General features: G+C 40.3%; 1 protein-coding gene across 4 annotated transcripts; it reads left to right on the top strand.

Moving 5' to 3' along the window:
- The first annotated feature begins 1,751 nt into the window (after positions 1-1,751).
- TMEM87B (transmembrane protein 87B) lies at positions 1,752-53,456 on the top strand. Of its 4 annotated transcripts, none has more exons than XM_023618731.2 (19): positions 1,752-2,499; positions 6,068-6,128; positions 10,712-10,803; positions 13,296-13,427; positions 14,389-14,442; positions 15,719-15,809; positions 17,279-17,340; positions 17,614-17,797; positions 20,721-20,820; positions 25,659-25,752; positions 27,618-27,689; positions 33,697-33,805; positions 33,890-33,948; positions 35,379-35,482; positions 37,188-37,261; positions 45,553-45,626; positions 47,651-47,703; positions 51,707-51,737; positions 52,871-53,456. In XM_023618731.2, exons 1-19 carry the CDS (start codon positions 2,182-2,184, stop codon positions 52,928-52,930), a joined length of 1,824 nt encoding a protein of 607 aa, XP_023474499.2. In that variant the 5' UTR covers positions 1,752-2,181; the 3' UTR covers positions 52,931-53,456. The 4 variants fall into 4 exon arrangements, 2 of the variants coding, with proteins under 2 accessions (XP_023474499.2, XP_023474500.2); XR_011425937.1 differs by having other exon boundaries at positions 1,812-2,499; positions 27,618-27,688; positions 33,696-33,805; positions 35,379-35,996; XR_011425938.1 differs by lacking the exon at positions 27,618-27,689 and adding an exon at positions 31,955-32,026 and having other exon boundaries at positions 1,812-2,499; positions 35,379-35,996.
- The last annotated feature ends 18,633 nt before the right edge of the window (positions 53,457-72,089 follow it).

Below are 72,089 nucleotides of genomic sequence, written 5' to 3' on the forward strand. Positions count from 1 at the left end.
GGATACTTTGTCCTGTTTGTGTTGTGCATCTTGCCTGTGTGTTCTTGGTTATACTGTCCTAGTGGAGGATTATGGGAGAATCCAGGTAGACTAAAAACTATACAATCTCCACTGCCACCATCTTTCCAGAATTAGTGACTGGATATTTTGTACAGCTCCTCAGTGATTTTCCTACACAGCCAGGGTTGAGACCCACTGATCTAATTGCTCTGGTTGCTCTTTTCGTGACCCTTTATTCCTCAGGATTCAGCCTCCAGCGCTCCTCTTCTCTCACTGTTCTGATCTCCCTTGGCAGTCTCACCTTCTTCCATGGCTTTAAACTCTGTCTACCTGAGGATGACCACAAAGTCCCAATTGCTTTTCCTGACATCAGACTCATATCCACTGTATGGCTCCACTGGCCATTGCATGGGCAGCTTGAACTTAACTTGTTCACATTTTCTCCTCCTCTGGATGTTCCACATTTCAGTTGTTCCAGCCAAAGACCTTGCTACCAGCCTCAACTCTTCTCCCTAAGCCCTAATATCTAACCAATCACCAATGCTTTTTTATTTAAAATCTCCATCCCCATGTCTCTGGAATCTATCCAAATGTCCATCTTCATGGCTGCTCCTGTGGTTGAGGCTACCATCTCTGAATTACTGACATTCTTAGCTGATCATACAAATTATTGCAATATTCTTCACTGGTCATCTCATGGCCCACCTTAACACAGTGTCTCATAACAACCAAAATGATCTTTCTGGTCACCTCATCCTCCTTGCTAAAAAACCACTCCTGCCTCTTTGATGTTCTTAGACTAAAACACTATCTTCCTAACAGGGCTTAGGAGGATCTGTATATTCTGGTACTGTTTAAATATTCTCAAGTCCTGCCAGTGTCCATCTCACACCAGTATCTAGTCATCTAGAGGTCTTTCTATTCCTCCAGGCCTTGGCACAGGCTGTTCTCTCTTAACGAAAACACCTTCAAACCAACCCCTTGCTCCCACAGTTATCTCACCCATAACTCTTCCTGCAGGGTTGAAATGTCATCTCATGTCCTCTCCTCCCACCTGACTTACCTTCGAAATCTCTGGTGGATGCTCCCATGTGATCCCCCGACACTGTTATTCCTACGGACATAGAAACCATCACACTGCTTGCTGGAAAAGGCACGGATGCATGTGCAATCTTTAGTATGTATTAGTCCCTCAATAATTACCAGCTGAATAAGCGACTAGGGTGACTGATAAGGCAGCCAGGGCCTCTTGATTATAAATCGATCCTATTTTATGTTAATGACATTGTTCATCCAGGATTGTATTCTCCCTCTGGACATTATTATTTACATTTGATAGTAAATACAGTTGTTCTCTTTGACAGCAAGACATTTATTCAGCTTTCAGAGTTGAAAATGCTGGACGAAGTACACAATAAGATAGACCCAAGCCTTGCCCCTCTGAGCTTTAAGTAAGCAGGCAATTTTATTTGTTCTGAAAATTATTAACTGTCCTACCGACGTTATGCTCACAACACAATGCTTTGAGTTCAACTGACCCTGACTTTAACGTATTTTCCAGGCACTTTCCATGAATTTAGAGAACAATTTGTTTCCCCTGAGCTGAGGGGGTCAGGGTAGGGGAATAGACAGAGAATTCAGTAACTGAGACACACAGAGCAGAAGAAATTCAGCTCGCAACCCCATCCCATACTCTCCACTAAGTATCTGAATACAGTCACGCCGAGTCTGGAGCCCGAGCTTTCCGCCTCAGACCAGCGCCGCCTCCCCGCCCGGCCCCGCCTCCCCGCCCGGCCCCGCCTCCGTACTCCGGCCGTGCCCCTGGCCCCACCTCCCCGCCCGGCCCCGCCTCCCTACTCCGGCCCTGCCCCAAGCCCCAGCTCCCTGCCCCGCCCCAACCCACGCCCGGCCCTACCTCCCCGCTCGGCCCCACCTCCCTCCTCCGGCCCGGCCCTTAGTCCCGCCTCCCCACCCAGCCCCGCCTCCTCCCTCCCGCCCAGCCCCCGAGGCCCGCCTCCCCGCCCGGCCCCGCCTCCCCACTCTGGCCCGGCCCTTAGCCCCGCCTCCTCGCAGGGCCACCTCCTCACTCCAGCCCAGCCCCGCCTCCACGCTCTGAGCCGCCCACCTCTCAAGTCCACGCTCCGGCTCCTCCTCTAGCTCCGCGCCTGGGCCCCGCCCTCCATGTCCCCGCCCCGCTTCCCAGGCCCGACCCCTCCCCCACCTCCCTGTCCGAGCCGCGCTCCCCGGACCGAGCCGGCCTCCCGTAGGCCGACCTGCGCTAGGTGCGGGCCCGGGGCGTGGCGGGCGCCGCGGAGCGCCAGGTGCGGCTTCCGCGTCAATATGGCCGTCGCCTGCCGCGTCCGAGCCTGGCCCCCGGCGCGCCGCCGCCTTCCCGCCGGGGACCCGCTGCTGCTCGTCGCCCTCTGCCTCCTGTGCTGGGCCCCGGCGCCTGTCTGCGCCGTCCCCGAGCTCGGGCTCTGGGCGGCGACGGTCAACGACGTAAGTGGAGCGCACAGACCGAGGCGTGGCGCGTGTCGGGCCCTCAGGGTCGTCCCGGGGCTCGCTCGGCCCCAGCGCCCGGCCCTGGCTTGTTCATCTGGCCCTCTTGCTGGGCCTGCCCCGCGTGCCCTGACACGCTCCCTGAGCCTTATGTCTGTTTTGGGGGAGCGCCCCGTCCTCCAGCCTGTGGGGAAGATTGGTCAAGCTCTTGCGTGGGGACAGCTCTCCTTTCTAAACGCTGTTCCTGATCTTGAGGATCCCCTTTCCCGAAGTCCTGGCCCCTCGCTCTGCCCTGACGTGTTCTGGCTAGGTCAGGTCCTTATTTATTCAGACCTGAGCCCCCAACCCCTCGGCACTCCTAGCGGCGTCTTTGGTATTTGACCCCTCCTGGTGCCCGGGTGCAGCCATAGGGCCACACTCGTGAGGCCACAGGGGGCACTTTCTAGGGCTTCAGTTTCGGCAGAAACTTAGAAAGCGCCTGTGCCGCTTTCGTTTTTGTCTTTAAATGAGAAGGGAACTTGCAGTAGTCGCCACCCCCTTTCCCTCTTCCTTGCTTCCTGAATTTCTCTAGGGCTCCCATCACAGTTCCGGGAGTCGGGGTGTGGAGAGAGGTGAGATGTGATGGAGTGTTAGAAAGCCTAGTCTGGAGGCAGGAGTGTGTGGAAACTTCCTTTCCAGGGCAGGCCATTTGGGAACTTGGCATCCAGTAGTTACATGAGATGATGTGGGAGGAATGCAGGGGTAGAATTTTGGAAAGTCTTGCTATAGAGGGACGGGAAATCGGGAAGAGGTGGTATCTCTTGCTTTTCTAGAGTCAGTTGACTCATCCAGCTGTTTGAGATGAGTATTTTCCATATGCATTGAAATGATGTCCATGTTCTAAAAGAAGAATTTGTATTTCGATTTCCTCAATCAGGAAAAGAAAGTAGCACCAGAAGCTACAAATACTTCCTACAAAATAAAAGCTACACAGACGAATGAAAGCAGGTACCTTTCTGAATCTTTAAGACCCAGTAGAACCATTTCTTCCAGGATTCTCCTGGCTCGGTGCCCGGGTATGTGTGTTCGTGATAGAGCGTGCATATCTCTGTTATTGAATTTCTCTGAACAGTAAAAGCAAAGCTCAGAGAACCGCACTCATAGTTTCATGCTGCTCCTGTAGTGAAGGGGCAATATCATAAACTAAGTCAGAATAAACAATGTTGGAAGTGAATGAGCTCCATACAGATCATTAAACTACTTGACATATCTGTAAAGCTCTTTGCCAAGTATTCTTTGGATGTAGAGACTCCAAAGGCCATGGAGAAAGCACGGCTTTGCTTTCTGCATGAGAAAGAAATTTTTCCTTGAGTCCCACATGATCTTTAGTCCTGTGTGACTCAGGCCAGTAGCAGTCCATGAAGACTTTTGCAAAGAGGAGGCTGATTTTTTCCCATTTCAAGTTGTCAAAACAGGAGAGGAGAGCGGGGCTTGCTTTCATTTGTACTGCAGATCTCAAGAAATGGTTCCTTTGATTGTAAAGGTCAACAAATAGCTTGAGCACCTATTGTGAGCCGTACACAAAACTGGCCATTGCTGTCGCAAAGACAAATTTTAGGCACAGCCCCTTCTCTCAAGAAGCCCACACAGTAATAGGAACAGCACACTCATGAGTATTAATTACATTCTCGGGGAATTGGTTGAGTAAAGAGCATTCTTGAGATGTTACTGGAGCACGGAGAGGGTAACCAGCCCAGCTTGCTGGAGTCAGTGCCTGGCTGGGTCCTAAAAGATGAATAGACGTTACCTTGGTGAAAAACAATGAGGAAGTACCGCAGGAGCGGTGCAGGAAATTCTTTGTGTTTCTGCTGAGTGAAGTTCTGGCAGGAGTGATAGAGGGGACTCGGGTCACTGTAAGCCTTCCAAGCTTGAGCCTGTGGCCAGGGGTCTACCCTCAGGCCTGCGGGAGCTGGGGCAAGTCATGTCACTGAGTGAACTGAGCTCAGTTCAGGACTGGAGCGGGCGAGTGGTGTGGTAGATCGCAGGTTACATGCCCCTTCTGGCAGCATAGGCACAAAATTGCCCTGTCTCCTTTTTTTCAAGTGAAGCCAGAATCCATATCTTTATTATGTCAACTAATTCAAAACTTTAAAAAAAGGCCCCTTCTGGACCAAACAAACCCTGTTTATAGGTTGGATTAGGCCCCCAGGCCACCTTTAGCAACTTTTGAGTGTGAATGAGGGAGAGTCATGGAAGGATTTTAGACATAATGCTAATCACTGTGGCTGCTGTCTAAGGATGTCTGTAGGCTCAGATCTGGAGGCAGAGGTACCAGTTAAGTTACTGCGGAAGTGTGGGCAGGAGATGTTGAGGGCCTGGATTAGGGCAGTGGTAGCAGCAATGGAGAGGAAGAGGTAAATTTGGGAAGTGTTTGTGAGATAAAGTAGGCATGCCTTGGAGATTGGGCAATGGAGATGATGGACTGGAAGGAGCTATGGCTTCGGTGACTGGGTGGCATCACCTGCAGTGTAGGTAGAGTTGGCGAGGAGCCGAGGAATGTGTCTGGTTTAGGGCAGGTTAGTGTGAAATGTCTGTTGGACATCCCAGTGGACATGACCTTTAGGCAGCTGGGTATGTGGTTCGGAAGCTCAGAGCAGGAATCCGGGCTGATGGTTTTAGCGTTACTGTTGAGACCGTTGGGGCGGGGGAGGAGGATATCAGGAAGAGCTGCCTGTCCTATTGGTGTTTCTCTTTCATTCCTAACCACTTGTTCATTTAACACAATCCCTTCTCACAGCATTTTTATTCTTGGTGAGGGCAGACATTAAGTAACTCACTAATACATTATTTATTTCATTTTAATTGTGGAAAGGGTTGTGAAGAAGGCTGGGTCCTAGAGACCGTGTGAGCGAGGGCCGGGCCTGGTGTGGGCCATGGCGGAAGACTTTGAGGAAGGGACTTTTGAACTGGGCTTGGAGGGTAAGAAGGAATCAACAAGGTGAAGAAAGAGCGAGAGGGAAGGGTTTTTCAGTAAGTTTTCAGGTTGACCACTAAGGTCCTGGAGCAGGAAGGAATATCATACTTTTGAGGAACTGAAAAGAAGGTGGTAGAGAGGTGGGCAGGCCTTGACTATGCAGGGTACTGTCAGCTGCAGTAAGAATTGGTCTGTTTTAAGTACACACTGGTAACCATAACATTTTAGGGAGAGGTGTGGGTGGTTTATCAGAAGTACATTCATATAGGTACCAAGAGAGCACGTGCAAATGCACAGATGGCTCTACGTCAGAGCGGCAGTAATCGTGCAAAGGCAGCAGCCCTTAGCTCCTGTCTTGCTGTCCCAGCTGAGGTGCTAGAGGCAGGAGCATTACCGAGCCTCATCTCACCTGCAGGGAGTAAATATGCTGGACAAGGCCTTAAGCAAGAGAGTCATGTGATCAGATTTACGTTTTTAAAAATTAATCACTCTGGTCGTAGAGAGCAGTGCAAGGATTAGAACTATATATTTTCCAAGGTAAAACTATACTCTTAAACAGTAGAGAAAAAAATTTTTTAACAAAATCTTTTTATGTTTCTTTGTTTTTCATTTTAGAAATCAGGACCTTTGATATTTAGGAAAACTATGTTTAACTCTACTGAGATCAAGTTTTCTGGTAAGTATATTAAGCTAATATAATACTAATATAACAATATATTATAAATGAGTAATATATAATATAAACTTATACATTAACTTGATGTAAACTAATATATTACATATTATAAACTAGGCAAATGTTTTGTTTTTAAGTGTTTCTAACATTTTAAGGGTTTCTTTTGTTTCAGTCAAAGCTCAGTTATTTTCAAGTATGGATTTTTCTGATCCTGTCTCAGAAAATCTAATATGATCATTCTTTAAAACTTATAATTAAAGTCTCATAAAGTAGGCTTCAGCAAAAAAGTATTTGACTCGTGTGAAATTTGACTCTGAGTCCCAGCTTTTAAAACTAGATAAATTCTTTTTATGAATATAATGAAATGTCATGATTGTGATAAAACCTTTATGCCTCTGAAAATTTTTGGAATATACACATGATCATAGTATGAAAAATTACTAGACACTAACGTTTTAATTAGGATTTTAGAGGTTGTGAAAGTGAAAATATTTGTTAGAGACTGTGTTGTCTATGTAAATACCGATGTGCGAGGGCTCCAAGTTACAGATCTTGAGGTTTTCAGTATTTTTAATAGGTTTACACTGGATCATATTTATTGTGATCTAACTCCTATTACTGTTTCCAGTAACTTGACTAGGCAAGTTGGTTGCCAGGGTTAAAGTTTTGGGATAAGGAGTAGTTTTTTGCTGGGTAGAGCAAATTGGCTTCCTGGGGATCCAAAGCCATGCCCCTTTTTTCTGTCACACCATCCTCTGATCGTTGGGTGACTCTGCCATATGTGGGCCTTTGCTGAGGGCAGTAGGCTAGCCATCACCTAGAAAGCAGAGGTGGTTCAAAGCAACTTGGTGATATCATAGATCATCAGTAGTGTTAAGAGCTTGGTAAGAGGAAATTGAAGTCCAAGGTGGGTGAGGAAAAAATGTTGGCATCTAATTGCTTTAATGAATTCATATCTCAATGTCTGGACAAACAAGATTTAAAAGACTAGTGCAGACAAAAAAGTTACATGGGAAAAAGCAAGTTATGTGGACCAGTGAAACACAGACTTTGATTTTTTAAAAAATCAATATGTCATCTCTGAGATCAGCTTCAGAGTAGACCACGGTTAAGACAGTGGTATTAATGTATCTATAGAAAGAATGAGGCAGCAGGAGGGAGTTAGGAGCAAAAGTATAAAAAAATGAGGATTTAGTCAGGCAAAAGCGGGCAATGTCCAAAAGCATCGTTGGAAGAGAAGTGTTCTTGAACTATGACTATAGCTGTGACATATGGCTGGCAGGTGTGGATGCAGCATCCACCTCCTTGAGCCTCCTTGTTCTGGTGCCATGCTTGCTAAGCAACCGTCTCATCACCATTGGGCATCCAGGAAGGCATGCTGAAGGGAGAGAGTTGGTTGATCGTTACATATCCACTTTACGTTACTATTCATTTTAAGTGAGTAATTGGGCATTCTGGTTCATATACTACATTGGTGATGTGGTGAAAAAGTGAGTCTGAGTGTCTGTTCTCACAGAACTAGATTTTGGTGGCTGCAAAGCTAAGATTTGTCCCTTGGATATGTGTCCATGCTGTATGCTGGATCAGACATCGGGTGTCCTCTTAGGTGACCCCTCTTTTGCTACTGCATTCAAGATGGAGTCATGTGGAGCCACTGTTGAAAATCTCTCACTGTAATTCACCATATTAACAGCATAAAAGAAATACACCATATTGTCATCTAAATATATACAGAAAAGCATTTGAAAAAACTCAACACCCATTCATGAGAAAAACTCTCAGAAAACTAGAAATAGAAGGAAACTTCCTCAACTTCATAAGGGGCACCTATGAAGAATCTATCTCTAACATACTGTCAGTTTTATCCAGCTTGATCAATAAATTCAGATAATCCCAATCAAAATTCAGACTTTTATGTAGAAGTTGACTAGCTGTTTCTAAAATTTATATTAAAATACAGAGGACCCGGGCTGGCCTGGTGGCATAGTAGTTAAGTTTGCACATTCCGCTTTGGCTGCCCGGGGTTCGCCAGTTCAGATCCCACGTGCAGACATGGCACCGCTTGGCAAGTCATGCTGTGGTAGGTGTCCCACATATAAAGTAGAGGAAGATGGGCATGGATGTTAGCTCAGGGCCAGTCTTCCTCAGCAAAAAGAGGAGGATTGGCAGCAGATGTTAGCTCAGGGCTAATCTTCCTCAAAAAAAACCAAAACCAAAAAAAAAAACAGAGGACCTAGAACAGCCAAAACAGTTTTGAAGAAGAACAAAGTTGAAGGGCTTTAACTCTCCAATTTCAAAACTTAAAGCTACGGTAATCATAACAGTGTGGTACCAGCATAAGGATAGACATAGAGAACAATGAAACAGACTACAGAGCTCAGAAATAAACCCCCATATACAGGGTCAACTGATTTTCAACAAAGGTGCCAAGCTAATTCATTGCAGAAAGGATAGTCTTTTCAACAAATGATGCTAGAACAACTGGATATCCACACTGAAAAAATAAATCTCAACTCTTACTTCGGATCATGGATTTAGACACTCTATACGCTCATCTGTGTCCTCTCCTTCTGAGGCTCCGTTTACACATACGTTCGACTGCTTGATATTGTCTCTCAGGTCACTGAGGCCCTGTTAATTGTTTTTCAATCTCTTTTCTTTCTACATTTCATTTTGGGTATTTCTATTGCTTTGTCTTCGGGTTCAGTGTTCTTTTCTTCTGCAGTATCTAATCTCTTAATCTCATTCAATGAAACTTTTTTATTTTGGATATATATATTTTTAATCTCTAGAAATTTGGTTCTTTTAAAAAATATCTTATTTCTCTCCTCAGAATTTTCATATTTTCCTTTACATCTCTGAGCATACAGAAAATATTTAGAATAACTGCTTTCACATTCTTGTCTGCTAATCCCATCGTCTTTATCATTTCTGTTATCTTTGTCCTATTGATTGATTCATGTCATGGTTATGAGTCAAATTTTTCTGCTTTTTATACTAGCGTTTTTGTTTGGATGGTGGATATTACGAATTTTACGTTCTTGAGTGCTATGTTCTATTGCTTTAACAACTTTGTCCTGGCAGACAGTTCAGTTTCTTTTGGGTCATTTTGATTCTTTCCAGTTTTGTTTTTAATTTCTTTTAGGATGGATCTGGAGTAGCCTTTACTGTAGGGCTAATTTAGCACCACATCTAAGGCGCAACCCTTCTGTGTCTCTCCTGAAAGCTTGGTGTATTTAATGAGGCCTCTCCACTCTGGCTAGTGGAAAATCAAAGTTCCCAGACTTGTGTGAACTTTGAGAATTGTTGGGCTTCTCCCTATATGTGGGGAGGCCGCTATGCAGCCAGACTCTCAAGGGGATCTCCATACAGATTCCTTTTACCCTCTCTCAGAGCAGCTCCCAACTCTTGGGTATTCTGCCCCAGAAATTTTACTAGCCTCAGCTTGTTGAACTCTGAGCTCAGTTTGGATTCCCTCTGGTTACCAGCCTTCGAGATGACTCCAAGGATCCCGGCCTCCTGGTATTCATGACCTTGTGTTGTCCCCTACCATATTATATCAAGGTTGATCTGACCAATAGAACATGGCAGAAGTAATGGCATATCACTTCTGACACGAGGTCTTAAAAGATACTGTGGCTTCTTTGCTCTCTCTGATGACTCGCTCTGGGGGAAGCTAGCCACCATGTTGTGATGACACTCTTAAAAGAGCTTTCTCTAATTCTGCACTTAATCCTTCCCAGTCTGCCTTATCATGGTACCTTCCTACCTGAAACCTTTGGTGGTGCTTTGTAATATTCTAAATAAAGGAAGACTCCTTAGCGGAGCATGATACCCCTTATGAATTTTGTTTAGCGCTCTTTTCCAGCTTCAGCTCTTTGCCATTCCCCAATCTGTCTTCTGACCATGGCACAGTATTTTCAAGTGGTCATACTTATGCCGTGCTCTCACTCACCCTGGCCATTTGCATGTACTGTTCCACCCTCCTCCTCACCTGGCTACCTCCTGCTCTTCCTTCATGTTAAAGGTCTCTTCCTCCAGCAAGCCTGCCGGTACCTCCTGCTCTTCCTTCATGTTAAAGGTCTCTTCCTCCAGCAAGCCTGCCAGGACCCCATTCTTCACGCTCTCCTAGGCTGTGTTAGGAGCCCTGCCTGTTTAATTGTTAGCCCTTCCCTCCCCCAGTACCTTTTACGTCAAGGACAGGGATTGCTCTAGTTTACCATCATGTCACTTCCTGGCACACAAGGGGTGCTCACTCACTGTTTTTTGAATGAATAAGTCAATGAAGAGAACACTTTAGAGTGAAGTAAACAGTGACTTGGCATATCTGGCTACTCAGTTGATTTTGACACTGGACTTAGCATAGCGATGAAATAAATAGTATTATAGCAACTTTTGGGTAGCTATAATAATTTAATGAATTTATCTGTCTCATTTTGCAGTGACTTTTTGGAGAAATTAGGTAATATTTTACTCATTATTTCATTAAAGTAGCCTATTTTAAATTGCATTCTTGAACCCTTAAGTTTATATTAGAGTATATATATTCTTATTGTAAAATGAGACTTTCTTTTTCTAAACAGTTAAGTCATTCAGTTGTTCCGGGCCTGTAAAGTTTACCATACAGTGGTATTTGACGTATTATACCTGTGACAATGAATATCCTGCACTGGAAGTAAGTAAAACACAGATTTTTAATGTATATAAAGCTATGAAGAAAAAGTTATGAGTGTAAAGATTTATTAGCTCATCAGGTGAGGAGGCTGGAAATATAAAAACTTTTTTCTTTTTTTGCTGAAGAAGATTTGGCCTGAGCTCATATCTGTGCCAGTCTTCCTCTATTTTTTATTCTGTGGGCCGCCAGCACAGCATGGCCACTATCAGAGCAGTGTAAGTCTGCTCCCAGGAACCAAACCCAGGCCACCAAAGAGGGAGCATGCTGAGCTTAACTGCTAAGCCACTGGGGCTGGCCCTAGGCTGGAAGTATAGATTGTAGTACCTCAGATTTATTTTGGGACTTAGGCAATAAATGCTTTAATTATGCTGAAGTGTATGCTTTCTGAGAAGAATACAAATCCTTTACTTTCCTTGTATCTTGTGGAAAATGTTAGTAAGTGCTTAAATCAGACATGTAGGAGCTGTTGATAAAGAGATTGTGGGTCAACAAATAAAAATCAACCTAATTTAAGAAAGAAATATAAAAGTTTCATTTCCTTCAAAACATTAGTAACAGGGAACCTAGAAGTTTAGTGAGGATGAGTACATTTGGTGAGGAAAAGTAGAGGAAAGGAGACATCTGGGGACAGGAGGGGAGAATGTGAGGGGAGGAAAAAGAGGGTTAGGGTTTCTGCTCCCCTGGGTCTGAACCTGGGCCCCTTCCCCTGGAGTGTCCCCTGGGCCCTTGTGTCCCTCATTAAGGCCTTTTGTTGTTTCTCATGTTGGTTGCTTGGAATGGTTTCCTTTTCAGCTTCTCTGTTATCCGTTGGTTCCTAGCTTGAATAATGTGCGGGTTTCCATGCTTTTATTTGTGTTGTCTTTCCATTTGCTGTGAAGGATGCCATTTTCCTCAATACTGCATTTTTGACTTTATCCCTCAATATTTTACCCCTTCATGCTAAACACTTCAGTGTGTGTTTCCTGAGAACAGAGATATTTGCTTAGATTACACAGTACAATTATAAAATTTAGGAAATTTAACATTGATACAGTACTGTTATATAATAAACAGACCTTCTTTAAAATTTTGCCAGTGTTCCAAGAACATCCTTTTTAACAGTGGGTGTTTTTTGTTGTTGTTGTTGTTTTTTGGTACAGAATCCAATCCAGGATCACATTGCGTTTCTGCAATGATTTTTTTTTCAGTCTTTCGTGACATGGCATTGATATATTTGAAGTGTACAAGCCATTTAATTTTACAAAATGTCCCTCAATTTTAATTACTTCTGATATTTCCTCATGATTAAATTCAGGTTATATTTTTGGCAGGTATACCGGAAATTACTGGTTTGTCCCAGTTTTGGCCATCAGTGGTTTTAACTTTGATCACTGGTTAAGGAAGTTTCTGCCAGGTTTCTCTACTGTAAAGTTACTAGTTTTCCTCTTTGCTTTAACAATAATTTGTCAAGAAATACTTTTGTATTTGTATGTAAATACACTCTTTTTTCATCGATCCTTGTTTTAACATCCTTTGATTCTTGCCTGATAAGTTACTTACTACTATGCTAATTGCTAATTGGTGATTTTCTAATTCTCTGTTTTGTTCTATATTTATTAGCACTCTGCTGTGAAGATGAGCTCTCTCTTTGCCTGTCTTACCTGTCTGTCAGTCAGTCAGTCATGAGTATGAACTCACTGATTTTTACTCTGTTATATGGGTTATAATCTATTACTATTTTTATTTATTTTGCTCAGATTGTCCCATATTTGGCCAGTGGCAGCCAACTCAACTTTTTCTTGATGACTGGGTACTGCCATTAGGGGCATGGTTTTATTCATCCATCTGGGAGGCGAAGAACCTCAGGTCACTGATGTGTGCATGAGCGTCTCCCCTGCACTCAGTGGGTTTGCCATCTTCGCTTTATGTTACTAGGTGTTTGGTTTATCTTTTCTTGTAGTCAAATGCTGCTTTCTTTCTCTGTAAAATGTTTTATATATGGGATAAAATGGGGGTAGGCCCAGGACAAAGTATGTTTTATTTCTCCATGAACCATTTCCTTGTAGTAATATCTTAATCACTTTTCTTACTGTAAGATTATGCTTGTATTATGTATTACTGTATCTGAGCACATTGGAATGGCTAAAATATTATGATTACCTCAATGATTCTTAAGGTTATATTCAGGGCCGGCCCGGTGGCCGAGTGGTTAAGTTCGCGCGCTCCGCTTTGGCGGCCCAGGGTTTCACTGGTTTGGATCCTGTGCACGGACATGGCACCACTTGTAAGGTCATGCTGAGGCGGCATCCCACATGCCACACCTAGGGGGACCCACAACTAAAGTATATAACTGTGTATCGGGGGGCTTTGGGAAGAAAAAGGAAAATAAAATCTTTTTTTTAAAAAAAGATATTCACAACTTTTTTCTTTTCGGTATTTTGTTCTGCTGCATATTTTCAGTGTTCCAAACTGAATAATTTTTGGTATATAACAGAGAATTTTGCCTTGGGTAGGAGCTGTCACAGAAACATGACAGTGTTAATGAAGACTTTTGTGGTCATTATTTCGAGAACAAGGAATGTTGGACAACAAAAAATGACAACTTAGACTGCGATAGTGACTCGCAGGTGTTTCCCTCATTAAATGTGAGTATCTGTCTTGCCGTGTTAACATACAGTTTATTTTACTTAGTACATTCAAGTGTCAACTCTAATTCTGTTTTATCAGTATTTTGATAAAGAGAAGTGCTTAGTTGGTTAATTTTTAGGTATAGTTCTTGGTGTGTGTGGTAGTACGTAATAAGTAAGGTGTTGGCACCGTTGTTCTGTTTATCGTGCCCCTTTGCAGCAGCATTCAGGAAAGAGGATCCTTTTATCTTCCCTTCAGGATCTGCTGTCACTTCGTCTCTCATTCTCTCTTCTGTCCACTTCAGTCAGACCTTTGCCCCTATCATGCCATCAAAGCAGCTCTAGTCAAGTCACCAGTGACCTCTGTGTTGTTAAATCCAGTGGTCTCTTACCACTGACCTTCCCGAAGGTCTGTCAGCTTACTCGACTCACCAGCATTTTACACACTCGAGCACTCTCCTCCTGCACGTCCTTTCTCCTTCCTAGCTTGGAGGGTTAGATTCCAAAATGTCGACAGCTGTCATCCCTGGGTAGTGAGACTGTGGGTCATTTTAACTTATTTTTTATTCTGTAAATTCTGAAATGAAAATAGGTCTTCATTAAAAATTTTAAAGGAATCATTTAAAAAATTTGTGTTGAAGTATAATGAACACACAGTAAGCATGCATATCAGAAGTATACAGCTTGATGAATTTTCAAAACCTGCACACGCGTGTGTAACCCAGATCAAGTACAGACCATTTTAGCACCTAGAGTCCCCTTTTAGTGACTGATAATCTCCCACTAACCACTGTCCTTGTTAAGGAAGTAATTTTTCAAAAGCAGGATTTTGTTAACTCACGTTTGGGGTACAGTGAGATTTGTTCTCTGGTGTTCAGCCTTCAAATATGTATTTTTTTCTTAAACTGTTTTTTTCTTAATTATTAAAGCTATTTCCCCATAGAAATGCAGCAATATAAAATGCATTTTTTTTCCCCAGAATAAAGAACTAACAACAAATATCAGAAATGTTTCAAACCACGAAGGATCAAGGGTAAGTCACTATTTGTCTTTAAATCAAATATATACAAATTATAGTAAAACTTAAAAGAATCTGCTGATGGATAGATACTTGGAGAGTGATATACAGTAGGGTTGTTAGGATTGGGAAAGAAAAAAGAAACATTATTTAAAACTGTATTTTCTCACATATGTCTATATGAATTTTGTGTATACTTGTTTTAGTCTTTGTTTTTTTAAAAAATCTCTTTAAAGTGTACTTTAAGATTAACTTCTATGCAGCCTTTCTTTTCTTTAAAAAATAAAATTCCACTTTCAAATGCCCAAGACAGCATAGCAGTGGGCTGGTATGTCTTGTCCTTAAGGATGTAAAGAAATTTAAGTCATGAGTGAAGCATGGGCGCGGGTAGGTGGTATTGGTATTTTGGGGAATTACTAAGAGTCAGAAGACCAAGAGGTCGAGAGGGTTGGAAGGAGTTGCGGGTAGGGACTGAAAGCAGGTTTGGAAAGCTCAATGTTTGCTTTTATACTGTGAGTGACTCTTCACATTTCTTGTTTTCTTCAACCGTCTCAGAGGGTATTTTGACAGTGGACAGGTATTCACTCTGCAGTGGCTGGGACGAACTCTCGTCTTTGCGCAAACTCTGTTGCAGGTGGAGGATTAGGAAGTGAAAGGGAAGGATAGGAAATATTCAGGACAGAGGAATGTGAAAAGTGTGGTCCCGCTGTGTGGGGCAATGGAGGGTTCATAGACTTTACAATGAGCAGTTTTAGTCCTCAGTGGGACTAAACTAGTAACATAGTACACTAAGGAATTTAAATAATTTAGCCTGTTTGCTGAATCTGAGTCATTTCTAACGATGTTATCTGACTTCTTCCTCCCCCAATTCAACTTAAAAAACAGACGTTTAAAAACCGACTGCTTGATGATATTAGGATAAAATATGGGAAGAGTAATACTGGAAAAAATATTTGAATGGTAATATTAAGTAAAACATAGAATGGTAACATTAGGGGGAAAACCTGTAGAAGCAGAACAGTAGAAAACGTGGAAGAGTGGGAAAAGCTTTTTTCCTTCTCCATCTCTGTGGGTCTAGGAGGGTGGTGGTAACAACTAAGGGAGAAACCCTTCCACTGTGCACTGTCTTTCCTCTGCCTGCTGTTCCTTTTCATTGTTTTATTTGTATTTTCTAAAAGTTACCTAATTCAGTTACTAGAAGTGGTTTTAAATTGTGGTGAACAATTGCTTAGCTGTATCTTATATAGCAATTAAAAAAAATAACATAAAGGATATTTTTTTCTTGTTTCAGGATGTTATAGCCAGAACACAGAGAGATGGGTTTCATATCTTTATTGTTTCTATTAAAACGGAAAAAACAGATGCAAGGTGGAATTTAAATGGTATAGTTAAATTGTATTCATGTTTACTGTCTGCTTTTACTGTATTCTGTATTTTTGTCATTGACTCAGATTTTCTATATTCTCTGTAAAAACATCATTCAAAAATGAATTTCTGTTATAAAAATGAGTAGTCTATTCTGGGGACTTAAAACTTCATGCTTATCTTAACTATAACACTTTCTTTTTAGTGAATTGGAAATTTAAAATTAATTTAAGATAAATTTAAAAGATTTTAAACTTCATAGTGAGATAAATTCTCCATCCTTCCAGATTAAAAGAAATTTTTTAACATGTAAGCAACATCTTAATTGTATTTCAAGTGGATTACATTATGTTTCTTGAAAATGGCCATCGTCAGGGGTTTAAAATTTTGTTCTTTGAAAAAAAAATTTTTTTAAACCTGTGTCTGTAGCCTGGGAGTAGTAGTAATATGTCTGCTGACTGTGGCTTACGTCATCTACGAGCTCCTCTACCCCCGCCCTTCCAACCGTGATAGGCCTTTTGTGCTTTGTTAAGCTGTAGTTGCTAGTGCCCAGTGCACGAGCGGGCTCACAATAAGCAGTTTTCAAGGGAATGAATACTTTCACCTATCCTAGAATTGACTGGCTGTCGTTTTCCAGAGCGGGCATCTCCTGGGCTGACAGTAGCCAAGCAGCATGGGAAGCTCCTGGGGATTTACAAACTGCTCTGATTCATCCACTGGGGACACAGAGGTGAAGCCAGGCTTTGCCTCTGAGAGGTGCCTAGTCCAGTGGGGAGGCAGAAAGCAGTGAGATGAGACTGGCATTGCTGCAGAGGAGGCGCAGAGCTGGTGTTCCATGAGGGAAGCTGATGGAGGTGGCTGCCCCGGAACAGTGGGAAGTAGGGCTTCCTTCCGGAAAAGACATAATGGGCCAGACCATGCCAAATAGAGGAAGCAGGGACCTTGACACCATTCTGCTACCTAGCTTTGTGCGCCCTTCCTTCCCAGGTGGTGCGTCTTTTCTCCTGACACCAGCAGGCAGTTTTAAGCACCTGCTAGTTAGTCACTGGAGCACTTGCTGAGCCCTGTGAGTCTTGCACTATATTTGACACTCAGTTTTTTATTGCTGTCTCAGTAATCCAGACTAGATGCTTGAGTTCAGTAATTTATCCCAAGTTACATTCAGGATGACAAAGTTCTCGGTGAGGTCAGTGACTCAGCAAGGGGCCTGTCTAAGGCTAGTACTCCTTTCCTTCTGTATACCACCAGATTTGGCTCAGGTTTCACAACAGCATGTGTACAAGTAGAGGTATCTTGATAAGATTACATAAATAACTAGTAATTACCCCATACCATGTGTGTGCTAGGTAAAAATTCAGGGGGTTTTTTAGCTTGGTTTGTATTCTTGGAGCCTTCTTGGAAATGAGCTTACATTTATAAACTTAGGAAAAAACTGATTGTTAATTTAACTCTTTAATTTTTTTATTCCCACCCTCACCTTCGCCAGTTTCTCTCTCTATGATGGGACCTCATGGCTATATCTCTGCATCAGATTGGCCTCTTATGATTGTGAGTATTTCTCATCATTTTTTCCTTTTTTTTTTTAAATGAATTTTAAGAATGAATTCTTAATTAATTTTAAGAATTTGTATCCTAATTGGAAAATTTTAAAATTTTAAGAGCTCAGTGGTGGTAATCCCTTAGGAGCTAATGCTTTGACATACTCTCTATTTCTGGTTCCAGAGTGACTGGAATATAAAGGATTGGATACTTGAATGTAGAAATGTCAGTTTTCAAATAATCCAAAGGCTTAACTGACTAAAATTGCTTTTCTTCCTACAGTTTTACATGGTGATGTGTATCGTTTATATTTTATATGGCATACTCTGGCTGCTGTGGTCTGCCTGTTATTGGAAAGACATATTAAGAATCCAGTTCTGGATCGCAGCTGTTATTTTCCTGGGAATGCTCGAAAAAGCAGTTTTTTATTCTGAATACCAAAACATCAACAGCACTGGGCTATCAAGTAAGTTGCGATTGTCTCCGTGAAGATGGTGTGGTTCACTGGCTCCTAGCATTTGTGAGCAGAGCTGTGGGAGGCCCCTCTCTACAGTGGTTTGGGAACAGCCGTGTTATAAGAGGAGAGACGAAGATGAAGAGGAGGGAAGCCCAGCAGAGAATGTCAGAGCAGCACTCTGACCTAGACTAGCATGTGGCTGTCTTCATTTTCTGTTTTCCTTCTTGCTGACTTTCCCTCGCTTTCCTCCCCTTCCCTAAAGCTCAGCTACCGGTAATTGGATGAAAACAGCACAGAGTTCTAGACGGGGAACTTTAGATGCTGCCAATCCTTTTAACGGATTTGTCTGTTTTTTCTCCCATCCCCTTTCTTCTCCTTTCTCTTCCAAAAAAGAAAAGAAAACTTGGCCACAGGGAGTGAAATCGGTGGCACCGGGGTGAGCGGTGCCTGCAGCCTTCTTGCCTTCTCTCTTCCTCTTGCTCTGGCAGAGACCATTGGAGGCACTGTCACAGCCGACACAGTGTGTGTGAAGCGGGGAGGGTGTATGGTTGGGCATCCTCAGATGTGTCCCCCAAACTTCTAGAAGGCAGGTTTCGAAAAGGCCAGAGAAGGAAAGTACAGTTAATTCTATTGCTGAACCTTTGGAAAGGGAGAAAGCTCAGAAGGATTGGAAGTGCATAGGAATGTGCTTCTGAGTGGTCAGTCACAAATGATCTTGGTACAGGTTTTCAAAGGGCGTGGTTGTCTGCTATTTATTTTAAAATACTCCAGGAAAAAAAAATTTGAGTTTGAATATAGATGAAACAAATTTGGCATAATGTTGATAATCTTTGAAGCTGAGTGATGGGTACATGGGAGTTAATTATACCACTTTCTGTACGTTGGGGAATGTTTGTAATTTCCCAAAATAAAAAGTTTGAAAGGACCCGTACAAAAGAATAAAGAAAGGACAGACATCCATGCAGACGTATTAGAGGAATTACTACTCTGTAAGAAGTTTTCCTGATACTTTAGTGTGTGTGTGTGTGTGTGTGCTCTAAACCTGGTGAGGAAGGAAGGATGGGGCTGCTCTTAGTGCTGAGGACTAAGCATTCTCGAATGTCTGAGAAGGCGCTTCTGCTCTTTTGCTGTTAGTGGTGTCATCGCTTGTCTAGAGAGAGGAAAGGGTGGTGTGAACTTCAGTGAGGGCAGCAAAAGCCTGAGATCCATGAAGAGCTGAGAGACCATTTTAAGCCCCACTGTTTGAGATGACACCAGAACAGCTTGGAGGAGAACCCCCAGACTGCTGTGGGTGTCTTTGAGGGATCCTATGGAAAAAGAGAGCTGCCAGAAGACCAGGCACGGGCCGAGGTTGTTTCTGATTTTGCTAGGTGGGAATTCTGTAACCTAGGCTGTCTTTTCCATTGATCCTGAAAGGAGAGGCCTTAGAAAGATTTCTGAAAGGATGAGAAGCAGTGACTGTTAGGACCCAACATGAGTACTTAAGAATAGATTGTGTCAGATTAACTTCTTTCTTTTGTGCTTCTAGGTTGGCAGTAGGGCAATGTAACAAACTTAGTATATCTGGACTTCTTCAAGGTATTGACGAGGTCTCTTGTGATTTCTTGTAGGCAAGATGGAGAAATTGAGCTGAAAACAAAAATAATTAGGTGGATTCACAACTGATTTCTGAATATCTTTGTAGTTCTCTCCATCTTTACTGCCAGCACTCTCATCATCGCTTACCTGGATTTCTGGAATAACCTCCTGAGCGTTTTCCTCGCCTGCAGTCTAGTTCCTCTCCAAGCCATTAAGTAGAGCAATCTTGATAAAATAAAGCTGTCCATTTTATTCCAAGGGCTAGCCAACTTTCTCCAGAGGTCCAATAGTAAATTTTTTGGCTTTGTGGACCATACTGTTTCTATTGTAACTACTCAGCTCTGCCATTGTAGCATGAAAGCAGCCACAGACAACAAATGAGCATGCCTGTGTTCCAATAAAACTTTATTTACAAAAACAAATGTAGGGCCAGATTTGGCCTGTGGGTTGTAGTTTGCTGGTTCCTTGTTTACTATCATTGACTTCTCACTGCCCTTAGCATCAAGTCCAGACTCATAGTATGGCCTAAAAACCCTATGTGGTTGATCCGCACCTCTATCCCTAGCCTCTCTTCTTGACATTCTCTCATTATCGTCTCTGCTGCAGACATACTGAACTTTCACTTCTTGCAGCATATTTTGCTTTTCCGCTTTTCTCTTCCATGCCTTTGTTTGCATGTGCTATTTCCTTTGCTTTCCCCTTTCCCTCCCCTAAATAGTTAACACCTACTTAGCCTTCGAATTCCGATTTAGGTGTCTCTTCCTCTGAGAAGCTTTTCTGGACCCATGTACACTGCATCTCCCCAAATGTGGATCAGGTTCGCTGTCTTCATAGTCCTGGGAGATACTGTGTTACCTCTAGCACTTACCATCCTGAGTTCTATTTACTTGTCCTAACCAGAGTACAAGCTTCCAAGGGCAGGGATCATGGCGTATCTTTTACTATTATAGCCACTCAGTAGAGCATTACTGAATAAATGCTGAAGACTTCCTGGAGAAAAGAACTCCAGAGGACATTATGGTGTTCAGATATTCACAGGACAAGAAGAGGGACAGAGTTCTTTGTAACCTCACGGGGGAAAAACAGAACAGAGGGAAGCTAAGGAGACAAGAGTTCAGGTTGATAGAAGAAAGCTGTGTCCAACAGAGCTGAGCTCATACAGAGTGAGCTCTTCAGGGATAGTGAATTCCCCTCCACTGGGGTTTTCAAACATCAATTGGATTAGATGATTTTTAAATCAAATGTAGCTAATTCATCTGAGGTCAGAATGTATTGTACAGAGTACATATTTAGAATCTGGGTGGTGGGCCTTCAGGTGTACCCAGAGTGAATTATTTTCTTTCTCCCCCCCCAGCCCAGGGTTTATTGATATTTGCGGAGTTGATATCTGCGATTAAGAGGACATTGGCACGCCTCCTTGTGATCATTGTGAGCCTGGGTTATGGCATTGTGAAGTAAGTATTGGTGTGTTGAAAAGATAGCGAGTCTCCAGTCTTGTGATTCTGTCTGTCTAGCCATAGGCGTGAGTCTACAGATGCGGTAGAGTGGGGCTGTTGAGCACGGGACATTGTGGACATCACTCATTCCTAGGGTCACCAGAAGTTGGAGCTGACTTGACAGCACATAACAACAAACAGCATGACCTCTGCGAAACTGGAAACTTCTCAGTAGCGTAATACAGATCCCATAGGGAAATACCTGCCAGAACATGTTTTTAAAGGATTTCCGTGTACAGTCATGCGCTGCATAATGACATTTTGGTCAGCAACGGACTGCGTATGCGCTGCTGGTCCTGTAAGATTAGTACCATACAACCTAGGTGTGTAGTAGGCTATATCATCTAGGTTTGTGTAAGTACACTCTGATGTTCACACAACAATAAAATTGCTTAACAACGCACTTTTCAGAAGATGTCCCCGTCGTCAAGCGATGGGTCACTGACTGTATTGGCTGTTTTATACTGTCCTCAAATAAAGATCCTGAATTTGAATTCCAGTAACTTTTGTTAGTTAGATGAATAAATAATCAACTTTAAGGGTAGTGGAAAATTTAAAATGGTTCTTGAAGTTGGAACCATTTTCTGTTTCCTTCTCTGACTATGTTTGGGCACTGGGAGAGAGAAGCTTAAACACCAGGTCAGCAACATTTCTGACTGAAACCTGGCTATCCCCTGAAGACCCTCCTTCTTCTGGACCCTCTCAAGCAAATCTTCTCTCATACCTGTGAGTCACTGGGCTTGTCCTCTGTCCTCATTGCCTTTTTCAGACCATTCTTCTTCCTTCTTCCCTAAAACCCTCTGATCCCTGGAAGCCCATGCCTTCAGACTGGATTCCTGCTTCATCTTATTGCGGTCCCCTGTTGACTTCCAGATCTCTCCCCACATCTCTTACCTCTGAGCACGTGCTTCAATGTCTCCTCAGGCTTCATCTGTCAGAACTCCCTGGGATTTCAGTACCTGTGTGGAGGAGTCTTTAAGTAGCCTGCTGTTGCCTCCTCACCTCTGCTGCCCTGCCTGTCGCCCCCACCTCAGCTACTGACTTCCATGGCCATTTGCTAAACTTGATCCTTATGTGAAACTGCACCCTCTTCATAATCGCCATTTTAAACAGTCCACTTTTCACCTGTCGCCTCCTCTCTTTCCTGTTTGCTTTCTCTGATGTCAGCTCCGGTCATTCTGTGACCCTGGTATGGCATCTGGCCTTTTGGTCCTCCCGCCTCCCACTGATCCTCCCCTGCTCGTGTCCTTGCTTTCTCCCTTTAGCTTATATTCCTGGTCCAGCAGGCTACCGACATCCTTGCATCCACCTGAAACCTCTGCCTGGCTCTTCATCAGCCTCCCTTGATTAATCCAGCTTTGCATCTGCTTCAGGCTCACATCTGAGCAGCGGCATCTGCCTCCGGAACACCCGACCACACTGCCCGGGCTCGTCTCGCTGCCTGACCCTGTGCTTCAAGTCCACCCTCGTTGCTGCTGGCAGTTCTTTTAGACCCCTTGTCAATTTATGCTCCCACTCTCCCGCTCTGCAGAAGACCGTTTTACCCCTTCCCTCTCCTCACACCTCCGATTTCCTACCTTCATCCACCTCAGCTGAGCTTGGTTCTTTTCTCAGAGGAAATAGAAGCTATCAGAAGGGAATTCCATGTGTTTCCACCACACGTCTGTGTCATTTCCCCCACGTGGACCACACGCAGGATTCTGCTCCTCTCTGAAAGGCACAGACTGGCCCTGCTGGTGGTGATGTCCTGCCCCCGTCCTTGTGCTCTAGATCCTGTTACCTCTCATCCGTCAAAGAAACTGCTCCAGCAGTCAGTTCCATTTTCTCCTCTATCATCAGTTCTCCTTTCTGTTGCGTCGCTCCCATCTGCATGCTGTCATTTTCTGTCATCTTCAGAAGCAGAACCCTCCCTCAATCCCACATAGCCCTCTCTTCTGCTTCTACTTCATTTCTCTTCATCCCTGAACAGCATAGTTTTTTTTTTTTTTTCTCTATGACCAACTACAGAGAAGAAAAGATCTTGGCCCAAGTTCACAGGTGGTTGGTACAAGCCAAAAATGTTTAACTGCTGAATTACAGGCCTAATCAAGGGTGGCCCTAAAGGACAGTGGTGAAGGGAAATCTTCCAAGTAAGCAGAGCTGTAAGCAGTACACTTGCCATCCATTTTTTTTTCTTTTTTTTTTTTATTAATGTTATGATAGATTACAACCTTGTGAGATTTCAGTTGTACATTATTGTTAGTCATGTTGTGGGTATACCTCTTCCCACTTTGTGCCCTCCCCCCACCCCCCCTTTTCCCTGGTAACCACCGATCAGATCTCCTTGTCAATATGTTAACTTCCACCTATGGGTGGAGTCATATAGAGTTCGTCTTTCTCTGACTGGCTTATTTCGCTTAACATAATACCCTCGAGGTCCATCCACGTTGCTGCGAATGGGCCAATTTTGTCTTTTTTTTTTTGGCTGAGTAGTATTCCATTGTGTATATATACCATATCTTCTTTATTCAATCATCAGTTTCTGGGCATGTAGGTTGGTTCCACGTCTTGGCTATTGTAAATAATGCTGCGATGAACATAGGGGTGCAAGGGACTCTTGGGATTTCTGATTTCAGTGAACGGCATAGTTTTTCAAATGAGTTGTCTGTACTTGCCACTTCAACTTCCTTCGTTTTCTTTGGAACATACCCTAATGAGCTTTTGCCCCATTTTTCCACTGAGACTGCTCTTGTCAAGGTCACCTTGACCTCTCCTTGCCAAATCACGTGGCCCTGCTCAGCCTTTGTGGGAGGACCCGGTCAGCAGCTTTGGTCGTGGAGCCCTGGCTGCTCCTTACTGGTCTCTTCTGGACCCTCTTCGTCTTCCTGAGCTCCAGCATCGGAGCACCCAGGTGCAGGCCCCACTTCTGCTCTAGGACTTGCACCCCTGGGGTCTCCCATCCAGTTATGTGGCTCTAACTTCAGAGCACATCCAGAGTGAGCCCTTCCCATCCCTTCCACAGCCTCCCCCCTGGTCCACGCTGCCATCTTCTCCTGTGTAGACTACCTCAGTAGCCTCCTAACTGGTTTCCCTAACTGGCTTCTGCCCTGGTCTCCTGTCACCCTTTTCAGACAAAGCAGGAGCCAAGATGATCCTTTAAAATGTACCTCCTGCCACTCGCCCGTTTGAACACTCTGCTCCATCCTGTCGGCTTTCATGCTGTTGCTGTTCCTTAAACACAATAAACTCTGCCTCACAATGCAGTGGAGCCTCTGCCTGTGAGCCTCTTCCCCCAGAGCCCGGGCAGAGTTTGCCCCCTCACTTCTTTCAGGTCTCTGCTCCACTGTCATCTCCCAGGTGAGACATCCCTGTCAGGATTCCTGCAGAGTGCTCACCCTCTGTCACTCTGACCCCTCATCCTTTTGACAAGGCCTCTTGATGTATATGTTAGTAGTTGTTGTTTCTCCCCCCATTGACTGGAGTGGGAGCTTTGCCTGTTTTGTGTGCTGCTTTCCCCTGAGGCCCCAGTGCAGTCCCCGACACCAGCAGGCACTCAGTATGCTTCAAATGCGCACGTATGCTTGTGAGCTCAGGATTCGTGTCATTAGCAGGATTTTAGCCAGGAACCCTTCTTTTCGTTGGAATTTTATTGAGATTCCTTCCCAAATTGCTTTTTTTATGGGGGGCATGCTTAGTACAGGAAACAGAACAAAAATCTCTCGTGGAATCTTGTGGTACCTCATGGTTCTAGTTACGAACATCAGGTGCCTGGGTGTGGAGTGTGGTTGCTACAAAAGGAATAAAAGTTGAACTGATGTGTAAGGACACAAGCCGTTTGTGAATGACTCCATTCGCTGTCAGCTTGTTGTAGTCCACTCTTCCAAAGTGACAGCAGTAATAATTCTGACTCTTGGAGTGTTCCAGCTAGCTGGCTACAATGAATCAGAATTTAGATTAACTAAATTAGATATGTAGTCTTAAATACGAGCTATGAATATTAATTTAGTTTTTAATTAGACTTTGTTTTAAAATGAGTATCGTAAGTATTTTTTCAAAACTGGTTTTTTCTTGTAGTTACTCTGAGAAGAGGGTTTTTGAGCTAAAACGTGTGTACAATAAGCTCTGATTTGCAAATGTCATGAAATTTCAGTTCTATTTTCAAAGTATTAATTGCAAAAGTCACCATCTTTGCATTTTCCCATCTCATTTATATTTTTAAAGAATCAAAAATGTTATTTTAATTCTTTTCAATGTAAAGAATGAAAACTAAAGTCTGTTAGCACTCTTGGTTTGGGTCTTGAGAGAAGGAGAGTAATGCAATTCGATCTCCTACTATCCTGCTCTTTCTCTGCCCAATTCGTAAAATCAGTGGATTATATATCTCAGAATGATTTCTAATCAGTGCTAGTGGGAGAATTAAATGATTATTTCTGCCAGTGACACTTAGAAGTTGGCACCCACCTTCCTAGGTTTCGCCGATCTACTCTTCCATTCTGTGGAAATAGTATCTGGGTTATGTTAATTATATTGCTTAAATTTCAGCAGCAATTCTCTGGCACCTGTTTGGCCTCAGAATGTTGCTTCATGGGCATCAGTACAGCTTCAAGTCCTAGAGAAGGAGGCCCACTTATTCTGAGCCTATTTCTGCTTTGTTTTCAAGAAATATGCTGTTTCCTGAAACAAAGTCGCTCAGCGGCAGAGGCGAACTGATTGATTAGGTAGCGGCTCCTCTGGTATTGGGAATGGGGCCGTGTTGAATTCAATTGCGTTTCGCTCAGCTGTGCCTCCTCTTTCTCTGCCTCCCTTCCTCGTTCCAGGCCTCGTCTAGGAGCAGTCATGCACCGGGTGATTGGACTGGGGCTTCTCTACTTTGTCTTTGCGGCTGTTGAAGGCGTGATGAGAGTCACCAGGGTAAAAACAGTGTAATTCCACTCCTGCCTCTTTTTGTTGTTGCTATAAATATGATCTTACTTTATATCTCCTGAGATGAATTTTTAAAGTAGGAAATTTATGAAAAAGGCCCAATTTGAGTTTTTTCCCCTATGGAATATTTTCCCTTTTTAATACTTCCTGAAATTAAAAGACTAAACAGAGTGCTTCTTAAAATGATATGATTGATTATGAAGGCACCAGTTGATGTCATTTCAGGAATTAGCTTCATCTCAAAAATATTCCTGGTTGTCCTTTATAAAGAACATTTGTCTTTGTCATTATGCAGTCTCGAACACATTCATTTCTTCCCTAATCCTTGGTTTAAACATATGTAAGTGGACAGAAAGTTACTTAGGCCCTTCACGCATACAGACATTATATCTCGTCTCTCTTACGTCTCGTTTGGTTGTACATTTTCTCCTCGACTCTTGTGGAAATATTTTGGGGATTCAGCAGACCTCACTCTAGGAAGGACAGGAAGGAGATAGTGTTCAAGGGAAAAATGACTCTGGCAATGTGGGCAGCAATGCTTTGCTCTCTAGAGAAGAGTCAGAATACTTATGTCGTGAAGACCCCTAGATTTCTAGCTCTCAGTTTTTCTTAATAATATGGTTGATGACTAAGTGATTGGGAAGCTTATGATATTTTATTTGATTCAAAGCACCTTGTCATTTTTCCCCAAAGTGTCTTTTGGATTAGATGTATAAATCAGATCACTGTGCACGGAGTGGTTAATCTGTATATTGCCACATAAGTTTACTTCATGTATTTTGACCTGATCCTTAAAGCAGGACATTTGTCCAATAATGTTAACAGCCTCATTCTTCTTCCTGTTGCCTTTGATACACCTGCATTCTGTGTTAGGTGTACCTGCTCTTTTCGACTTTGACCCATTGAATATTCTGCATTTATATGTGTAATTCACAGGAATCAAATCTTTGCTAGAAAGAAAATAGAAAAGATAAATATCCCACATGTAGATGTAGTATATACATTATATTTCCTTAAAATTTTCCTAGTCAACACCTTACATATACAGTAGTCCTCCCTTATCCTGGTTTTGCTTTCTGTGGTTCAGTTCTGCAGTCAACTGTGATGCAACAATATTAAATGGAAAATTCCAGAACTAAACAACTGATAAGTTTTAAATTGTGCACCGTTCTGAGTAGAATGATGAAATCTTGTGCTGCCCTTCTCCGTCCCTCCTGGGACGTGAATTATCCCTTGGCCAGTGTATCTACGCTATATCTGTGCTACCCACCTGTTGGCCTATTAGGACAAAACATAGTATATAGGGTTCGGTAACTGTTTGGTTTCAGCATCCACTGGGGGTCTGGAAACGTTTCCCCTGGGGATAAGTGGAGACTACTGTACTGTTTTAAATGTGATTCTCTGTCAACTCTTGATTAGTTAGAGTAAGTGTCTCATCTGTGGTTTGTTTACACCCTTCCACACAATTCTTTCTCCTTGTTTTACTTTCCTTCACGTCCCTTCAGGTGCAGGAGGAAAGATCAGGAGTCCATTTCATTAGTAGCGCTGGCTGTAGGTTTGGTGCGGAGAGGGGAGAGATTGAACGAGTTGACCTAAGTGGGACTGGGGACACGATGCTTTTTATTTGCCATTCCGTGTACAATTTTACCTTAACGTCAAACAAGTTGTTGACAAATTAACATATATTGCTGCCAAAACAGATAATTTCCATGTGCTTAAGTGCAGTTCTATTAGGAAATAAAACCTTTCTTGTGGCTTTTCTAAAGTGATGAGATGAGCTAAATTGTTTTTCATCAGATGATAATTCCTATAGTATAATGAAACTGTACTATTTTCCTATTTTTATCTTTCAGGGTTCTGACCATTTAGCGGTTATTTTGGGTGACATTATTTTAGCAGTTATTGACTCCATTGTTGTATGGTTCATATCCTTTACTATGTCCTTCTAAGATAGTTTTTTGTATCATTAAAATCAGATTACATTTAATTTGTAATAATAATAGAAAGAAATATAGTTAGACATTGTTGTTACCTGAATATAGGAATTTAGTTGAGGGTGAAAAAGTAACAATTCCCCAAGCAAAGAATATCTTTATTTTCTCTACTTAGTTCAGCAAACAAGTGCTCAGTATGTGCCCCATACTGAGGAAGTATGGAAGAAAAGGTATTGTCCCTGCGTTTAAGGAATTCAGGATCTGGTAGGGGAGACAAATGCATCACTAGGAGCAATACAGCAATAGTAATTGCCATTTTAGAAAGGTGCCCTGCAAACAGGGAGAAGGGAGAAATTAATTCTAGCATAAAGTCAGGAAAGACTTCATAGAGATGGTAACATTTAACTTGAGACTAGGAGAACAAATAGAGGTTTAGTAGGAAGAGAACTGGGGAAAAGGCTTCTGGGAAGAATTGAGGGGAACAAATAGCTGGAAGCATGAAAATATAGGGACAGTGGCAGACTGTCCCAGAGTAGCTTGCCTGTAGGTGAGCATGTTGGGAGAATCATGGAAGGTGGATCCAGAAGAATAGGATAGAATGACATGCTCAGGAAGTTAGAGTCCCTTCTGAAGGTAGAAAATAGAGGAATTGAAACTGCACGGGTGAATAACATGAAATCTGTGTTAGAAAGAACTCAAGGATGACGTGAAAAGATCGCTTGGGAAAGGAGAGACTAGAGACAGGAAGTCTAGTAAGGAGTCATTTGCAGTAGTTCAAAGAAGAGATGGTGAGGATTAGAAATAGGGCAGAGGAAACGGAAAAAAGACTCTAAATAATAGACTTGCTAGAAATGGGTGGCAAAAGACGGGAGAGAAGGCTTCAGAGATATCTTGCATGTCTCATTTGGGTGGCCGGGGGCAGCGTTGCCATTCTCCAGGCAGTGAACTTGGAGAAGGGACCATAATGGATGAGGTTTGAGCTGCCTGGGGCATTAGTGTGAAGAGTTGGAAACCCCAGCTTGGGTTTGCAGGAGTCAGAACGGGTGATGAAAGTTGGAGGTCATCTTTGTGTGGGAGAAGGTTGCAGCTGTGGCAAGCAACCCAAGAAGAACGTGTAGACCAGCAAGAGAAGAGAGGAGCCAGGATGGTGCCTAGTGGAGTGGAAGTGTGCATGGAAGGAACACCAGGGTGAAGGACATTGTCCTGCAGTGGAGACTGGGAGAGCTTTGATAAGGAGAGGTGGTCAACAGTAGCCAGTACAGCAGAGAGGTGAATTCCCAAGGCGCACCTATGTGGCTTTGTTCATTCCAGAGGTCATAGTGGGGACAGTAGGAGAGTGGCTTCAGTGAAGGTGGTGAGGCAGAAGCCATATTATAGCAGGAAAAGTTTTAGAGGCAGTGTTAACTGATCCTGGGGGACCCCCCCTCACTGATGCAGTGACTCACATTGTACCTGGGGAATTCCAGTGCTTTTTCCTCCAAGACAGGGCCCTCTAAAATGCATTCACAGAAATAGGAGGAATTCTATAGAAACTATGATCTGGTCACAGCAGAATGCAGGGTGAGGCAGAGCCCAGCACATTTTTATCTGTTTCTTCTACATCGTGTCCTCTTTGAAACTCTTTCCTATAGATGACTTTATTTTTACCAGGTTCTTTTTGTGTCTACTGTCTTTCATAGTCGTTTTTTAGCTGTGAACGTTGAATGTTCTTTTGTTTTTCTTGTATTTTTTTCCATTTTCTCATCTTTGTCTCTCACAGGAAGGGCCAGAGGGCTTGAATTTGCCTGTGTCCCTTCTCTACAAGGAAGCTCTCCCTTTCTGCAGGTGTGCTAGCAAATAGAGCTCTTTTTTTTTTTTGAGGAAGATTAGCCCTGAGCTAACTGCTGCCAATCCTCCTCTGTTTGCTGAGGAAGACTGGCCCTGAGCTAACACCCATACTCCTCTTCCTCTACTTTGTATGTGGGACGCCTGCCACAGCATGGCTTGATAAGTGGTGCGTGGGTCCACACCCAGATCCAAACCGGTGAACCCCGGGCCACCAAAGCAGAATGTGCAAACTTAACCGCGGCGCCACTGGGCCAGCCCCAAATACAGGTCTTTTGATAGGCCTCCCTGAATCCCTTGTGGGTGGTTTTTTCTAAGCCTGGCCTGCCTATTCTTCAAGTTCCCTGTTTGTGAATTCTTGGTATGCTTCCAAGTTAAAAACAAAACAAAAACCTTTTCCTTTATTATCTTTATTCTCTAAAGCAGTGGTTCTTAACCATGTTTGTGTCCTGGGATCAGAGATGCCTTTGAAAGCTAATGAAAGCTGTGGAGTCTCTCTTCACAGATTACAGACACATACCCCACAGAGGAGTTTGGTGTGCACTGGGGCATTTAGGAACCTCCTTGGGGCCAGCCTGGTGGCGTAGTTAAGTTCACACACTCCACTTTGGCAGCCCGGGCTTCACAGGTTCAGATCCCTGGCATGGGCCTAGCACAGTTCATCAAGCCATGTGGTGGCTACATCGCACGTAATGTAGGGGAAGACTGGCACAGATGTTAGCTCAGGGCCAATCTTCCTCACAAAAGAAACAAAACAAAAACCTCCTAAATTATATCCACGGACCCCCAGTGTCTGAGGAATGTCTAGTTAAGAGATACAACCTGATTTATAGAGTTGTTTCTAACCGAATTGCTTAAAAATTGTATTCTACTTGTGTTGAGAGCTACTAGTTTAGAATCCAAGTTTACTGAATAAAATTATAGTTAAATAAATCCACTCTTCTCAGAGAGTGATATAAATATCTTTCTCTAGTGTGGTTTTTGATATTTTCTACATTAAAAAACATGTGAAGGCGTTCAGTTGTTAAAAAGGTGAAGTGCGTTCCTCAATTCTGCACGCGATCAGTGTTCCAGCTCTGAGTGCTCATCCCCAAGGCCTGTAGAGCCGGCTCTGCCGGGGCTGCGCCACAGCGCTTGTTAGGGGTCTCGCCTGACTGGAGAACAGTGGGCAGGCAGTGCAAGCACGCCTGGAATCTGGATGGGCAGAACTGCAGTGAAGATGAGCTAGCTATTGGTCTCAGCGTTACTGTCTCCAGTTCTTGATGTCTTTTCTTCAGTCATTATGTGTTTAGTGAATGAGCTTAAGATAGCTGTTCAATTTGGAATTGTCTTATTTCTAAAATTGTATATGTTTAGAACCTTTAACAAGTAAGAGAGTTATGTTCTTGAATCAATTAATTGAGCTGTAGACTTTGCATTTTAAAAAAATCTATATGAGGCCAGCCCTGTGGCATAGTGGTTAAGTTCGCACACTCCACTTTGGCGGCCTGCGGTTCATGGGTTTGGATCCTGGACACAGACCTACACACCACTCATCAAGCCATGCTGTGGCATGTCCCACATACAAAAAATAGAGGAAGATTGGCACAGATGTCAGCTAAGGGACAATATTCCTCAAGCAAAAAGAGGAAGATTAGCAGCAGATGTTAGCTCAGGGCCAATCTTCCTCACCAAAACAAACAAAAAACAAAAACCAACTATATTATCTTTTCTCCTGGTAATTTACAGATATGTACGTCAAAGATTTCTTGTTTTAACCATCCACAAGGTAGTCCATTGGGCAAAATACAAAGTAATGCCACTTGGCAGGAAATTCCAGAGAAAAGCAGCTATGAAGGCTCTAGTTCCATCTATATTTGAGTGAGAGTAAGTTATCACCTTTGTGGACAGCATTGGTTTGGTCCATTCCAACACATAAGCAGGCAAATCGGGGTGAGAGCATAAGGAAAACAAGGCGAAAGATTTAGTTTGCTTGTTGTTAATATTTTAAATAAAGGTGTTTAAGATAAAAGTCCTAATTCCAGAAGTTAAAATTATCTTGATTCTTTTCGTGGTGAGAGAAGGGACATTTATTGTCTATTTCTGCTTGTACTTGAGTTTCTGATGTTTGTTTTTAGATTGCTGTTTGGTCACTGTCACTACTGAAATGAAAAGTCTGCTTTGTCTGTGCAGAAAGGTGGCGGGTTTCACAAATGATTGCAAGCGACAAGCGGAAGCAGCAGGACTGCACACATGTAGACTTGAGTGCTTGGATAATGACCTGCTGCCTTTGATTTTCATGAACTCACTGTAGCTGATTCTGTAAGAATCTAATTCTAAAGTAATAGAGAAAAACAGCCTGAAAAATTCAAAAGCCATAGCCTTTCTCATGAAGCCCTGCCACCTCTTTTTTCCTGCTTGTTTGTTTGATGTTTTTTGCTGTTTTGCTGCAGGCAGATGACCCTGATCTTGTGCTGCTGGCCAGCCTGCCGCTCTCTCTCCTTGACTCTGGCTTGTGCTGGTGGATATCCTTTCCTGCCGCAGCTGCACGGCCATGCTGCCTCTCCCTGGGCTGATGGGCCCGTTTGCTCTCCTTCCTGCCCTCCTTAACCGGGAGAAGGGTTCACGCTTTGCCTAAATTAGCAGTGCCTTGGTAAGTGGGCCTTAGGCAGTTTGGGAGGTGCTTTTGATCTTTTTATTCCTTGGCTTTTAAAAACGCTTTCAAATTATTAAACAAGATTAGGTTTTTAACATAGGAAATTGGTTTTGGTCAGGAATTTCTAAAAAGTATTTGTCTTCATATGTTGAAAGAGTTAAAGCACATTTGTGTTTTTGGAAATTCTGAGAGTGGCCTTAATTGGTTGGATTGTGTTATTTTAGAAATTGATCTTCTTTTGCAATTTACTGGTCATTTAGAAAAATTGAAAAAGCAATTTTGGTAGTTTTAGAACTAAAATGAAGTTTTCGATCAGTGGCGTATTTGGAATTTAAAATAGAAAGCATAAGTGCAAAACTTGCCGCTTCCGTTCTTTTGTTCACCTCGGTTGTTTTCCGTGCCTGGTTCATGAACAAAGCTGGTGGTGTGCTCCAGAGGAAGTACAGACAGGGGGCTCTGGCTTGAGTCCCGGCTGCGCTGCTGCGGGACCAGTGCGGAAGCCCTCTCTGCCTGTTCACACTGGATCGTGCTGTGCTTTCCCTGAGCCTGTGCTCCTGGAAACCAGCCCTGGTTAGGGGAAGCGTAACCTTTGATGTTCTGGGAAAAGGCTTACTACAAAGAACCCCATTTCCCCACAGGACTTGGGTGAGCTTCCCAGATGCCCCTTGTTTACCTGTGACAAGGCCAGATACAGACCTGTGCCCCCACTGACCACCTGGACAAATACCAGACTGGACCAAACCAAGTGGTCTCCTTCTCCCAGGTCCCTGAGCTTTTGTCCCCCCACAGCCTTCCTTAATGGCCTTTCCTGAGAATCTGACCCCAAGGAAGGTCATTTCCTGATCAGTCACACCACCCACTCCCCTAGACCTCCGCCTCCCTGTGAAAGCCAAGCCCTGCCCTGCCTGACTCTGGGCCTCGTGCAGGTCTCAGCGTGCAGATTGCAGTGTTCTCCCTGTTGTGCTGATCCTCCATCTCCATTGCAGGAACCTTTTCAGTAAAGCGACTCCTTACCCAAGTCCAGATTCGTTTTATTTGACATACTTCAGTTTTTAAATTTATAGAATGGAACTGGTAGATGACCTAACTTCTTAGTTTCGGTCATTCAGAAGATAAAACGGGAATAGACTGGAAAGAATAAAATAAGAAAGAAACAGAGATAGAAAAGCACAAGCCCAACAGCATGTCACAATGTGTCTAAACAGCGTCCAGCCTGGGGGACCCGGCGTTTAGGGGGTGACTCCATCCTGTGTTTTGGGAGCTTGGCATTGAAGGAGCACATCACAGATCTTCTTGCTTATGTGGTCCTTGAAGTTCATTTAGTTCAGACAATGGTACATCGTAAAGCAAATTCTGTGATAAAATTGGTGTCATGGTCATACAATATTGGCTGAAATAACGTTTTCTCTGTTTTTATTAACTTTAAATTATAGGAACTATATTTAGCAGTACTAATTTTGGAGATGCAGTAGGTCTTATTTTGTTTTTTATTTTAACTGTTTATTATTATGTAAAATGTTTTCCCTTAACTTTTTTCACATCTTTATAAGTTTGGCACAAACTATGAAGACTCTAAGGCTAAGAAAGAACACAGTGAAATTTTCTTTATACAGGCACTTCACAAATACTCTCATCTTCGCTGTACTGGGTAAGCAATTTAATTTTCCTCATTATAATAAATTATTGCAGTATTGCATGTTCCTTTAAAGCTGACTTTTTTGGTGTGTTTCAGCTTCTGTAGTGTTTATGGTGTGGACAGTTAAGACGTTTAGAATTGCAAAATGTCGATCAGTAAGTATAATCTTCCTATTTAAACAGTTTCCATTTTTAATTATACTATTTTGTGTAATTTTGAAGAATTTAGTTTGTGTTTGTAAAGAGAAGTAATTTTAGTGGAGATTTTTCTGTTTACTTTGGATTATTGTATATGAATTATAAAAACTTTTACCTCCTTTAAATGAATCTGAAAAAGTTCCTCCTAAACCTACTTTTCCAGTTATGCCCTTTTCTGAACTTCCTTTTATATATTTTGAAAAATAATTCTCTCCCTATATAATTTAAGATAACAGGAAATCTTTTGCTTCCTGCATAACATGAAATTGGGTTGTTTGTGTCTGAATGAGCTGTAAACCTTCAGTCTGACGTGTTTCTAGGATGGTATAGTCATTATGAACATTCAGGAGATACTCCCCATGGGTTCTCTAGTTAGAAGAAGATGCGTTTGTTAGACTTAACATGTGGAAGGCCCTCTTTTGGGGGCTTCTTGATTTGGAGCTTGTCTCTGGTTCTGTATGAACAATTACAAGCAGCCCTCTAAAACTCTGGGACTTCTGCTGCCTAGGGATAACTTAGTGAGAGGAGAGACTGAATTTTTTCTTTCCCCTTCCCTCACGTTTTATTTTTCACTTGGAATTCCAAGTGTATCTTTTGGCTTTTTGTTTTCTAAGTTTTTCTGTTAACCCTAAAATTTTATGGAAGGGAATGTTTATAATGTGAAACAGCCCTGTAGAAACATTTCTACCACCATATAATAAAATCTCCTGTCTTATTAAAAGCAAAATAACCTATTGGGAAAAATACTGCATTGAGATTTTTGTATCAGAAAGTCTAAGGTCAGCAGTGTCAAAAAGACCCATTGTCAGCTTGGTTCTAATTCTGCTATTAACCTGCCTCATGACTGTTCTCATCTAGAAAATAGAGTAAATGACCTTCAAAGCCCCTTTAAACTCTGAAATTCTTTTTATTATGATACCAAACTATGTAATTTATGTTAGGATTTTATTCATCTCATTGATTATAAGGCTGAAGTAAGCATTAATGTTGATTTTATAAAGATACTTTGTGTTAGTTTTTATGTTTCTTGAAAAAATATGTACTTATTTATTTGGAAGACTTACCAGTTGGAAAGATTTCATTAGTACTTGTCATTGTACATTATATCAATGGGAAATCTGTATGTTTATGTTTATCAGAAAAGTAACTTTTTTGGGGGGCTGGCCCTGTGGCTGAGTGTGTGCTCCACTTTGGCGACCCAGGGTTTTGCTGGTTCGGATCCTGGGCGCCGACATGGCACCGCTCATCAGGACATGCTGAGGCAGCATCCCACATGCCACAACTAGAAGGACCCACAACTAAAATATACAACTATATATACTGGGGAGATTTGGGGAGAAAAAGCAGAAAAAAAAAATAACTTCATGTTTGAATTGTCCTTGTTATAGGATTGGATGGAACGCTGGGTTGATGATGCATTTTGGAGCTTCCTTTTTTCACTTATTCTTATTGTAATAATGTTTTTGTGGAGACCATCAGCAAATAATCAAAGGTACCTAACGGAGGAAAACTCAAGTTCGGCAAGCATTTGTTGATCACCTGCTACAGTGTTAAAAGGCTTCCCTAAAGCATTTGTAGAAACTGTGGGGAAATAGTCCTTGCTTTCAAAGGAGTATACAGTCACGTAGGGAGACAGACATAACAAAGCAAGACAGTGAAGGAAGAGATGTATAAATGTAGTCCAGGGGAAGATAGGAGAGGGGTGAGGAAGGCTCTATGGAAAGACAGTGTTTGTGTTATGCTTTGAGGAACGGAGCAGGACAGTGAAAGATGGCTATGAAAGAATGTACATTTTCTGGGGTAGTGGGAAAAAACATGGTATACTTTGGAGGTCTCTGAGGCATGGCTAATACTACTTACATTGGAGGGAGAGAAAGCTGGAAAGGAAGGGTGGGACCAAAATCGTAGAGCTTGAAAGCCAAGTTCAGGAAGTTGTGCTGTCGACTGCATGTGAAAGGAAGCCCCACCTTCCCTTGCCTCGTTCTTCATCCCCAAGGAAAGTGCTGGTAAGTTTCTTGTACGCTTTTTTAGGAAAAAATGAGAAAGAATATACCAGCAGCTGTCCCCATGGCCAAGTGGTTAAAGTTGTGCACACTCCGCTTTGGCTGCCCAGGTTCACAGATTTGGATCCCTGGTGCAGACCTATTCCACTCCACTCATCAGCCATGCTGTGGAGGCATCCCACATGCAGCAATAGAGGAGGCTTGGCACAGATGTTACCTCAGGGCTAATCTTCCTCACCAAAAAAGGAAGAAAGAAGGAATATACCACTGTGTGTGTTTCTCCTGCTCTTTTTAAAGTGATATAGTAATAATAATACACACGTACATATGTACACTGTTCTACACCTTCTTGTTTAAGACATATCTTCCCTGGGGCCAGCCTGGTGGCACAGTGGTTAAGTTTGTGCATTCTGCTTTGGCGGCCTGGGGTTTGTGGGTTTGGATCCCAGGCACAGACTTTTACACCATTCATTAGGCCGTGCTGTGGTGGCATCCCACATATAAAGTGGAGGAAGATTGGCATAGATGTTAGGAACAATTTTCCTCAAGCACAAAGAGGAAGATTGGCAACAGATGTTAGCTCAGGGCCAATCTTCCTCATCAAAGAAAAAAACCCACAGGATATATCTTCCCATATCATCTTATATAGATCTACCACATTCAATGGCTATACGGCATTCTGTAATATGAGTGTTGCATAATTTACATAAGCAGTCCCTAATTATTAGACACTTTCTTTCTAGGTTTTTGCTATTATCAGCAAGGCTTTTTGAATGCTTTTGGACCTAGTAAATGTGGCTCAATCAGTGTGCTTTATTTTCACCTCTCAGATTAGCAACTTCTGTTTCAATAGGGGATAAGCTAAAAAGTAGTGGGAAGGCAGGTAAACGTGACATGGAGAAAAAAGTACAGCAGGAAGTTCCCTTCTCTGAACATTCATTGTATATTGCAAAGTTACTTGCCAGAGAGATTTTATCCATTTATGCTTTTGCTGACAGGGTTTAGGAGCTCCAGTTTCAGTTTCTTAACAATAATCTTTGCTAATTTGAGAGTAAAATAATTAAATTTTTATTTTACTTTATGAGAAACTTTTAAAATGTAGATATTTTGGTATGCAATGACTTTTTAAGATATAAATGGAAAACTGAATAGGTTTAAACACACTAGTAAAACTATTCCTTGTTTTTGATATAGATATGCCTTCATGCCCTTAATAGATGATTCTGATGATGAAATTGAAGAATTCATGGTGACATCTGAAAATTTAAGTGAGTGATATATTTTCTTATTAAATGACCAATGTACATATTGTAACAGAAATATTGTACCTTTACTGTGATGCAAGGTCACATACTTTTTTTCCTATAAGATATTTTTAAAACTGTATCTGCAGAAACCTATATTATGGTAGATAGTCACAAAAAGAAAAGTCAGTAATGAAATTTTTGAGATTGTTAATGTAGTTTGAGCTTTTGTTACTTGTTTTCTCTTAAAGTGTGAGTATTGAAGTAGGTACACTTTTTCACAAGAGCGATTTGGTATATATTGTGCTTAGCTCCTAAATAATATTCGTCTTCTTAATGATGATTGCTAAATTTCTCTGAATCACATCTTGCTTTTTTAAAAGTATGCACATCAGTAATTTCCTGGTCATGCCCTCATTGTGGTTTTAGTGCTATTTTTATCTTTCTATTAATTTCTACACAGCATTTTATCATTTTATTAATTTTACCGTAATATTCTAATTAAGCATTGGTTAAGGCAACATCAATAAGTAATTCAGATATTGAGAGTAATTTTATATTAGTTCCATTTTGCTTTACTTTGGTTTCTCTTATTAGTAGCGTTCTTTTTCACAATTTTTTTTGAGTGCTCTAATTGTCTAAAAATTGCAACATAATCAATATGTCTTCAGTGTCCCCACTTCCTTTTACCTCCTCTCATCTTATTCTCACCTACAACTACTTCTTTCATGTTTTTCTGACTTTACTATTAACAAAGGAAACCTGAAAACCTTACAACAAAGATATTAAAATTCAGTGTGTTAAGGTTCTGGCTCCAATATTAATGGAGTGAATTGTATTGAACTAAATAACCTTCCTGATGGTAGCTAGTATAAACTCTGGACAGAATATTTTTAAAAATTAACTGTTTGAAGGCACTGGAGAGCAACCAAAAGCAGGCAGAAACTGGAGAAGATTTAACGATTGAAAGAAGAGAACCACACTCCTCATAAGTTCCTCATTTATGGAGCTTTGGTCCAGAATGCATCCTAGTCGATGTGATGGTACAGTAGTTAGAGCTCAAGTAGATAGGTGCAATCTTACTGATGCAAGGAATTGGAGAGTGAAGTTTAGGGTTGTAAGAATGCCTGGACACTGAGGAGAGAGCCACAAAGGGGGAAATTCCAAAATCTATGAAGTCTCTCAATTCTTAGCTGATGCCTGAACTGGACATGGGCAAAGTGACTCCAAGAGGCCAGAGGAGAAACGATAGCCATTAGGCTAAGAAGCAGAACAGAAATTTCAGCAGCTGCCCACCATGGAGTTTGAAATTTGAATCTCGGCAAGTTAGAAGTCCCTGGTTAAACACCTTGGGCTTTCCATTAAAACCCCAGCAGGGCCACTCCTTAGAAGTAAAGCCCACATTCTGGACCACTGAAATTCACCCTAGGACTAAAGCTAAGCTGAAATAAACCCATCCTAGTAAAATCTAAAAGCATGTCTCCACAAGACCAAAGTGATCCAGCAGTAATTTAATGCCTGCTGGAACAAAATGCCACACTTCCAGACAAAGGTAAGGGAATCCAGAGTCTACGTGATACCATCCTCAGTGTCCAGTATGCAATAGTAAATTACTAGATATGGTGTGAAACTGGAGACTGTGACCCATAGTTAACGGAAAAATCAGTCGGTAGAGATCTAGAGGTGGACACGATGTTATAATTAAGCAGGAATGACTTTAAAGATATAAAAGACTTTAAAGATAAATATGTTAAAGAATCTATAAGAAAACATTGGTAAAGACAAGGGAAATTTCAGGAGAGATAGGGAAACAAAAAAATTGAAATACTAAAACTGAAAAATAGAATATCTCAATTAAATTCACTGGATGGGATTGATAGTAGATGAGTAGATTGGATACAACCAAATAAAAGTCAGTGAACATTTGGAGACTAAAGAAACTTTACAAGCTGAAACCCTGAGACAAAAGATCGGAAACAAAGTCAACATGACTTCCGTGACTTGTGGAACAGTGTCAGACAGTCTAACAAATATGTAATTGAGCTCCAGAAGGAGAAGAGAGAATGAGGCATAAAGAATGTTTGAAAAAAATATTGGCCAAAAAATGTCTCAAATTAAGAGCAACCCACGGATGCAGGAAGCTCAGTGAGCGGGAAACAAGATAAACACGAAGAAGACCGTACGTAGACATCATAATCAAACTGCTAAAAACCAAAGGCAAAGAAGACTCTTCAAAAGAAGCCAGAGAAAAGATACATTAAATTCAGGAGTTCACTAATAAAAATGACAGCAGACTTTTCAGAAGCAGTGGAGTGCTGAAGACCATGGAGTGACATTTTTAAAGTATTGAATGGAAAAAATGTGTCAACTTATCCTGTATCCAGCAAAAATAGATTTCAAAAATGAAGATGAAATAAAGATATTTTTCAGATAATTGGAATCTGAAAGAATTGGTCATTAGCAGACCTGTCCTAGGAGAAACGCTAAAGGAAATTCTTCAGACTGAATAGAAATGCTGTCAATTTGAAATTCAGCTATAAAAGAAACTGAAGGAAGGAAGGAAGGGCACTGAAAATATACGTGGGTAAATGTAAAAGGTTTTTCCTTTTTTTTTTCTTTAATCTTTTAAAAGTCAGTTGACATTTTATAGCAAAAATAATGTATTATTGGATTTATAACATAGAAGTAAAATATATCACTATAGCACAAAGGATAGGAGAGGGGTAAATGAAATCAGTACTGTATTATAGTTCTTAGATATATTCAGAGTAGATTGTGATAAGCTAAGAAGCATATTGGACTCTTTGGAGATCAAATTTAAAAATACAGAGAGATACAGCTAAAAAGCCAGTAGAAGTGATAGAATGGAATATTAAAGCACGTTCTTTAACCTAAAAGGTACAGGGAAGGAAGGACAGGGGACAAATGTAGAACAAATTAGCAAATGGTAGACTTAAACCTAAGTATTTTAATAATTAAATTCAATGCAAGTGGACTAAATGCTCAAGTTAATAGGCGGAGATTGTCAGACTGTAAAAAAAGCAAAAAAGTGAAACTCAACTATACGATGTCGACAGGAGACACTTTAAAAATGACACCGACTGGTTACAGTAAAGAATGGAAGGAGGTGTATCATGGAAACACTGAACATAAGAAAGCTAGTGTGGCTGTTTTAGTATTTGACAAAGTAAACCTCAGGAAAGTATTACCCGTGATTTTAAAAAGTGTCATTTGTTAATAATAAAAGGGTGAATTTATCAAAAAGAGATAGTCCTAAATGTGTACATAACTAATAACTGTTCTGTCAAATTTTGTTTCATGAATTTTGAAGCTCTAAAGAGAGATATAGACAAATACAGTCATAGTTTGATATTTTAATATCCCTTTTTCAGTAATTAATAAAACAAGTACATATAGTAGTAACAATGTACAGGAGTTTAATAAAACTATCAGCCTCATTGACCTGATTGATATTTATAGAACATTACATTTAGCAACTTCAGAATAAATGACCAAGTCCACATGGAATAAGATAGATCATTAAAAAACTCTCCATATATTTCAAAGGATTGCAGTCGTATAGGTATGTTTTATGACGATAAAGGTTAAATTAGTCTAATAAGATATCTACAAAATAATCAGACATTTGGAAATTAAGCAATACATTTCTAAGTAACTCATGGATTGAAAGAATATTAGAAAATATTTCATACTAAATGAAAGAACACAGCATGTCAGATTTTGTGGGATGCAGTTAAATCAGTCCTTAAAGGAAAATTAATAGCTTTGAATGCTTATATTGCCAATAAGAACAGGAAAGAAGAAACATGTAAAATCGGTGATCTATGTGTCCACCTTAAGCTAGAAAAAGAAGGGCAAATTAAACCTGGAGCAATTAGCAAGAAGGAAATAGTAAAGTTAAGTATGCCTACATCAGTGAAATAGAAAACAGGGAAATAGAAAAAATCAACAAAGCCAAAATAATTTCTTTGAAAAGATTAATAGAAATGGATTCACCTTTCCGTAGTCTAAACCAGAAATAAAGACAAAACGGCGCAGCAAGGCACATTTCCAATGTTGAAAATAATACAGAGGACGTTACTACAGTATGAAAGGGTAAGTAAGGGAATATTATGGACAACTTCATGCTGGTCATTTGGTTATTTGGACGAAATGAACAAATTCCTTGAAAAGTACACTTAAGAAACTACTACCCTAATCTAATTTTAATTTTAACCTTATGCCACTAAATCTGAATAGCCCTATATCTATTAAAGAAATTGTATTCAGAATTTAAAATCTTCCCAAAAATGACCAGGCCCAAATGGTTTCACTAGTGAATTCTTTCCAATGCTCAGAGAAGAAATATTCCAATCTTACACAAACGCTTTAGAATGTAGAGGAGGTGGGAATACTTTACTTCCCAACTCAATGTATAAGGCCAGCACAGCTTAGATGCCAGAATCTAACAAAGGCAAGACAAGAAAAAATTACAAACCAATATCACTAATGAGTAGAGATATAAAATTCCTTTAAAAAATTAGTAAATAAAATCTAACAGAATACAGAAAGACCATCATTGTCAAATGGCCTTTATCCTAGGGTTACGAGTCTGTTCAACATTTGAAGATCAGTCAGTGTAATTCACCTTTTATTAAATTAAAAGAATGAGGAAGAAAATGACATTATTATCTCAGTAGATGCAGAAATACATATCACAAAATTCAATACCTATTCATGATTTTTTAAAAGTCACTTAGCAAACTAAGTATAGAATGGTATGAAAAAGCTCTACAGCTAAAATCATACTCAATAGTGAAATAGTGAATGCTTTCCTCCCGGGATGAGGAACAAAGTACAAGGATATCTTCACCACTTTGATTCAACATTATACAGGAGGTCCTAGCCAGTGCAGGAAGGCAAAACAAACAAAAGCCAAAGGATGTAAAAGGCATAAAGTGTTGAAAGGAAGAAATAGAACTGCTTTTATTTGCAGACAACAAGATTCTGGATGTAGAAAAATCCTAAGGAGTCTACAAAAAAGAAAAAAATACAGTAGAACTAAGTGAATTCAGTCATGCACTGCATAACAATGTTTCAGTCAGTGACAGACCACATATATGACGGTGAGTACCACATAGCCTAGGTGTGAGGTAGGGTGTACTGGCTAGGTTTGTGTAAGTGCACTCTGTGGTGTTCGTACAGTGACGAAATCGCCTGATGACACATTCTCAGAAGGTTTCGCGGTTGCTAATGACACATGACTATATACCAAAGTCGTAGAATATGTGTCCAATATGCAAAAATCAGTTGTTTTTCTATATAGTCAATTAAAACAGAAAATGAAATTAAAAATACTATTTACTATAGCTTCAAAAATAAAATATTTAGGAATAAATTTAATGAAAAATGTGCAAAACCTCTGCACTGAAGACTATAAAACAATGCAGATAGAAATTTTAGAATAAGCAAATATAGAGAGAGAACATACTCACGAATTGTAACTCTCCAAACTGTTAAGCTGGCAGTCCCCCAAACTGATATGTGGATTCAGTACAATCCCGGTCGTAACTCTAGCTGACTAAAAAAACACAAATGGTTAAGCTGATTTTAAAGTGTATGTGGAAAAACAAAAGACCTACAAGAGCGTTTGTAGTCACAACATGGATGACTCTTGAAAACATTACACTAAGTAAAGGAAACCAATCACAAAAGATCACATACCGTATGATTCCATTTATAGGAAAGGACCAGGACAGGTAAATCCATAGAGACAGAAAGTGAGTGAGTGATTGTCAGGGCTGGAGGAAGGAGTGTGTGGGGAGTGTGGAGCTTCATTTTAGGGTGATGACAATCCTCTGAAATTAGATAGTGGTGATGATCGCACACTTGCTCGAGTGTCTTAAAATGCACTGCACTGCACACTTCAAAATGGTACATTTTATGGTGTGGGAATTATGTATCTCAATAAGATAAAATTAATGGACTTAGACTGATTCCAAGACTTAGAAAAATTTTAAGTCATACTAATCAAGATAATGTGCTCTTGGCATAAGGATAGCACAACAGAGTCAAGAAATAATTCCACACATGTATAGTCAGTTGATTTTTGATAGAGGCACCAAGGCTTTATATTAGGAAAGGATAATATTCCAACAAACAGTGCTGGAACAACTGGATAAATACAAGGGAAACAAATCACTTAGACTCCTGCCATGCACATCACACAATAATTAATTCAAGATGCATCATAGACGTAGCTGTAAAAGCTTAAATATGACTCCTCTGGAAGAAAACAGGAAAATATATCAGGACCTTGAGATATTCAGTTTCTTAGGACACAAAAAACAGTAACTATAAGATCAAAAAGTTGGTAGATTAGACTTCACCAAAATTAAAAGCTTATGTTCCTCAGGAGAAACTTAAAACGAAAAGGCTTTCTGTAGACTGGGATAAAATATTCTCATATATCATATATAAAAATACACATATCTGACAAAGGACTTGTATCCAGAATATAAGTAGAATTCCTATAAATCAATAAAAGATAACTCAATTTGTAAAAAAAAAAAATGGATGGAGTACTTGAATAGACATTTCACTAAAGAGGACAAAGGAATAAAAGTACATGAAAAGTGCTTGATATAATTGGTCACCAGGAAACGCAAATCAAAACCACAGTGAGAAGTCACTACATGTCCACTAGAATGGTTAAAATGAAAAAGATTGACAACATGAAATGTTGGAGAGGATAGGGAACAGCTGGATTGCTCATACGCTCCTGGAAGGAATGTAAAGGTGTAAGACTTTAGAAAGCAATTTGACAGTTTCTGAAAAAGCTAAACATACACCTGCCATACAACCTACCATGGTTATACTTACCCAGGAGACATGAAAGCGGATGTCCACAGGAAGAGACTAACTTACACTATTATTCACAGCAGCTTTATTCTTAATAGTCCGGAACTGGAAATAACCAAATGTCCATCAACAGGTGAACGGATAAAGTCATTGTGGTGTCCCCATCCCATGGAGTACTGCTCAGTAATCAAAAGTAACCAACATTCTGCAACATAAATAAATCTCAAAACCTCCGTGTTGAGTGAAAGTAGCCAAATCCAAAAGAATATAGAGTCCGTAGATTATACTTCTATATATGAAGTTCTAGAACAGACAAAACTTGGCTGTGGTGATTATATAAAGCAGACTAGTGGTTGCATTTGATGGGATTGAGATCGACTGGAAAGGAATTTAAAGAACCCTCTGTGATGATGGAAATGTTAAGTGTCTTGATTGGGATGGTAATTACATAAATATATATGTTTGTAAAAATCTCTTCAGACTGTACATTTAAAATTTGTGTATTTTTTTATATATGTTATACTTCAATTTAAAAAAATCAGTGTATTGCCCCTTTTAAGAGAATAGATCTCAAATGCTTGGATTTCAAATGCCCTGTGGAAACATTGTTAGGTTGAGGAATCTCACTTTTGTTCTCTATATCAGTTTATGCTGTTGACCTCCTCATAATGTACCAGTTGTCCTCCTAGTTTATGGAGGGGCACTATTTGCAAATTACTTCAGTAACAGAAGCAAGTACTTACTGGGCATAGATTGTGCGTCAGGCATCTTATATACGCTAACTTGATTAACGTTCATGCAAACTCTATGAGGTAGACATTATTATTCCTTTTTATAGCTGGGGACACTGAGTCAGAGAAAGGTAATTGCTTTGCCCAGGGTTGCACAGCTCGAGCCAGAATTCCGCATGAGGCAGCCTGGTTCCAGGTCTACTGAAAGTGCTGACAGAAGAGCCTTGGTCACATACAGAGAAAACCTTTTTCTTCCCTGTTTTATTTGTACCATAAGCACATTCCAACAATTCATACATCAGAAGGAAACAGATAGCCAAAGTTATTTTCTTCTTGAATATGATACTGCAAAATCCTGAAGGTTTTTAATTCTATAAACTTTAAAATGTGTTGAAACTATCTAAGGTGAAGTGTATGTATGTGAGTTTGCTCGCTTGTTTAAACTCCTCTAAAACTAGTATTCAGACTGCGAATTCAAGTTGCTAACTTGAAAACCTGGTGGTGGTTGCAAATAGTTGTCAAATCTGTTAACTTTTTGCACACCTCCTACATTTCCAGGTGGTATGTTAAGGCCAGCACCTGCCCAAAGCTTTCACTGTTCACTCTCCTTTAGAAAATGTGTAGTATGTTTCCGTATTGGATTGTTAAATGTGAGGCTGTAAAGAAAAACACTGTTATTTTATATTTTATATGTATATATCTCTAAAATGTTTCTCATTATAGCTGAAGGAGTAAAATTGAGAGTCTCAAAAACGGTTTCCAATGGAACAGCTAAACCTGCAACTTCTGATAATTTTGTGAGTATAGTATATATTGAATAGAATCTTAGTCTTTAACACTTTAGAAGTCTATGTGAGTGTCACATTCATACCATCAGGAGAACGTTTTTTTACCAAGATTTTTTATATGAAAATAAATGTTACGAGGTAGTGATCCTAGTTAAGTCTGATAACCGTAACTTAGAGAGCCTCGCTTCTCGAGTGCTATTCCTGCACCAGCAGCCAGGGGCACCCCTGAATCTCGTTAGGAACGTGGAATCTCAGTCCTGCCGCAGGCCTTCTGAATCCTCATCTGCTTTTTAACAGGATTCCGTGGATGGCTCACATGCACATGAAAGGCTGAGAAGCTTTAAGTGAAAGCTTGTATTCACTTTTCAGCATTTTTGTTTGTTTTGGTGAGGAAGATTGTCGCTGAGCTAACATCTGTTCCAATCTTCCTCTGTTTTGTGTGTGGTACACTGCCACAGCATGGCTTGATGAGCAGTGTGTAGGTCCATACCTAGGATCCAAACCCACCAACCCCAAGCCGCTGAAGCGGAGCATGCGAACTTAACCACTGCGCCACCGGGCAGCCTGCTTTTCAGCATTTTAAAGTGATTTTTGAAGCCGTTTCGGATAACGTTTGTTAACTGTTTGGAAAAAGACTTTATGTATTACCTATGCAGTTACCAAATTTAGCATTTTTTTAACTATGGAAGGGTAAATAAAATGGTAAAATGTAGGGTAGAGATGAGTTTTTAAATATGGGTATAATTTATGCATGAAAGTGATAATTATTAAAGTAATTAATCAAAATGAAAATCCCTATCATACAGTTTTATGTTCTGCTTTTTTTACTGTTATGTATGTTGTGGTTAATATTGTATGAAACTTTATGTATCCGTATAAGTTCTGACAGGACAAATTATATATGAGAACAGTTTTATCTGTTGGATTTGGTAAATTCTCTGATTTTTATTTTTGGTAATATAAAAATTATTCAAAATATGTTCTTTGAGTTGTTTTGTGGTAATTTAACTAAACTTTAAAAAAACTACAGTAGTTTTAATTATCTGGTGTTAGGGCTGTAAAACTTTCAGTTTTTTAAGGTATTTTCCTCTTATTTTAGGGATATATTTCAGTTTATTTTAAAGCGCAGTATTTGCAAACACATCAAGGAAATACTTTTTCATTTCTCTAAATTAAACGCAGTCCCGCTCTTGATCAGAAGTCAGAGGCCTTGTCTCTCATTGACTTATTTCTACTTGAGACTCACTCAGAGAGTGGGGTCTCTGTTAGGGCTGGCTCAGTGTCTTTGTCTCTCTCTAGGTGAGCAAGATGTGATTAACACTAGAACCAGAGTATTCCATGTAGCCAGGTAGACCACACAAAGAAACATTTTGATTTATTTTACATTGTAAACCAAAATATTCGAAATACCTTTTACTATTTTTCTTTCTCCCAGTGAGATAACTATAAGCAAGTTTCTATAAAAAAATTGATACCCCAGATTACCTGCTGTTCTTCTCTTGTCTGCTGTAGAGAGATGAGCATAAATACCAGTGATAGAAATAAAAAGGCTCTTGTAATCTTAGAATATTTGTACCATAGTCTTTCTCTGTTGAAAAATTCTAAGTTATAGTTAAGAATTATAAATTCATAATATAAAAACTTGAACAAATTAAGACGAATTCTGAGAGCAAAAAAAATCAATATAAATCAATATTTTTGCTATTTTCTATCTTATAAATCAACTCTTTGTATTTTTACTGTGGTTTTTCAGCACAAAAAATAACACCCGTGCATCTAACTAAAACCAGGAAGTACAAAAATCCAAAATCCAGCTTTTTGTTTGTTTGCCTATTTAAGAAAATACTAGCATAATTTCTGCGTGGCATAAGTGCCAACTTATTAGGACATTAAAAGACTGTCCTAATGAAAATTAAAAGAATGTCATGCATTTATGTTTAAATACTTAAATTTTATATTAAACATTCTATTTAAAAATTCTGCTTTTGGGTGCAAATAAGCAAATGTTAATATATAAATATTTATTTCTACAGGATGAAGATTTGAAGTGGGTGGAAGAAAATATTCCCTCTTCATTCACAGATGTGTAAATATTCCCAGTTAAAGTTTGGGTGTAAACTTTAGTCCATAGTATAAAGGGTTAATTTTCCCTCTTCATCATGTGCTTGTCATACCGCACCCCTCCAGGTGTTTTGTATACCCACGTCACCAGTGAATGACTGACTGACTTCATAGCGAGCTGCAGAGAAAACAGCCCTGCCTTCATGTCTTTCTCTTTCCTTTTTCACTGTACAACAGCTATTTTAATGCTCGTGCCCTGTAACCAACTCCACCCTTTTCTGATCTAAGGTTATCAGGATCAGCAGCATTTTATTTTCTTTTAACTTTCTATTATGGAAGAGTTCAAACATGTGTAAAACATTTTTTTTACAAAGGTAACCACACTACCATGTGTGGTGAGGAAGCTGTTGGAGGGAAACATGAGCATAGGAAAAACCAGGTGCAGAGGAGGCCCCTCTGGGACCTGTGAGTGATCAGCTGCCTTTATCTGTGCTCTGTTTGAGGCAGGATTGCAGATCGCTGTTTGCACAGTAGAACAGTCTGAAGAGCCGATGTGATAACCCCACATGCTGCTCTTTCCTTTCTCTGCTCCCATCTTCCTATTTAGATAGTTCCTGTCCAGTGTGATCTTCCTTCCACCTGAAGAATTTCCTTTACATTTCTGGTAGTGCAAGTATGCTGGTGATGAATCTCTAAGGTTTTATTTGTCTGAAAAGTCTTTGTTTCAGCTTTTTTGAAAGGTATTTTTGCTGGTTATAGACAATTTTTTTCTTTCAACACTTCAAAGATTGTCACTTGACTGTCTTCCGGTTTTCTTGGTTTCAGAAAGAAGTCTGATTTAGTTCTTATCTTTGCTCTTCCGTATGTTATGTGGGTTTTGTGTTTTTGGCTGCCCTCAGGATTTTCTCTTTATCTGTGGTTTTTATTACTATGAATATGATGATTCTAGACGTGTGTGGACATATATTCTCATTTCTCTTGGGTATTTGCCTGGAAATGGAATTGCTGGATCACATAGTAACTCTGTGTTTAACATTTTGAGGAAGTGCCAAGCTGTTTTCCAAAGTAGCTGCACCATTTTACAATCCTATCAGAATGTATGAGGCTTCCAGTTTCTCTACATCCCTGCCAACACTTGTTATTAATGGCTCGCCTTTTTGATTTTAGCTCTTAGTGGCTGTGAAGTGGCATCTCATTGTGCTTTTGAGTAACTGAAATTTGAATTGTCTTGTGGAGGGACTGGTGTTGTTTAACTCAACTGTAGGAACTGGACTTCATGCATTTCGGATTTGTACAAAGTGAGGACTGCTTAGACATTATGAAACTTACAATACACTATAACACTTTTTTAATAGAAAAGAAAAATAGGTGTGTGTGTATATATATATATATATATATTCTTTTATATTTACCCATGCCTTTATTGTTTCTTCTTTCCTTCCTGTATATCTGAGTTATCACCTTTTCCTATAGGTCTTTCTTCAGTATTTCTTGTAGTATATGTCTGCTAGCAACAAATTCTCTGTTTTCTTTACATGAAAATGTATTTGTTTGTTTTCTTTTTTTGAAGGATAGTTTGGCTGGATATGGAAATCTTGATTGACTTTCGTTTGAGCACTTCTTTTCTTTTTTTTTTTGAAGAAGATTAGCCCTGAGCTAACATCCGTGCCCATCTTCCTCTATTTTATATGTGGGACACCTGCCACAGCATGGCTTGACAAGCAGTGTGTAGGTCTGTACCGGGATCCAAACTGGCAAATCCCGGGCTGCTGAAGCAGAACATGCGAACTTAACCACTGAGCCACTGGGCTGGCCCCTGTTTGAGCACTTCTAACATGTCCTTCCAATATCTTCTGGTTTCTATTGTTTTTGAAGAGAACTCAGTCATTGGTTGTATTGTTCTCATGTGTATAATGTATCATTTATTTTTTGCTGCTTTTCAGATTTTTTCATTATATTTGGCGTGTGTGTGTGATGTGCTAGGTGTGGCTTTCTTTTTGCATGTTCTCCTGGGGGTGTGTTGAGCTACTTTCTCCATCTCCCCATAGAGTTGTATAATCCAAGGTGGTTTCCAACATTTTAGTTTCTTGGGAACCCATGCTTGTTCACTTCTGAAAACTTCAACACAGGAAATTTAGCACAGTGCTACCCAAAATTCATGTACAATTTATGAAGCAAGTTTAGACTTTAGACTTCTTACACATGTAAACCCTTTTTTATACATCTGTAGAAATGGGACTGAAATTTTGCAAATCATAAGATAATTTAAGCATCATGAATGAACATGTGATCTGTTGTATTAAGAGAGATTCCTATGGCCTTTGTTAGGATTTTCCCTTATCTCTGATAAGCCATAGAGGTCAGCGTAGCACAGTTCGCCTTCTCAGTGTACTGAGTACATCTTAATAGGTTTTAAATCATCATTAACCTCATAGAAAGAACAATTTTTGAGATTTTATCTAGTGTTTCTCTCTAAAAAGGTGCTATGCACCCAGCAGACTGTCTTCTGGGCGTCTAACTCTGGTTCATTTCTCCCTTAAAACATTCTCCTCTGGATTGTCCTTAATAGAATTATTCCAAACAATCTAACTTGGCTCCTTTCTCACATCTGGTCAGTCTCCAAGTTCTTTCTTCTGTCTTCGCGTTGTGCACTGATGTGACATTCATGTTGTAACTCTAGCACATAGACTTTTCCTCCAGGCTCTGTCAGTGCTCTACCACACAGCAAGGCTATGCATTTGCCTTTTCTTTTTATCCATATTATCTTTCCCAAGCAAAGGTTGTGTTGTGTAACTCTTTCTCTCTCCAGTACCCTTCACTGGTAGATATCCAGTCAATGGTAATAATGACATGGGTATTAAATAAATACTTGATTCCATAAATACCACCTTTCATAATACGTTTAGTCATCCTGATTTTTAATATATATATATATATTTTAATAAAAATTGTATATATTTAAGGTGTACAACACAATGCTTTGATATATACATATACAGAATGAAATGATTTCTACAGTCAGGCTTATTCATCCCCCTGAAGTTCTCACAAAAGCACATGACGTGGGTTTTCAGATTAGCACATCACCACTCAGACACTTGTTCAGCTGTTCGAAGTGAAAAATAGCAGGGGCTGGAAAAGTGAATGTGTAGTTGGATGTCACTTGTGTTTGGAATTATATTTATTTGTATGGTTTAGTCATTGATATTCCTCCCACATACTCGCCTGTAGAATTGCTGATCTTGCTTCATTTTTGTTTCCATTTTGAAGTGATGGTTATTTTCATATTTAGTTGCTTTTTCACTGAAATTTTTGAAGTATAGCACATATTCTGGAAAGTGAACAGATCCTACGTAAGTGTACAGCTCAGTAAATTTTTAATATGAACACACTCATGTAACCAGCACCCAGATCAAAAAATAGAAATCACTAGTGCCCTAAAAGCCCCTTGTTTTCCTCCCAAATCATGACCCCACTTTCCCAAGGCACTGCTCTCCTAACGTCTGTAACTTTAGATTGCTTGTGTCAGTTTTTTTTTTTTTAAAGATTTTATTTTTCCTTTTTCTCCCCAAAGCTCCCTGGTACATAGTTGTGTATTTTTACTTGTGGCTCCTTCTCGCTGTGGCATGTGGGTCGCCGCCTCAGCATGGCCTGATGAGCAGTGTCATGTCCACGCCCAGGATCCGAACTGGCAAAACCCTGGGTTGCCAAAGCGGAGCACATGAACTTAACCACTCAGCCACAGGGACAGCCCCTGTGTCAGTTTTTAAAATGTTATTCCTCGATAGTTGATTCACTTTTTTTTCTGTATAGTGTTCATTGTATGAATAGACCACGGTTTACCTATTTGGGTTATTTTCAGTTTGAGTTCTTCTCCATGTCCACTGGAGAACCTAGGTGTTCATTTCTGTCAGCTCTGTCTGTCCAAGAGTGGGAATTGGTGGATCCTGGAATACACCTATATTCAGCTTTAGTCGAGACACTGGCCTTTTGATAACATCGTCAAATGTTTTTTTCTTTTATTTCAGTGCTCTTCCGGTGTTAGTGGATTCAGATGAGGTAAAATCTATTTTTGCTTATCTTCGTGGAGCTATTTTCGCAAAGTAGAAATGTACTTCACAAATAAAGTGTGAAAGTTGCTTTTTAATATGGATACAAATTGAGCAGGCTGGAGACACTGTGCACTGATTTGTGGGTAAAGTTTAAAGAAGCTGGATCCTCATTTAAAACAGGAGCAAGATAAATACTTGTTGGTGTGAAAGAGAGGAAGAATTAATTTGTGAGATTTGGAGTCTATAATTTTCTAATACTTTGTATATAGGTGAGAGTTTAGAAGACTTTAAGATGACAGTTTGTCTAAATTAATCTCTTATACTTGTAGATATTTTTCTGGGGTATTAAGTTTCTATCTCATTTTCATTTACTAAGCAGGAAGTTTGAATAGAGGATGTGGATTTAGGACGGTTTTTAGGGAAAAAACATTAGTTATGGATCATCTGGACATTGAAGAGGGGCCCAAGACAGGAAGTCTGCAGGGTAAGAATTAGAGGATGGATGTGGGACGTGAGCTTAGACACAGGAAGAGGAGAGGGAAGTCAGTGGTAGCTAAGGAGTAATTCCTGTGGTGGCTGCAGAGTTTGAGAGCGGCCACAGCTCTGTTCACTGAAAGGCACGGGAAATGGCCTTGGTGTCGGCGTGTCGGTTTGACTGTGTCGGATGAAAGTTTTAAGGAGGCTGCTGTGTGCCTGTACCTTCAAGAAAACAGCTGAACTTCAGGATTTATGACTCTACAGGAAGATACCACAGAATTACTTTTAAAAGGGCATTTATAGTATTTTTTGATAAATAGTTGATTTATAATTTCAAAAATACGTTAATTGCATAAAGTGAGGCAAATCGCTAGATAAGCTATGCCTCAGAAATTCATTTTAGCTCTGTCCCTGCCTCTCACTTGTGATTCTGAACCCAAGCTTGCAAGACATTACCATTTGCTAAACTTAGCAGCAGATAATTGACTGTACGTTACTGGGAAGTGTGGATTATATGGGTTTTTTCTGTATCTGATACCTCTGTGTGTATCGTGGAATATACTTAGTTCCCCACAAAACAAAACTGTGACTGTTGAAAGATTAGGTTCTGGAAGGAGTATCAGCATTTGATGCATATCTTCTTTTCTTTTCTTTTCTTTTTAGGAAATCATGACCAGGTCTGAAATGGCAGAAAAAATGTTCTCTTCCGAAAAGATAATGTGATTGGAAACCATATAAATGAAACCTGGTTAACGGTGAAGGAGTGTCCTTCCTCAAGACTAGAAGAGAGGCTTGCTTTGATATAGGGCAACAAGTTTTTGTTCCATTTTCTTGGAAATCTACGTGTTAAAATTAAGAATTCAGGCGGTAGGAGAGTTCTGCAACCCTTTTAAACTGACTCTTGAATGTCAGTTTAAGGTCCATTAAGTTGCCTGGACTTGGAAATGCCTGAGAAAAGTATTATGATAAAGGTATATGCCCAAATGTCATTTGCTGATGGGTGGCAGGTGTGTGGATTTGGGTTCTCTGTTTTGTGGAAAATATGGCAATTCCAGATTTAAAAATTTTTTTACATAAAGCACTCCTACTGTCCTTCTGCTGACCCTTGAGAGAGACAATGTGATTCTTCTGAAGCGCGGTCAAGCAGTGTCTCCATCTCTCGGGTTTGTGGTTACTTGATGCAGCAGTAATTTTCTTTGCCTTATACTGAAGTGATTCGATAATAAGTAAAACTTGGTTAATGGTGGAATATGAGCATATTTATATGGGTAGTTTTGCTGTGTATCTGTGTGAGTGAGTGCACGCATCTGCACAAAGCCCATGTGTGTGTGATTGTGTGTGAGTGCACACATCTGCACAAAGCCCATGTGTGTGTGATTATGTGAATGCATGCGTCTGCACAAAGCCCATGTGTGTGTTATTGTGAGTGCACGCATCTGCACAAAGCCTATGTGTGTGTGATTGTGTGTGAGTGCATGCGTCTGCATAAAGCCCACGTGTGTGTGATTGTGTGAGTGCACGTGTCTGCATAAAGCCCGTGTGTGTGATTGTGTGAGTGCACTTGTCTGCACAAACCCCATGTGTGTGATTGTGAGTGCACGTGTCTGCACAAAGCCCGTGTGTGTGATTGTGTGAGTGCACGTGTCTGCACAAAGCCCGTGTGTGATTGTGTGAGTGCATGCGTCTGCACAAAGCCCATATGTGTGTCTGTGTGAGTGCATGCATCTGCACAAAGCCCATGTGTGTGTGATTGTGTGAGTGCATGCATCTGCACAAAGCCCATGTGTGTGTGTTATTGCGAGTGCACACATCTGCACAAAGCCCATGCGTGTGTGTTATTGTGAGTGCACACATCTGCACAAAGCCTATGTGTGTGATTGTGTGTGAGTGCACACATCTGCACAAAGCCCATGTGTGTGTGATTGTGAGTGCATGTCTGCACAAAGCCCATGTGTGTGTGATCATGAGTGCACGTGTCTGCACAAAGCCCATGTGTGTGTGATTATGTGAGTGCACACATCTGCACAGAGCCCTTGTTTGTAAATATCACCATGCACATCAGATCATGGAGCTGGATGTTCTCTGAGTTCAGGGGAACACAGTACCCAGAGAGAGAGGTCTTGAAGGTCACTTCCAAAGATCTGCTCTGCCATTGTCCCCTCACCCAGGCTGTCTGTGCATGTGCTGCTGCTGAATCTGCCTGGGGTAGGTGGGTACCCGGCCACATGACTCCCCAGAGTACTTCCTCCCCTGCAAGCCGGAGACTCATTATCAGGGAACCTTGAGGAAGCTAGAACCCTATCCTTTATGTAATCTTGGCATATTTGGTTTCATAATAAAACATATTTTTAACTGCACAGGACAGCACTATTAATCTTGTACTTAATTTCTTAACCTTCAACCATGTTTTATACATTATTTTGTTACATTAATGTATAATGTGTGATGTGAAATTTTTTGTTTTAATTTTTTTTAATGTAGACTATTCTAAACTTGAAAGGCAGTTGAATGTAGTATGGTGCAAATGTGACTGTTTCGCTGCTTTCATGACTAAAGATACAGGACTAGTGAACATTTAGAATAGGAGTTACAGTTAGAATCTTGTATGTCTTCTTTTGAAAGAGTTCTAACCTTGTCATTGAGAATGACTTCAGAGAATTTTGATTGAGAATCATTAAAGTCTTAGCCAGTACAAACACTTTAAATATAACTTTCCATTCGTTTTCATTGTGAAGCCACAAAAATTTTTTCTTTCAGAAGTCTACCTTTTGAATTTGTTTCTCATTTACTCATATCATACAGGCTAGTAAAAAAGATTTATTTCTAGTCATGATGTCTCTTAAAAGATATGCTCAAATTTATTTTCAATAGTGAACATTGAACAGTATCGGCCAACTTTACTGAAAAGGCATGGTTTTCAAGATGCCATTGCTCGGGACATGCTTCCCAGGAAAAGAAGGTCTGAGTTAACAGTGTGGGTTCCAGTCCTTATTCAGTTTCCGCCCCAGCAATGGGCTCGCACCCACTGCCTTTCCCAGCATTTATGTCCATCCTGGTTTTGGTGCATTCTACCCTTGGCCCCGTTGTTTCAGAGCTGGAGGGGACCACTGCCTTCTCGGTCCTAATGTTTTTCCCTAGTGCCACTCCCCAGATTTTGAGGCAGGTTGACCCCCAGCTCATCACCTGGCTCCAGGTGAATTTTGAAGCGCAGAATCCTGGGCTCCCAGCCAGTAGGAGCTGCAGATCTAGTGCAGTGGGAGTGGGGAGTTGATGTAAGCGTGATAAGGGAAATGGCCTCTCACATGACCTCCCGAGTGTTTCTAGAAACACTTTTTTCTGCTGATGGAAGGATACATGATGCTCCCTATAGAGCATCAGGTACAGGCTGAAATGCACACTTTTCTCTCCATCCAGAAAAAGCAAGATTCCCTCCTGATAGCCTTGTCAGAAATGTTGTTTTTTAAAGGGCATGTATTGTATCTGTCACTTGCAGTGAAAATTGTGTCATCTGTTGATGCCTTATGACCTGGATTGAATAATCCTGTGGAGGGCCTTCTCAGCCCCGGCTGTGAGCAGGAGGAGGTGCCCTGGGACCATAGCTGTAGCTCATGTGAAGGACAGTGGGGGGAAGTTATGCCCAGGACCACTAGGACTCATCATCCTTGCTGCTGCCCCTTTCCAGAACCTGGTCAGCAGGCCCCTGAGGCCATCAGATCCATTATTCTTAGGAAGCCATCAAGATGGGTCTCCCTGTTAATGAAGGGATCTGAAGATAGGAATCCAGTTGTATGTGTTTCTAGGTAAAATGCTGAAGTGTCCCTATGCAAATCATGTTAGATTTATATGATGTGTGAAATTTGCATAAAAGGGAATTTTCATGATTTGAGTTAGATTAATGTTTAAATATTTTTTAAATCATAGTTGATTTAGTTTATTTCAAAAATAAGGAAAAATAGGTGAATATATGAATTTTTTAAGCCTAAGAGATGATGTTCCCATACTTTCCCCATAAAGAAAATCCTTTTTAAAAATCTGTCATATCCTGTGGAGAACACCAACTCTCCCCCACCGTACGCGCATGGTGTTTGCACTACTAGAACGTCAAGACTGAAAGTATAAGAATGGGCATCTAGGAATGGGTTTTATATCCCTTTTTTTTAAAAGGGTTTGAGTCTGTTGCACTAGGCTATACAGGACTAGATCAACGCTGAGAGATGTTAGGCTAGATTTATAAGTCACTGGTTTTGGTACTTGTTTCTTTGTATGATCAACAGCAGGCAATGAGCAATACAAAACTCCAAGCCTATCGCTTACAGGAAAGACGTTCAACGTGTTGGTGAAAGTTCTGAATATATTGGGTGTCTGTAAGTGACAAAGCTAGATTTTTAAGGAAATCTACATTCTAATACAGGAGCTCAATAGTGCATTAAGAAACGTCTTTAGAACTAGGAAAACATTCATTTATTTGGGGAGAAAGTTTAGGGTTTTAAGAAGTTATATTTTTCTATTTAAAAGATTAAATTATTGTATAATTTGGAAGAAATTGCTTTGAATGTAGGACAAAACTATTTCAGAGATTTTTCTTTGAAAAAATTGATGTATTTTTGTGCTTTAATATTTGTTCTGACTTTTAATAAAATGGTTTCTGAAATTCTGGATGGTTGATTCTTGGTGATATCTGTTAGTACTAGATTATGTAAAACCTCAGGAAATGTAGGCTCTGGTAGATGGCAGGCATCAGCAGATCCTTAGAAGAGGAGGTACGACGAACATGGAAAAGTGTTCAAGCTCAGTAATGACCAAAAAATGCAAAATAAGGGAAATTTTAAAATCAAATTAACATAAGTTTATACTACTATGTATTTATAAAGTTTCTTTGCTTTCAAAGTTTGATGAATGAACACACTCGATGGTAATGTAATTGAATCAAGTTTTGTGAAAAGAAGTTCAACAATGTGTTTATAATCTTTGAAAAATGCCAATTCTGGTGATGTTTTAAAAAAGTGATTCAAAATACGCAATAAGGCTTCTGCACAAAAATGCTTATTACAGCATTATTTAAAGTAGAGACAAAATTAGAAACAAACTAAATGTCAACAATAGAATGGTTAAGTGAATTATGGTCTAACCAGCTACTTGATGGAAAACTGTGCAACCATTAAATTATTATGAAGCATTTATAACAACAAATACTTTTAAGAAATGTGATACAGGGTCACATATGTGAACTCACATCTGTGTAAGCACAAAGTAGAGAAAGGATTGAGTGGAAACGCACCCCAGCGGCGCTCATCGTTAGTATTGTAATGGCTTCAGCTAGCCTGTGGTCAAAACTCGATTCCAGCGTTTCAGCGGGTTAAGATGCAAGGTTTATTTCTTGGTCATGGAACAGTTCTGGGGTGGCTGTAGAGGTGGGCAGGGCAACCCCACACACACAGCCCCTCAGGGACTGGAGGTTTATTTCCATCTGTGGGCCCGCCACCTCCCAGGGCCTGCCATCTGCATCTAGACAGCAGAAGGGGAAGGGACTGCCTGGGGAGTTTTGTGGGGCTAGACCTGGCAGGGGTGTCTGTCTTCTGAGCGTATTCCATTGGGCAAAACTTAGTCACAAGGCCACACCAAACTGCCAGCTAGAAGGGAAACGTCAAGAGTCGTATGCCTGCCATCTATTCTATGAAAGGAGAGGATGGATTTGGGTGGACGGCTAACAGCTCCTGCTGCTGATTATTTTGGGGCAGTGGACTAGGGGAGAAAGCTTTTCTTCCTTTCTGTGTTTTCCTAATTGTCTAAGGTAAACATTGAGAAAGAAATATGTGAAAAATGATAGTGCCATAACTAGGCTTTATGATATCAGAAAGTCTAGAAAAGAATGTGGTCTCAGATCACAGCTTAGTCCATTAATAAATAGAATGCATCCTGCCCCGAGTAGGTGGAACAGGAGAATTTTCTTCATGGGAATTCTCCCAGCCTTGGGGGCAGCCAAGATGGGTAGTCCCAGGGCAAAAGTGGGGGCTATTGTAATAACAGAGATGACGATTTAGGGAGTACTTAGCGCCAGGCCTTGTTAACCATTGTAGTCTCATAGTAGCCAATGAGGTAGGTATAGCCAAGGTATTTATAGATAAGAAAAGCTGAGGGGGCCCACTGGTAGCGCAGCAGTTAAGTGCACACATTCCGCTTTGGCAGCCCAGGGTTTGCTGGTTCGGATTCTGGGTGCAGACATGACACCACTTGACAAGCCTTGCTGTGGTAGGTGTCCCACATATAAAGTAGAGGAAGATGGGCATGGATGTTAGCTCAGGGCTAGTCTTCCTCGGCAAAAAAAGGAGGATTGGCAGCAGATGTTAGCTCAGGGCTAATCTTCCTCCAAAAAAAAAAAAAAAGAAAGAAAGAAAGAAAAGCTGAGGCTCGGAGTGGCTAAGTAACTTGCCAAAAGTCACCCTCCTGACAAGTGACAAAGCTGGTATAAAACTCCTGGGAAACATCCTTAAAGGATTGTCCTCAAGTCCCGGAAAGAGAGGAAGTTTCAGTTAATATGCGTTTGCTTGTTAGAGGATCAGTCAGATCATGTAGGTACAGTGCCTGGTGCACGGGCCTTCCAGGGACAGCGGGGGCTGTGATGAATGCAGGAGTGATCGTCCTCGGTGCTCCTGAGACTCAGCTGAAACACTCCTCCACGTAAATTCAAAACCAGTAAATCTACGATTTGCTTACATGTGTTAAAATGAAGGACCCAGGGCAAGTTCCGTGCCCCGTAAGAGATGGTGGATTTATAGCCAAATTCCTCCTTACATAAGCTGGTATGGAACTGAATTCAGATGGGACTAATTTTGGCAGTATTCCTTTAAGTCACTTTGGGAATGTAGTAAGAAACTGCAGTGAAAGACTATGTACGGAAAACTTTAAAAGCCATCCAGCAGATGGCGCCAAAGTAATGTCTCTGAAGAGGTCTAAGCAACATTTTCGGTCTCATTCTTTCCTTTAAAAATAATATAAATTTACTTTTACTTACCAAATGCCATTAAACAAATTTAGAGGTGAAATGAAAACTTTAAAAAAAATGTACACAGAGAGTACCAACATCCTGGCAAAACAGGTACCATTTTGGTATGTTTCCAGTCTCCCTCAGCGTTAGAACCTGAAAGCCGGAAGGGGCCTCTGAGATCATTTTACAGATGAGAAAATGGGGCGGTCGGAAGGCTCCGTTGGCCCCAGATCGCTCAGGCCAGAGTTGGAGCCCATCTCCTACTTTACTTTTCCTTCCTCTGGATCCTGGGGGTCAGAGGGAGAGGGGTACCCCAGGAGGGTTGAACTGCGCATCAGAACCTGAAATACACTCTACAGTCATCCCTCCTTTTCTACAGGACAGACGTCCCAAGACCCCATGCCTGACGCTGCAGCTATTACGGAACCCTGAATATACTATGTTTTTTCCTATACGTACATACCTATGATTAAGCTTAATTCATAAATTAGGCACAGTAAGAGGTTAACAATAATTAGTTATAGAACAATTATAACAATATACTGTAATAAAAGTTATGTGAAGGTTGTCTCTTTCTCAAAATATCTTATGGGACTGTACTCCCCCTTCTTGTGATGATGTGAGATGATAAAACGCCCACATGATGAGATGAAGTGAGGGGAATGACATAGGCGTTATGACGCAGTGTTAGGCTACTACTGGTCTTCTGACGATAGGTCAGAAGGAGGATCCTCTGTTTCCGGCCTGCACTTGACTGCGGGTAACTAAACACGGAAAGCAAAGCCTTCAGGTAAGGGGGCTGCAGTATGTGCCTTGGTTATCCCTTGCTGTCATTTTATATGACTTTGTTGTCTTTCATTCTAGCCTCCAAATTCTCTCTCTACATAAATAGTCATAATTCTGATTCTCTGCTTCTTAGTTTGATAAGTAGAGATTTTCCTGGGGCACAGTAGAGTCTAGAGAGTTAGAGACAGTGTCTATTTTATTTTTAGCACTACTGAAAATATTCTATTCCATAAATTTCATCTTCCTTTTTTTTTTTTTTTTTTTGCTGAGGAAGATTAGCCCTGAGCTAACATCTGTGTCAGTCTTACTGTACTTTGGGGGTTGCCACCACAGCATGGCTGATGAGTGGTGTAGGTGCACGTCCAGGATCCAAACCTGCGAACCCAGGTCGCTGAAGCGGAGGGTGCTGAACTTAATCACTATGCCGCGGGGCTGACCCCTATCTTCCTTTTGTTAAAAAAGAAAGTTTGGGTATTAATGTATCTGCTTCCAAAGAATTATTATTAGACATTTCTAATAATAAAAGAGGAGATGAGCAAGCTGGCCTTTTCACTAGGAAATTGCTTTTTAAATAATGAATTTATTATTATAAACTGCATTTGTGGATTTCAAGTTCTGATAACGGAGAAATACTTCTGTTGGACCAATCTTCCCCACAATAACTATTCTAGACAAAATTAAAACAACTACAAAGACACTGGAGAGAAACACAGCTGGGAGACCCTGGAAGAGACTCAACGTCTGGAGGAAGGGAGCTGCGCTGGGTGAATTTCCTATTTTTATGGCTTTTACAGTGATAGCAGGCCACAGTTGGTGCCAACTGGGGAGGTTAAACCCAGAAACAAAACCTGCCATTTCCCTTATTGAACTGGAAGACGGAGATTAGAAGAGTTACAGAAGCTAGAAAGTAAAAGGAGCATTACTGAGAGAACCAGAGGAAGGAAGCACCACGTTCTGTGTAAACTCGCCAGATGACTAGCTCACGCTGCACTGTGCACGTACGGAGCAGACTCCATGCACCCCATCGACGGCTGGAGATGTGGGACTGAGATTTCTGTTGGAGAGTATAACAACTTAAATGAAAAAGGTGCTAGAGAGGCTCACCAGCAGTTTTAAGCAGGCAGAATAAAGAATCAGTGAACTCAAATATAGGTCAATTGAGATTATTCAGTCTCGGGAATAGAAAGTAAATAGAATGAAGAAAAACGAACAGAACCTCGGAGATCTGTGGAACATCACCAAACGTAATTATGTAGGTAAATATAAAAAACAGTATAAATGTATTGTTTGTTTGTAACCCCTTTTTTTGTCTTACAAAATTTAAAAGAAAGAAATAATTATAAATCTAAGTTGATTGGCACAAAATGTACAAGGATGTAATTTGTAACAATAACATCATGAAGGATAGGTGGAGAGGAGATATATAGGAGCAAAGGTTTTGCATATTATCAAAATTGAGTTGGTATTAATCAGAACTAAAGCATAAATTAAGCTGTTAATGGTAAACCCCAGGGCAACCATAAGAAAATAACTCAAAAATATGTGGTACAACAATGGTAAGGAAATTAAAAGGGTAAACCACTGAATTTTACTGAACACAACAGAAGGCAGTAATGGAGGAATTAAGGGACAAAACAGACGAGACATATAGAAAAAAATACAAAAGAGCAGGGAATATGATGAACAACATTATGTCAATAAATTAGACAAGAGATGAAAAATTTTTAGAAAGACACAAACTACCAAAATTGACTCAAGAATAGACCATCTAAATAAATGCGTAATAAATAAAGAGATTGAATTAGCAATTTAAAGAAAAAACTACCCACACACACAAAAATTCAGGCCCAGATGGCTTCACCATCGATTTCTGTCAAACATTTAAAGAAGAATTAGTAACAATTCTTCACAAACTCTTCAAAAAATATTTATGAGATCAGCATTACTCTGACACCAAAATCAGCCAAAGACAACCCAAGAAAAAAAATTACAGACCAATATTTCTCATGAATATGGAAGCAAAGCCCTCAACAAAATACTAGCAAACCAGCAGCATATAAAAAGAATTCTACACCACAACCAAGCGGGATGTATCCCAGGAATGCATGGATCATTTCATAACTGAAAATCAATATAATACATCATGTCCATAGGACAAACTAACAAAAATGCCATGACCATCTCAATAGATGGCAGAAAAAGCATTTGCCAAAAAACCTTTTCATGATTAAAAAACACTCAACAAACTAGGAATAGAAGGGAAGTGTCTCACGACAATAAAGGGCATCTACAAAGACCCCACAACTAACATCATACTCAAAGGCAAAAAACTGGATGCTTCCCCTCTAAGATCAGGAACAAAATGAACACGTCTGCTCTCACCACTTCTATTCAACGTTGTGCTGGAGCTTCCAGTCAGGGCAATCAGAGAAGAAATTGGAAAGGAAGAGTAAAAGTATCTCTATTCACATATTACATGATCTTATATACAGAAAATTCTAAGGAATACACTAAAAAACTATTAGAACTAATAATGAGTTTATCAAGGTTGCAGAACACAAGATCAATATACAAAAATCAATCATATCTCTGTACACTTACAGTGAACAATCCAAAAATGAAATTAAGAAAAAAATTTCATTTACAGTAGCATCAAAAAGAATAAAATAGAGGCTGGCCCTGTGGCCGAGTGGTTAAGTTCATGCACTCTGCTTCAGTGGCCCAGGGTTTCGCCAGCTTGAATTCTGGGCACAGACATGGCACCACTCATCAAGCCATGCTGAGGCGGCATGCTACATGCCACAACTAGAAGGACCCACAACTAAAACTACACAACTGTGTACTGGGGGGCTTTGGGAGAAAAAGGAGAAATAAAATCTTAAAAAAAAAAACTAATAAAATATTTAGGAATAAATCTGACAAAAGAAATATAAAACTTGTACACTGAAAACTGAAAAATATTGCTGAAAGAAATTAGATATAAATTGAAAAAAAATCCCATGTTCATGGATCAGAAGACAACATTGTTAAAATGGCAACATTTGCAAAATTAACTACAGATTCCAATGCAATCTCGTTCAGAATCCCAGATGACTCCTTTGTAGAAATTGAAAATCTGATCCTAAAATTAATATAAAACTTCAGGAGACCCAGAATAGCCAAAATAATCTTGAAAAAGAAGAAAAGAAGTAGGAGGACTCACACTTCTCAATATCAAAATTTAGTGTAAAGCAACTTAATCAAGACAGTGTGGTACTGGCACAAAGACAGACGTAGATCAGTGGGATAAAATTGACAATCCGGAAATAAACCCATATAGCTGTGGTTAATTCATTTTCAACAAGCGTGCCAAAAACATTCAAAGAGGAAAGAATAGTCTCTTCAATAAATGGTGCTGGGACAACTGGAGCACCATATGCAAAAGAATGAAGCTGGACTCCTACCTCACAACGTATACAAAAATTAAAATGGATCACAGACCTAAATGTAAGAGCTAAAGCTATAAAACTATTGGAAGAAAACATACAGGTAAATCTTCACAAACTTGGGTTGGGCAAAGGATTCTTAGATATGACAACAAAAGTGTGAAGAATAAAAAATAAAATAAATTGGGCTTCATCAAAATTGAAAACTTTCACCATCAAGAAAGTGAAAATTTAAACCACAGAATAGGAGAAAATATTTGCAAATCATATATCTGATAAGAGGCTTGTATCTCAACTATATAAAGAACTCAACTATATAAAGAGGCTTTGCCAAACCATAGCTGGAGTAACTAAGTCTAAAAATATCAAATAGATTTTATGTTAAAAAAAATAATAAAGAATTCCTTCAACTCAATAATGAAAAGACAACCCAACCTAAATGTGGCAAAAGATCTGAACAGATATTTCTCCAAGGAAGATCTACAACAGGCCAATAAGGCTATGGAAAGTGCTCTCCCTCATTAGTCATCAGGGAAACGCAAACCACAATTACAATGAAATACTACTTCAGACCCATTAAAATGGTTATAATGATAATATTCCTGGGCCAGCCCCGTGGCCGAGTGGTTAAGTTCGTGTGCTCCACCTTGGCAGCCCAGGGTTTCGCTGGTTCAGATTCTGGGCATGAACATGGCACCACTCATCAGGCCATGTTGAGGCAGCATCCCACATGCCACAACTAGAAGGTCCCACAACTAAAAATATACAACTGTATGCTGGGGGAATTGGGGGAGAAAAAAAAAAAGCAGAAAAAAAAAGATTGGCAACAGTTGTTAGCCCAGGTGCCAATCTTTAAAATAATAATAATAATAATAATATTCCTTTCTATTCACTATGAAAAAGGAAAATAACTAATATTGGTTAGGATGTGGATAAATTGGAACCCTCATAAACTGCTGGCAGGAATGTAAAATGGTGCAGTAACTTTGCAAAACAGTCTAGCAATTCATCAAATGATTAAACAGTTACCATATGACTCAACAATTCCACTCCCAGGTATATACTCAAGAGATAAGAAAATATGTGTTCAGACAAAAACTGGTACACAAGTACTTACAGTGGAACAATTCATAATAGCCACAAATTGGAAACAACCTATCCTTCAACTGATAAACGGATAAATGTAATATGGTATATACACACAATGGAATATTATTCAACTGTAAAAAGTAATGAAGCAGTGATACAAGCTACAACATGGACAAGCCTTGGAAATATTATGCTAAGTGAAGGAAGCCAGTCACAAGAAGCCAAAAATTGTATGATTTTATTTTTAGAAATGTGCAGAATAGACAAATCCATAAAGACAGAAAGTAGATTAGCTGTTGCCAGGTATTGAGGTGATGAAGGGATGGGGAGTGACTGCTAATGGGTACAGGGTTTCTTTCTGGGGTGATGAAAATGTTCTGGAATTAGATAGTGGTGATGTTTGCACAATTTTGTGACTATACTAAAAAACTCACTGTATTGTACCCTTTAATATGGTAAATTTTATGGTATGTGAATTATATCTCAATTTTAAAATGATATTCAGCGTAACAGAATAAGGAGTATCTACAAGATATCATTCACAATCTTTGGATACCAGGTACAATCCAAATATAACTAGGCATACCAGTAAACCAGAAAAAAATGATCCATACTGAGAAGACAATGGTTACTGACCAGAGGACACCAGATGGTGAATTAACAGACAAGGATTTTAGAGCAGTAATTATAACTATAGTCAAGAACCCTAAAGAAAAACGTCTATAATAAATGAGCAAATAAGAAATCTCAACAGAAAATAAAAATTTCAACAGAAACTACAACAAAGAAATAAAAGGAAATTATAGAAGATAAACATAAACTAGGTAATTTTAAAAAATCACTGAAGGGTTTTAACAGCATATTGAGGTAACAGAAGAGTCAGTGAACTTGAAGCTAGATAAATAGAAAATATCCAATCTTAACTACACAAAGAAGAAATAAAAAGCAAAGAACAGTGCCTCAGGGACCTATCAGACAACAGTAAAAGCCCTGAAATGAAATTGGAGTCCCAAAGGGAGAGAAGAGAGAGAATGGAGAAGAAAAATGTTTTGATTAAATAATGGCCCAAACTCTCCAAATTTGATGAAAGAGACAAATTTATAGCTTCAAGAGCCTATTTGAACACCAATCAGAATAGAATCAGAGAAAACCACACCTAGGCATGTTTTACCTGCAGAAATACAAAGATAAAAATAAAATATTGAAACCATCCAAAGAGAAAAAACCCACTACATACAGATATAATGATAGATACAATGATAGAAATGAATCTGGTCAGTCATCAGAAAGAATGGATGCCAGAGAACAGGCCAATGACATCTTCAAAGTGCTGAATGTAAAAAAAAAAAAAAAAAAAATCAATCCAGAATTTTATACCTAGCAAAAATATCCTTCAAGAAAAAAGTCAAAATAAAGACATTTTTAGATGAATGATATTTAAGAGAATTTGTTGCCATAAACCTACAATACAAAACATGCTACTGGAAGTTCTTCATTCTGAGAGAACTTGAATCTTCAAGAAGGAACGAAGGGCACCAGAAGTTGTAAATACATCTATAAATATAAAAGTATTTTCCTACAAATTTCTTTAAAACACATATGACTAAAGCAAAAATTATAATATCACATTATGCTATTTATAACCTATGTAGTAGTAATGCATATGACAACTATAGCATAAGGACAACTATAGGAGTTGATAATTGGCTCCTTTGATTGCAAACTTCTTACATTTTATATGATGTGTACAATATTAACTCTAAGGACACTGTGATAAATTGAGGATGCATACTATGGTCCAAGACAAGCACTAAAAAATTATTATAATAATTGAAAGAGGTATAGCTAAAAAGCCAATAGATAAATCAAAATGGAATTTTTACTATTTAATCAATTAATCTAAAAGAAAGCAGGAGAAGAAGAACAGAGGAATAAAAAACAGAGGGGGATAAATATAAAACAAACAATAAAATGGTAGGCCTAAATTCAGCAATATCAATAATTATATTAAATCTAAATGGACTAGACGTTTGAATTAAAAGGTAGGGATTTTTCACAATGGATCAAACGGCAAGATTCAACTATATGCTGTCTAAAAAAGGCACACTTTAAATACAAAGACAGGTTGAAGGCTTATAGTTTGAAAAAGACATGCTATGCAAACAGTTAAGTACAAGAAAACTGAAGTTATTATATTAACACCAGATACAGTAGACTTCAAAGCAAAGAGGTAAAGAGGGAAGTTTCATGATACAAAGGTGAATTCATCAGGAAATTATAACCATCATAAATGCATATGCATCTGAGTTTCAAAATACAGTCATATGGCACATAATGATGTTTCAATCAACAATTGACTGCACATATGATGGTGGTCCCATATAGCCTAGGTGTTTAGTAGGCTGTACCATCTAGGTTTGTAAGTGCACTCTATGATGTTTGCACAATGACAAAATTACCTAACGATACATTTCTCAGAACATGATCCCGTTGTTAAGTGACGCATAATTGTACATGAAACAAAAATTGAACAAATTAAAGGGAGAAATGAATCCACAATTTTAGTTGGAGAGATTAACATTATTCTCTCAGCAACTGATAGAACTAGGCAAAAGAATCAGTAAAGGGGCCGGCTCCGTGGCCGAGTGGTTAAGTTTGTGCGCTGTGCTGCGGCGGCCCAGGGTTTGGATCCTGGGTACGGACATGGCACCGCTCGTCAGGCCACATTGAGGCGGTGTCCCACATCCCCCAACTAGAAGGACATGCAACTAAGATATACAGCTGTGTACATGGGGGGTTTTGGGGGATAAAGCAGAAAAAAAAAAAAAAAGATTGGCAACAGTTGTTAGCCCAGGTGCCAATCTTTAAAAAAAAAAAAAAAAGAATTAGTAAAGATATAGAATACATGAATGATTCTGTCAATCACCTTGACCTAACTGGCATTTATAGAATACTGCATCCAACAGAATGTACATTCTTTTCTAGTACACATTGCATGTTCACCTGAGTAGATCATATGTTGAACCATAAAATAATTCTAAATAAATTTAAAAAGATGGAGAATATACTGAGTGTCTGACCACTGTTGAATCAAATTATAAATAGATAATAAGCTATCTAGGAAAAAACCAAATAGGTGGAAATTAACCCAGTTAAGTAACCCATGGTTCAAAGAAAAAAATATGAGGGAAATTAGAAAGCATCTTGAACTGGATGAAAGTGACAACACTACATGTTAAAGTTTGTGGGATGAAGCAGAAGCAGTGCTTAGAGGGAATTTTATAACTTTACTTATATTAAGAAAGAAGAAAGGCATAAAATCAATGATCCACACTTCCACCTTAAGAAGCTAGAAAAAGAAGAGCAGAGTAAATCCAAAGAAATTGAAAGAAAGAAAATAATAATGTATTAACTCTATTTTCTGTATTCTGTTTTTTTCAATTATTTTACTGAGGTCATATTGGTTTATAACATTGTGTAATTTCAAGTGTACATTATTATGTATCAGTTTCTGTATAGACTGCATCATGCTCACCACCAAGTCTAAGTTTTATCCATCACCACATATATGTGCTCCTTTACCCCTTTCACTCACCACCCCCCAACTCCCTTCCTCTCTGGTAACTGCTAATCTGTTTTCTTTATCCATGTGTTTGTTTATCTTCCACTTATGAGCAAAATCATGAAATCTTTGTCTTTCTCTGTCTGGCTTATTTTGCTTAGCATAATACCCTCAAGCCCCATCCATGTTGTTGCAAACAGGATGATTTTGTCTTTTTTATGGCTGAGTAGTATTCCATTGTGTATATGTACCATAGCTTCTTCATCCATTCACCAATTGATGGGTTGCTTCCACATCTTGGCTGTTGTGAATAGTGCTGCAATGAACATAGGGGTTCATAAATCTCTTTGAATTATTGATTTCATGTTCTCTGGATAGATACCCAGTAGTTGGATAGGAGGGTTGTATGGTATTCCTATTTTTAATTTTTTTTTATTAAGGTTATGAAAGTTAACATCCTTGTGAAATTACAGTTGTACATCATTATTAGTCATGTTGTAGGTACACCACTTCACCCCTAGTGCCCTCCCCCAACCCCCCTTTCCCCTGGCAACCACCAATCAGTTCTCTTTGTCCATATGTTAACTACGACCTATTTTTCATTTTTTGAGAAATCTCCATACTGTTTTCCATAGTGGCTGCACCAGTTTGCATTCCCACCAGCAGTGTATGAGGGTTCCCTTTTCTCCACATCTTGTCCAACATTTGTTATTTTTTGTCTTGGTGATTATAGCCATTCTGATGGGTGGAAGGTGGTATCTCACTTGGTTTTGATTTGCATTTCCCTAATGATTAGTGATGTTGAACATCTTTTCATGCGCCTGTTGGTCATCTGTATAATATCTTCTTTGGAAAAATATATTCTTGATGATCTGACATCAGGGGCCTTGTTGATTAGGGAGGGACTGCCCCACCCAGGGTTTCCAATTCATAGAGATAGTAAACGACTTGCCTTTGATAGGCAAACCAACCAATTTGAAGTCCATGTGACCCGCCTCTTTTTATCCTGCAGTCTGGGACACTATCCCCATGACAGTCTCTCCAGGGCTAAGTACCAACTGGCTAGGGACCATCCCTCTAGGCCAGAGCCTATTATTACTATAGTGTTCTAATGGTGATTTTTCTATTTTTTACATTTTTCTACATTTATTGATTGTAATTTTTCTGTAAGGAAGAGTTGTTGATTTCCCCCCTTTTATTTACTTGTTCAGTTATTTATTCATATCAGCATGAGCTCAGAGATTTGGATTCCACTGCATGAAACAGAAATCCAACCAGCAACTTAGCAAACAGGACATCTGGAGGTAAAATGGCACAGGGCTGGCAAAGCTCAAGGAAATCATCAAGGCAGTGAGCTCCCTCTACCTTTTCTCTTCTAAAACCTCCATCCTAAGCACTTGACTCCGGTCCTCGTGGTCATAGAATGGCTGCCACACCTCCAGGCATTGGGTCCAATGCTCCAGGCAGAGGGAAGGAGGACAGACACCAGTTGAGTCTGTTTCTTTTAATCAAGAAAACAGTGGCTTTCCTGGAAATATCACCCAGTGGACTTCACTTACATCTCATTAGCCGGAACTAGGTCATACAGCCAAGGGAGTCTGAACTAAGGGAGTCTAATTGCAATGGAGTCTGAAGAGGTGGTAGTCAGGGGTATTTTTTCTTTTTAAAGATTGGCACCTGAGCTAACAACTGTTGCCAATCTCCTTTTTTTCCCCCTGCTTTTTCTCCCAAAATCCCCCAAGTAGATAGTTGTATATTTTAGTTTTAGTTGTGGGTCCTTCTAGTTGTGGCACGTGGGACACCGCCTCAATGCGGCCTAATGAGCGATGCCATGTCCGCGCCCAGGATCTGAACCAGCGAAACCCTGGGCTGCCAAAGCGGAGTGAGCAAACTTAACCACTCAGCCACGGGGCCGGCCCCATCAGGGATGTTTTTAACTGGGTACATTAGAGCTCTGAACAAAAATCAGATTGTGTTGGTCAGGGAGAAGACTGGATATTGGGTATTCAATATCCTCTCAGTGCCTTCCACCAGAGATTGTGTGCACAGGCTCAATCGTGTGTGTTTCACCTCATGTCCTGTTAGAGCCACACTTCTAGAGGCAAAAATATTTTTAACTTATTGCCAATGGTCACTCTATCAGTCAAAAGCTAAGAGATGGTTTGCTAAAGTTAGGATAACTTGAAGAGGATTTATTTACAAAGATGTGGACGGGATGCAGAAGTACCAACCAGGAGAGAGCCCTATCTCAGGGCTACTAATGCGGGGCTGTTACTATCTCTAGGCGAGGTGGATGAGAGGGAGAGAGGCTGCTGGAATCTCCAAGGAGAGAGCTGAGGAGAACAGGTCATCTTGAAAAGAGCAGTGATCTTCTATTAAGGGCCACAGCCAGCTTGACTCAATCTCATGACCTCACTCTTCTCCATCTCGTCTCCCACTGGGCGCCCCCACTGGCCAAACCCAACCAGAGGACAGAGAGCAGGCAAGCCTGTCGATGCAGCCCCTGTGGTTGGCCTCTGAGACAGAGCGCAGGGAGGGAAAGGGGGCAGGGGGCATCTGGAAGGGCAGGTAGAGTCACCTGGCAAAGTCATCCTATTGTGAACAGTACTGAGTATGAAATTCTAGACCCAGGAACTAACTTTGACAATTCCTTGGAGGTTATTACAATTCAGCCTAACTTGTATAGTTATGATCTCAGTTTGTAGTCAAAATATATCCTTGAAAAATTACTCCTGAAGCTAATTTTGATATATCTGCCTTACAAAATATCAGACGTTGTTCTAGGGGGAGAATGAGCCACTTCTCGTGTTTGGTTTCTCCTGCAGTGCGATGTGGCAGAAGTATGCTCTTCGGGATCAGACACACCCAAACGTAAATCCTGTTCCTCCCAATTACTAACCCGATGTTTGATCTTGGGCAATTTACTGAAACATTCTAAGCCTCCGTTTCCCAGTCTGCAAAATGGGGATAATAATGGGACTTATTGCCCTGGGCTGTTGAAGGAGAATAAATGAGAACACTCATGAAGTGCTTAACAGAGGGCCTGGCCCGTGGTAGGTGCTCAAGAAGTATTGGTTCCCTTCATATGTTGTCCCAGGATGAGGGACCATCCGAGGCAATTTAAGCAACGTCCCTTTAACTAAGCACCTACTATGTGCCAGCCACTGTTAGGCACTTTATTTTCATTATTTTGAAACTTCATAATAAGTCTTCAGATAAATACCATTTCCACTATATAGAGAAGAAACTGAGGCTTGCAAAGCTTAGAAGAGTTCAAGGCCACACTGGCAGCAGAAAGAGGATAAGATTGTACCCAGGCATGTCTGATGTCAAGGGCAGTGTGTCCTTGGCTGCATCCGCCCCTCTGCACCTTCCAGAGGCATTTGGAAGTCACCGTGAATGGCACTCACGGATTCGCAACGTTTTCTTCCTCCGGCAGATGTTAACTGGTGTTGGTCTTTAATCACGGCACAATTAAATGTTTTCCTACAGTTTTCATTTTATGAAATTGGAAACAGTTTCCTAGGGAGAAACGTGTCTTCTAGCGGTCATGACATCATCCTCAAGCAAACAATCTCTTCAGAGTTCCGCACAGGGCTGCACAGTGTGGCTGGCTAGGGCTCTCAAGGGAGTGGGAAAGGATGACGTAGCGCCTTACACGGGCCGTGCCTGCAGCTGGCACTGGATAAATATTTGCATGATGAATGAATTGGACTGTTACGCACTCCTGCTAGAACACCTCCCCTCCCCGTTCCTACCCTGTTATCCTTTGTTCCTGAGACCCTTTGTAGGTGCTTAGTGGCGGCTGATGACATTAGGAATCACAGATGATGTGGGGTGAAGGAGAGAAAGGCAGAGAAGCACTCCGAATGAGCGGTCAGCAAGATTCAGCCCTAGAGAAGCCCATGAAACCTCGAAGGGTGAGCAATGTGGTGTGGGCACCAGGAGGGACCCTGAGGCCCCTAGAGGACAGCTCTGGTGTGACTGCTTCAGACTGGGTGCTGCTTCGGGTCGAGTCTTAAACAGATTTCTACA

Source organism: Equus caballus, chromosome 15 (genome assembly GCF_041296265.1).
Source record: "Equus caballus isolate H_3958 breed thoroughbred chromosome 15, TB-T2T, whole genome shotgun sequence".
Classification (NCBI taxonomy): domain Eukaryota; kingdom Metazoa; phylum Chordata; class Mammalia; order Perissodactyla; family Equidae; genus Equus; species Equus caballus.

Bases quoted from the DNA above. Each gene is read 5' to 3' on its own strand.
- TMEM87B (XM_023618731.2), top strand. From the start codon at position 2,182: ATGTCCCCGCCCCGCTTCCCAGGCCCGACCCCTCCCCCACCTCCCTGT. The intron at 33,949-35,378 runs GTAAGTATAATC...TCCTTGTTATAG, and splicing joins GAATTGCAAAATGTCGATCA to GATTGGATGGAACGCTGGGT. The intron at 45,627-47,650 runs GTGAGTATAGTA...TTATTTCTACAG, and splicing joins CTGCAACTTCTGATAATTTT to GATGAAGATTTGAAGTGGGT.